Source organism: Ranitomeya variabilis, chromosome 4, assembly GCF_051348905.1.
Source record: "Ranitomeya variabilis isolate aRanVar5 chromosome 4, aRanVar5.hap1, whole genome shotgun sequence".
Classification (NCBI taxonomy): Eukaryota; Metazoa; Chordata; class Amphibia; order Anura; family Dendrobatidae; genus Ranitomeya; species Ranitomeya variabilis.
In genome coordinates, this window is record NC_135235.1 from 66,894,429 (window position 1) to 66,952,667 (window position 58,239).

At 45.9% G+C, this 58,239-nt stretch overlaps 2 protein-coding genes across 8 annotated transcripts; one reads left to right on the plus strand and one right to left on the minus strand.

Moving 5' to 3' along the window:
- The first annotated feature begins 1,092 nt into the window (after positions 1-1,092).
- Positions 1,093-36,782, plus strand: SLC68A1 (solute carrier family 68 member 1). 4 transcript variants are annotated; one of them, XM_077258638.1, is made up of 9 exons: positions 1,093-1,331; positions 8,822-9,060; positions 12,892-12,971; positions 14,230-14,679; positions 18,017-18,134; positions 22,926-23,022; positions 23,990-24,161; positions 25,538-25,731; positions 27,703-36,782. In XM_077258638.1, the coding sequence occupies exons 2-9, from the start codon at positions 8,896-8,898 to the stop codon at positions 27,954-27,956; spliced, it is 1,530 nt and encodes a 509-aa protein (XP_077114753.1). In that variant the 5' UTR covers positions 1,093-1,331; positions 8,822-8,895; the 3' UTR covers positions 27,957-36,782. The 4 variants fall into 4 exon arrangements, with proteins under 4 accessions (XP_077114753.1, XP_077114756.1, XP_077114754.1 ...); XM_077258639.1 differs by having other exon boundaries at positions 1,181-1,335; XM_077258640.1 differs by lacking the exon at positions 1,093-1,331 and adding an exon at positions 8,327-8,736.
- Positions 36,783-38,592: 1,810 nt separating this feature from the next.
- On the minus strand, positions 38,593-55,517 carry ACTR1A (actin related protein 1A). Of its 4 annotated transcripts, none has more exons than XM_077258650.1 (11): positions 55,297-55,517; positions 52,779-52,843; positions 52,619-52,694; positions 51,580-51,705; positions 49,417-49,541; positions 48,263-48,479; positions 47,943-48,035; positions 45,430-45,604; positions 41,578-41,639; positions 40,114-40,154; positions 38,593-39,203 (listed from the first exon to the last, which is right to left on the minus strand). In XM_077258650.1, exons 1-11 carry the CDS (start codon positions 55,342-55,344, stop codon positions 39,101-39,103), a joined length of 1,131 nt encoding a protein of 376 aa, XP_077114765.1. In that variant the 5' UTR covers positions 55,345-55,517; the 3' UTR covers positions 38,593-39,100. The 4 variants fall into 4 exon arrangements, with proteins under 4 accessions (XP_077114765.1, XP_077114764.1, XP_077114767.1 ...); XM_077258649.1 differs by lacking the exon at positions 55,297-55,517 and adding an exon at positions 54,918-55,061; XM_077258652.1 differs by lacking the exon at positions 55,297-55,517 and adding an exon at positions 54,479-54,796.
- Between the last annotated feature and the right edge of the window lie 2,722 nt (positions 55,518-58,239).

Genomic DNA, 58,239 nt, shown 5'->3' on the forward strand with positions numbered 1-58,239 from the left:
AAAAACTTTCTTAACCTTCTCCATTCTGTCAGTCTGTGAAAAACAGGCCATGTTCAGACGTTATCCAAGTGCGGTCTGATTTGTTTCATGGACCCATAGATGTGAATGGGTGAGGCCCATCCGACTCTCTGAGGGAAATCCGGCATGCTGCGATTCAGGTGTACGGCCGTATACGTGGAGGAGATGCGGCTGATCTCTCACTTCCTCTTGATGGTACATTTGTTCGTAGGTGGGGACCATGCCGCCAGCGCTGATAGGACCTGAGCCCCGGGAACGCGAGTGCTTACACTGCCGACACAGCGCCTTTATGAGAGGGGTTGAGAGTCCGAGTAGTGGTCACACCCCTGTTCATCAGCGATCCGGATGACGTAGATGCACAGTAGTGTGGTTACGGTCTGTGGTCCATAATGTCCACAGTCCTGAGCACGGACCCCCAGACTTACTCCATGCACTGGCCTTTCCGAGCTCAGCCTTCGGGACCTGGACGGATGTCCAACCACCTCTTTACAGGTACAGGTAAGAATGGGTACATCTATGGTGGGCTCTACTGGGGCCACATGTGCAGGGCAGTATTGGGCCGGGTGCACACGGTCAGTATCAGGCAGCACATGTCCGCTCCATCCAAAGTGCTGCCGGCTTCTGAACGCAGGTAATTCCGCATGTGTTCATTGAACCGTGCAGGATCACCGCACCCAATACATTGTATGACATTTCTCTTCCGGAGATTTGTGTCTCTGCAAGATAGACATGCTGCGGTCTGGAAAGACGCGCCGCATGTCCGTATACGTAGGGAAGCCGGAGGTGTCTGTGCACAAATAGTGGAGATGGGATTTCTTGAAATCCATCCACTATGCTGTAACATCAGGCTGCTGCGGGTTGGACGCTGAGGATGTACACAGAATCCAACCCGCAGCGTTTACTGACCGTGGGAACACAGCTTTACGCCATTGCATGATACAAGTACTGAAGCCCAAGCCACAAACTGAGCAGACTGCACTTCATATAAGCAATAACACTGAGCATCGGCCACATCAGTCTGCAGGAAGCCAAACCGGCCCCCAATAACCGCAGCATGTGAGCAGCACAGAGGAGGCGGCTACTGTCATGTCCGCAGCCTCACAGCGCAGCGCCCCCTGCCGCACGCTCCGGGCAGGAACAGCTCTGATCGATTCCATCGGGGCTCAGTTCTCTGCTGCACGAAGAAGGAAATGAGAAAACATCCGGCGGCCGGAGATGGAGCCGAGCGGGGGAGGTGAGAGCTGTCTGCGGAGCAGGAAGAGTGCTGCGGGGCTCAGCCTGCACCCGGAGCGCCCCTTCCTCCACACAGCCGGGTGGGTATGTCACTGTGTGTGTGTGTCAGTGTCTGTCACCTATAGTCACATATCGACCAGCTGGTGTATAGGGAGCTCATGGCACTGGGAGAAAAATGGCTGAAATAACACATTTACCAATATTCCTATTTCCAGGATCGATCCCCGTCTCCTCTGTGTGACGCTCTGGTATATGGTAAGATATGGGCCATATAGGAACGTCCCACGACCACTCTGTACGTGGCTTTTATCAGTCCGGTCACATCCCTATAGTGATGTCCCCGGGGGCCGCACGCTCTCTGGGGGTCACGATGTTCCCGGGGGCCGCACGCTCTCTGGGGGTCACGATGTTCCCGGGGTCCGCACGCTCTATGGGGTCACGATGTCCCCGGGGGCCGCACGCTCTATAGGGTCACGATGTCCCCGGGGGCCGCACGCTCTATGGGGTCACGATGTCCCCGGGGGCCGCACGCTCTATGGGGTCACGATGTCCCCGGGGGCCGCACGCTCTATGGGGTCACGATGTCCCCGGGGGCCGCACGCTCTATGGGGTCACGATGTCCCCGGGGGCCGCACGCTCTATGGGGTCACGATGTCCCCGGGGTCCGCACGCTCTATGGGGTCACGATGTCCCCGGGGTCCGCACGCTCTATGGGGTCACGATGTCCCCGGGGGCCGCACGCTCTATGGGGTCACGATGTCCCCGGGGGCCGCACGCTCTATAGGGTCACGATGTCCCCGGGGGCCGCACGCTCTATGGGGTCACGATGTCCCCGGGGGCCGCACGCTCTATGGGGTCACGATGTCCCCGGGGGCCGCACGCTCTATGGGGTCACGATGTCCCCGGGGGCCGCACGCTCTATGGGGTCACGATGTCCCCGGGGGCCGCACGCTCTATGGGGTCACGATGTCCCCGGGGGCCGCACGCTCTATGGGGTCACGATGTCCCCGGGGGCCGCACGCTCTATGGGGTCACGATGTCCCCGGGGGCCGCACGCTCTATGGGGTCACGATGTCCCCGGGGGCCGCACGCTCTATGGGGTCACGATGTCCCCGGGGGCCGCACGCTCTATGGGGTCACGATGTCCCCGGGGGCCGCACGCTCTATGGGGTCACGATGTCCCCGGGGGCCGCACGCTCTATGGGGTCACGATGTCCCCGGGGGCCGCACGCTCTATGGGGTCACGATGTCCCCGGGGGCCGCACGTTCTCTGGGGTCACGATGTCCCCGGGGTCCGCGCTCTCTGGGGTCACGATGTCCCCGGGGTCCGCGCTCTCTGGGGTCACGATGTCCCCGGGGGCAGCACGCTCTCTGGGGTCACGATGTCCCCGGGGGCCGCACGCTCTATGGGGTCACGATGTCTGATTATATAAGACACATTGTACATCAGGAAGCTTCGCCCTATTCCTGACTCTCGGATATTGTCACCTAGTCCCTGTTCATATCTGCCGTGTGGTTTTTATCATCAGTGGGATCCACTATGTGCCACCGGACCGGACCCACCACTAGTTCTCCCCCAGAGCCCCCCACTCACTGACTGATATTGGGGGCATCCATCGGGTACTACCCCCCATCGATAGTTTTTGAAGGGAGAAAAAGGGCGCTGGATGCACAGATGCCATTAGTCTTTACAGGAAGATTATCTGCACACAGACGTTCATAAACCACGAGTATTTCAGGTGGAAACTGCTTCAGGAAACATTTTCCAATGAGATTTTTTTCCTGAAGTCGTCCTTGTAGTGTTTACACTGGACAGCGGCTAGTTTGGAGAGTTTTCCTTCAGGATCCTCTTTAATGAAGCGACTTGCACTTTTGAAAAAATAATGCCCAGACAGATACACACTAAAAAACCCTCCGAATATGAACAGTAAAGTCGATTTTTCCATAGAAATTAATAAGAAGCATTTTCCATGAGTTTTTTTTCTTAAGAGTTAGGTATGTGCGCAGATCTTCCTCCTAAAAAAGTGCCCTAAAATCTCTGTAAGAAATGATCATGGTGCACAGCAATGTAAAAACGGCATTGCTCTGCACGTTTAGTCTTTTGTCACATTTTTTATTTAACCACTTCAGGGTTTGGAAACCGAGAAGCGGATAAAAGAAGTGACCTGTTTATTCTTCAGGTGGTTTCCGCTAGAAAGCTTCTCGGCACTACGGTAGAGCCACAAGTAAAAACAATGGTAAAGCCTCCGGTGAAGGTGTTCCAGGAAAAAGACCGCCTGTGTATTCCTGAAGTGTCATCACCTAGAAAAACTGGTGTCAGGAGGCTCCCCATCCCTGATTTAGGATGACGCAGGCCATTTCTCCTGACGCCCCCACCTTATAGACATGCACCCTTGGCTCGGTCAAGCAAGGTTGTGTTCTTCATAGGAAGGGGGAGTGCGCCCCTGTCAGACATTGCTGGCATCAGCTTGTGTGCTTTAGCAAAACATGGACCGTTCTCACATCAGAAGACGCCTCCTGACCCCGGCGCCTCCTGACCCCAGCGCCTCCTGACCACAGCGTCTCCTGTCCCGAGCTTACTGCTTAATGGCCAAATATAAATCAATTCACTCAGGTCTGCATACCCGGCGGTCAGGTCTTCCAGTGCGAGAACGGTCCATAGATGTGTGAAACCTGCCCAGCTTTGTGAACATGGCGGTCAGTGGTTGCCCAGAGGTTCTCATAACATTGCTTTTCAGTCAGGTTTGAAGCTGGTCTGCTCCAAAAACCACCCAACAAAGTGCCCAGACACCACCCCAAATAATCTTTGTATTAGTTTCTATGTAAAAACGACTTGCTGGTCACATGTTCAGGCCCTTTGATGATCTTTTAAGGCAAAAAAAACTATATAGAAGAACCTTGTGTTTTACTTCTTTCTTAAAGGGAATCTGTCACTCCCTTGGATGTATACAGGTCCTTCTCAAAAAATTAGCATATAGTGTTAAATTTCATTATTTACCATAATGTAATGATTACAATTAAACTTTCATATATTATAGATTCATTATCCACCAACTGAAATTTGTCAGGTCTTTTATTGTTTTAATACTGATGATTTTGGCATACAACTCCTGATAACCCCAAAAACCTGTCTCAATAAATTAGCATATCAAGAAAAGGTCCTCTAAACGACCTATTACCCTAATCTTCTGAATCAACTAATTAACTCTAAACACATGCAAAAGATACCTGAGGCTTTTAAAAACTCCCTGCCTGGTTCATTACTCAAAACCCCCATCATGGGTAAGACTAGCGACCTGACAGATGTCAAGAAGGCCATCATTGACACCCTCAAGCAAGAGGGTAAGACCCAGAAAGAAATTTCTCAACAAATAGGCTGTTCCCAGAGTGCTGTATCAAGGCACCTCAATGGTATGTCTGTTGGAAGGAAACAATGTGGCAGAAAACGCTGTACAACGAGAAGAGGTGACCGGACCCTGAGGAAGATTGTGGAGAAGGACCGATTCCAGACCTTGGGGAACCTGAGGAAGCAGTGGACTGAGTCTGGTGTGGAAACATCCAGAGCCACCGTGCACAGGCGTGTGCAGGAAATGGGCTACAGGTGCCGCATTCCCCAGGTAAAGCCACTTTTGAACCATAAACAGCGGCAGAAGCGCCTGACCTGGGCTACAGAGAAGCAGCACTGGACTGTTGCTAACTGGTCCCAAGTACTTTTTTCTGATGAAAGCAAATTTTGCATGTCATTCGGAAATCAAGGTGCCAGAGTCTGGAGGAAGACTGGGGAGAAGGAAATGCCAAAATGCCTGAAGTCCAGTGTCAAGTACCCACAGTCAGTGATGGTGTGGGGTGCCATGTCAGCTGCTGGTGTTGGTCCACTGTGTTTCATCAAGGGCAGGGTCAATGCAGCTAGCTATCAGGAGATTTTGGAGCACTTCATGCTTCCATCGGCTGAAATGCTTTATGGAGATGAAGATTTCATTTTTCAGCACGACCTGGCACCTGCTCACAGTGCCAAAACCACTGGTAAATGGTTTACTGACCATGGTATTACTGTGCTCAATTGGCCTGCCAACTCTCCTGACCTGAACCCCATAGAGAATCTGTGGGATATTGTGAAGAGAAAGTTGAGAGACGCAAGACCCAACACTCTGGATGAGCTTAAGGCCGCTATTGAAGCATCCTGGGCCTCCATAACATCTCAGCAGTGTCACAGGCTGATTGCCTCCATGCCACGCCGCATTGAAGCAGTCATTTCTGCCAAAGGATTCCCGACCAAGTATTGAGTGCATAACTGAACATTATTATTTGATGGTTTTTTTGTTTGTTATTAAAAAACACTTTTATTTGATTGGACGGGTGAAATATGCTAATTTATTGAGACAGGTTTTTTTGGGTTATCAGGAGTTGTAGGCCAAAATCATCAGTATTAAAACAATAAAAGACCTGACAAATTTCAGTTGGTGGATAATGAATCTATAATATATGAAAGTTTAATTGTAATCATTACATTATGGTAAATAATGAAATTTAACACTATATGCTAATTTTTTGAGAAGGACCTGTATAAGCTGCTGATCTGGGCATACAGGTTTTAGAATGGTTCCTACCTGTGTGCCTCATATCTGCGGTGTGATTGTGCAGAAATCATCTTTTATTCCTGTACGTAAATGCGTTCTTCCCGGCTCTGGGGCGTTCGGTACCTGGAAGAAGAAAACTCTGTGATGTGTAGTGGTTGTCCCGCGCCTGCAGGGTTGCGATATTTCACTTTACTTTTCTGCCCCTGGATGGAAATTGGCTTTGTGTGTCTTCCGTGCCTGCGCAGAAGAAACAAGAAGTCTATTCCCATAGAAGGGCAGAAAAGTAACAAAAACAAAGTAAAAAAATCCCCAAAATGTCTTAGAAAAGCTCAACAAAAAATTCTTACAAACTGTCAGAAAAAAAAAAAAAAAAATGACTGTGGGTTTCCTAACCTGAACTTACCCAACATGTAAGATTGGGTTGGGAGACCTTAGTCCTGGCTTTGCGGTCCGTATACGGACTATGAAATACTCCCACGTGAACCGTTTCATGTATGAAGCTATTTATGTGGCTTCTTTTTTGGCCTTATCACGTCTCTTCTTGATTTGGTTGCACCATATAAGTCGTCCCTTCTTCACAGCCGGTCGTGGATGTAATTTCTGTAAGGGGCGATGGGTAGCAGCTGTCGCCTCAAGCACCGATTATCTGCTGAGGACTAAAGTCCAACCTGTTTGACCATTATTTGCTTCACAGAGCCCTGTTTGTGGACTCCATGGTGGTTCCCATGTACTTGTCATTGTGGTAGTTGCTTTTTAACATATCACAAAAAAGAAAATCAGGCGCTCCAGGCGGTCGGTGGTGACAGCAGCTAGTCGTGGGGTATAGTTAGCCATCCTTTCATCAGTGTGTCTGGTCAGTCATCCGCTACATAAGCCGACCACGCGCCTCCACAAACGCCCTCATGTCTATTTTAGGTTCTTTGTCTCTCATTAATCATTTGTGACATGTTCTGTTTGGGACATGGTTGATGATCATTGCCAAGTGTCAACATGTCCAGCAGTAAAACGCCAGATCGTTGGTTTGTTATTGATCGCACCTCTTGTGCCGCCGGAAAAAGGATCATTGGTCGGTAGCACATTGTGTGCGCTGAGCGTGTGCTGCCGACCGCTATGAAAGTGAGGGGGAACAACCCACACAATCCCCTCCTGATCATTGCGTGGCGGAAATAAAAGCAAACAAGCACTGATTGACTTCCCATAGCTTCTTTGCCGGTAGTTCATCTGCCCTCAAACATGGCCGTACACCTTAGGTTACGTTCACTCCATGTATTTTACACGCCTAAGTAAAAGCTGAAAAAAAAGGAAAACAAAGCAGTGTTTTTCCTTTAATTTTTTTACATTTTATGTCTTTTGTGGCATCTTTGCGTTCAATTTATTAATAGTGAGGGGCTTCCAAGTGAAAAACTCCAGATGCACGGACCGGTCACTTCATTTAGTGACTTAATGGTTTGAAAGACAGTGAAAAAAGACTGAACATATGCACAGCAAATCATCTTGACGGTGCTGTGTAAATGTTCACTCTTTTTGTTTTGTTTGTTTTTTTTGCACGTTTTTAAGCCGTGTTCCAGGTGGAATCAGCCTGAAAAAACGTGTTAGGATTCATTCAGGCGTCAGGTTTTCACATACAAGTTATATTTGGGTTTCTCACTTATTATAGTCTATGGAGCTATTCGGGTTTCTATTTTTGGGGCTTTGTGTCCCACACCGAATTGTGCAGAAAAGTCCGGTTTTGATCAGTTACTGATGAACCTTGCCAATGCAATTGTATGGGTCCATGACTACGGCGACACATAGTGTATGTTTTTTTATTTTATTTATTCGTTTTTGTGATTTTTAAGTATAATATTTTTAATTATTCTCTTTATTTTATTTGTCCTTTTGGAGTAATTGAGCCTGCAACCATGTGATTCTTGCTCTCCATTACCAAAGTATTGTAGTATATTGTAAAACGAACTGCCTTGTACGAATGCCAGCCACAGTCTGGTTTTCACAAAGGCACCATCAGGGCAGGTACAGGGGTCTTCATCAGGCCTCCAGCTGCCATGAGAACTCAGTTGGCATGCTGTAATCCCATTGCGAGGTGGACCAATGGGCGCATGGAACATTACGCCCTCCCGTCATAAATGCTGTTCGCAGCGAACTGAGTTTAGCTCCTATCGCTGCTTTTAGACAGTTCCATTTAATCGACTGTAAAAATAGGGATCCCCTTAATATATAGACAATAATGGTGTTCGTCTGTGGTCCATTATATGCCCGTGTGTAGAACCGAAAAATAAAACGTCTGCGCTGTTTTATTTAGTCTTAAAAACTGACACTTAGTGGAATCCTGATGGACCCCATAATAATAAGTGGGGTCCCTCTTCTACCGTTTCCACCACTTATGTAACTGCAATAATTGCGTTTATCTGTTTTTCTTAGTGGAGCAGACAAATGGAGAATGTCCAAAGGCAAGTGTGAACGTAGCCTACAGGCTGACATTGTAATTACCCACTTGTCCCTGTTGTTTGCAGCTTCTCGATAGGAAGTACGGTAACATTTTAGTAGCAGCGACGAGAAAGAAGAATTGTCACAGAAACATAGATAATAAATATAATTGTAACCAGCAGCGAAATGAATTCCTAAGTCCTGATGTGTAAGTTCCTCTGATCTCAGCCTTCATAGACCAAGAAATGGTGATCCTTCCTTCAGGCCGTCATCGTCCTCCTCTCCGCTGCTCGCAGTTAGATTGGACACGTACACATTTTCCATAAGGCGGTGTTTTCTCTTTGAAAAAAAAAAAAAAAAAGGTTAATGTAAAAAAAAACCCAAACCACTCAGTCTTGTCCAACAGGTTTCAACGTGATAGTGTCTTTATTTTTGTAAGTTCTCACAGATGGCGTGAGCACCTGACATGGTCCTCATTCATGGAGTAAGTAGTGATACATGTATGAAGACCATATGTTTGTAGTAGATGTGATACAATTATTATGATACTCTTCCGTTCTGTTTTTCAGGACGACAGATGAGGTGGACTTGTAGTGTACGGTATGGATGACCCCACATAGTGCGCCATCCAGAGTAACCTAACATGGGCTGGAGAATCGCGGCAGGGGTCTTCCACCTTCCCACCGCCGTTCTCTATGGCTCGTTGTCCTTCTTCCTCTCCGTGCTGCACAACGTTTTCCTTCTCTACTACGTGGACACTTTCGTTTCAGTCTACAAGATCGACAAGCTGTCCTTCTGGATCGGAGAGGTGAGTCACACTGCTGATCCGTGTCCATGCTTGTGTGTATGTCGTTACTTACATAATGGCTCCTCGCAGATGTAAAGCCAAGCCAGATCCGGACTAGATACACAACGATCTGTACTTGTGCTGTGTTCCTGGGCATCGTAAAGTGAGAGAGCAGAAAAATTATCCAATAAAGGTCACCTTATACACAGTTCAGGAGGACAGTGAGGCGCTGGGGCTGACTTTTTTAGAGCTGTAGACTATAGATGGCATTTTTAGAGCAGTGCTTGGCACCATGGTGGCTGACATTGTTAGTAGGGTGTTTATGGCTGAATTTGATGGGAGGTGACGAGGGGTGGTAGGCGTTGTAAAGGGGGAGAAAGGGTAGTTTAGCCAGCATTGTGAAAGGGGCCACGTGGCCATCACTGTGGAGGTGGTCTTGTGTCCATCGCTTTGGAGAAGGGTTCTGCTGTCCATCGCTTTGGAGGAGGATTTTAGTGTCTGTCGCTGTGGAGGGGTGAGGGGTCTGATGTCCATCACTATGCAGTGAGGATCCATCACTCCTGAGGGGGTTCTGTTGTCTGTCGCTGTGGAGTGGGGGTTCTGTTGTCCATCACTCCTTAGGGGGTTCTGGTGCCCATCACTTTGGAGTAACATAGTAACATAGTAAGGCCGAAAAAAGACTTTTGTCCATCCAGTTCAGCCTATATTCCATCATAATAAATCCCCAGATCTACGTCCTTCTACAGAACCTAATAACTGTAAGATACAATATTGTTCTGCTCCAGGAAGACATCCAGGCCTCTCTTGAACCCTTCGACTGAGTTCGCCATCACCACCTCCTCAGGCAAGGAATTCCAGATTCTCACTGCCCTAACAGTAAAGAATCCTCTTCTATGTTGGTGGAAAAACCTTCTCTCCTCCAGACGCAAAGAATGCCCCCTTGTGCCCGTCACCTTCCTTGGTATAAACAGATCCTCAGCGAGATATTTGTATTGTCCCCTTATATACTTATACATGGTTATTAGATGTCGTCTTTTTTCTAGACTAAATAATCCTATTTAGGAGTGGGGTTCTGGTGCACTTTGCTGCAGAGAGGGGTTCTGGTGTCCGTCGCTGTGGAGTGGGGTTTCTGGTGTCTGTCGTTGTGCTGTGAGGTTTTGGTGTCCATCACTCCTGAGGGGGTTCTGGTGTCCTTCACTGTGGAGTGGGGGTTCTGGTGTCCGTCGCTGTGGAGTGGGGAGGGTCTGGTGTCATTGCTATGGAGGGGGAGGTGGTTTTCTGTCTGTCACTGCAGAGGATGAGTAGGTCTGCTGCCTGGCTCTGTAAGGGTTTTTTTTTGTTTCTGTTGCTGCGGTGGGGAAGGTGTGGTGGCAAACACTGCAGAGGGTCGGTGTCTGGTGGCCATCAGTGCAATGGAGGGTCTGGTGGCGTCCCGACGCTGCGGACGGGGTCTGGTGCCTGGCGCTGTACAACATAGTGGGTCTGTTTATAATCCCATTATATATTTGTGAACTCGGACATAATCTAAATCTATTTGTATTTAAACTTCAGACTTTCTGTGTTTCCTCTCACTGTTGTATTATTGCTCATGACTGCGGCTGCTCTTGTGGACCTGCAGAACAATGTGTCCTGTAACTAACACCATAAATCACCAGGTCGCGGTGTCCAGGCCATACGAACGCTGCGCTGTATACTTAGCACATGCCTTTCATGCCCAGATTGCAATACCATGTAATCCTGAGACTCTGAAAACATCAAAGTCCTTCAGTGTTTGCTGAATATATAGCGACCTTAGGTGGAGCTTCTCCTAATAACTACTTATTATTGTAACCTCTCCATTTTAAAAACCTATTATGCAAATAGTTCTCTTCTCACAATGGTGCTCGGCGTGACCTCGGATCACAGCCGCTGCTGTTACATTTGATTGAGAGGATTAAGGATGGAAGAGCCGACAGCCATTTACAATCATTAGTTACAGTAGTTTTAAGAAGCCTTTTCTACATGGTTCACAGCAAACTTTAAATCATGTCCTGCCGTGGCCAAGGAGATGGCTGTGATGGAATACTTGGGTGTCGGGTTTCTTTTAGGTTTGATATCTGATGTTTCCAGGCATGTGACAAAAACAGGAACTGAATTATTCACTTTATCATTTTGACTATCAAATTAGAAAGTCTTAAAACTTTACGATTAGTATTGTCTTCAAATATAGCAGCAAAGTACCGTAATACAAGGACAGTGCAGAATGAATCCTAGGCCTCCTGGGCACAGTAGTTCTTCCCTACCTGTACAGATAAGGCTTACTTCCAGGTACCACAAAAAAAATACACACCTTGTACCGATACTTCCAGATCCCCCTCTTATAGCTGGAGCTACCAGGAAAGTGCCATGAACAAGATCTCTTACCGCCACTGAGATTTTCTGCTCCATGTAATGCCGTGCGTAACGGCAGCTTAGGGACACATAGTTTTTACAACCTGAGCAAATCCTTTAAAAAGGATCCATCAGCTCTTCTCCTGTTTCTGATCCCAAAAATGCCTCCCTTTTTAAAAAAAAAAATAAATAAATCCCATAGCATATTTATTGTCATAGAACTTGGTGTTGTGCCATCCCTCTATTATTCCTCCTAGACATGTATGAATAATCTGAAATCTGGGTGTTACTATCCCCCTCGTGATGGGATCAGACCACAGTGCACGGACTGGCTGGCGGCTCTCCTGACCCAAGCGTGACAGCTGCATAGAATTACATGAGGCCGTCACGCTTGGGTCGGGAGAGCCGCCGGCCAGTCCTAGCACTGTGGTAAGATTTATACGGCTGTCTGATTGCGCCCCAATTTTGTCCAATTTGTCGCTGACAATGTAAAACTTTATGGGAACATAGGGCCGATTTCATCAAAGCTCTAACGCCAGAATTCTGGAATAAAAGGTTTGAAAAGTTGCAAAAATGTAGGCGCAACTCGGAGCTGTGCTTAAATTTTGTGACTTCTGGTGTCTTCACGATAGTTTCTCCCAGCGCTGCTGAAATGGGCAGAGCTGGGACATGGGCATGGTGACCTCCGCTCATAAAGTTCACGACAAGCGGCGGCATTCTCTACGCCACAAATCTTACTCTGTGCGCCACCACTAGAATCGAGGGAAATTGTCAGGCTTGCTGGGCAAAGCTACGTCCCGTCCCAAACAAGCCTCACCCACCTTTTAAAGAGTTGGCGTAGTTGGCCAGGACTGCCAAAAGTCGCAAAATGTTTGAGTTGCGTTTCAGGTGGTTTTATACCAGAATTCTGGCGAAACTTGTCCGATGAATTGGGGCAATAATCAAATATCTTGTCTCTGTGCCCAATAGAGGGATTTTTTTTTAACAATTTCTGCTGCCTTATGTATTGGGAATCTCGGCTGAATAGTAATTTGTGTATTATATATTCAGATTAGTCTGTAAATTCAGTAAAAAAGAATTTTCTTCAGTAAGTGAAAGTTAGAAATGTAGAAAACAGATGGACAAATAAAACTAAAGGTCACATTCATCTTCAAAATCAAACGGGAAATGGCCGATATTAGAAGCCGCTGACCAAATCCCAGCAGCAGAAATTGCTCAGATCTTCCGCTTCTGATCAGAGGCCTCTTGTTTATACACTGTTAATTATTAATATTAATCTTGTGCCGTCAGTATCCGTACAGCTCCACAGCTTAAAGGCGTAATGTACAATTTCTGTAATCAGGACTCAAAAGAAATCTTTGTATAAGACGGTGGAATATTATCTGTGCAGACATTTACCCAAATGAGATCTGTAACTAAAGGGAATAAGAAAGTCAAGAACATTTCTAAAAAATAAATAAAAAAATAATGTTTTTCTTATAGACTGTCTTCTTGATCTGGAACAGTCTGAACGACCCTTTATTTGGATGGCTCAGTGACCAGATCTTCCTGAACGCAAAACAGTGAGTCTGCGTGTAATTATTTTCTTGTATGCAAAAACTTTCATATTGGACCGTAATTCCATAAGCTAATTCTTTTTTTCTTGCAAGCAAATTAAAGGAGTTTTCCACTTTTCTATCCCCATATTCTTGCTCTAGTTAAAAGCAGCAGACTCTGCTGCAGTTCTTCCTCTCTGCTGCTGCTGTCCCCAGTCGTTTTTTTGACAGGCTGCAGCGGTGGCATCATGACTGCTGCTCACGTGACTACTCCAGCCAATCACTGGCCTCAGCGGTCTCATGACCACTACAATGGCATCACACCTGAGCCCAGTAATTGGCTGCAGCGGTCACTTACGCTAAAAGGGTGCCTGTGCAGACTGCAACAAAAAAGTGTACCAGCAGTGGGAGAGGCAGCACTGCACCTGGGAAGGGTGCGAAATGCTGATTTTATTATTATTTATTTATTTTTATTTTTTTAATTCACTTTAGAAACTTCTCCAGTGGTATGCCTGACACAGGGCGTTTTGTCAACGTTTTTTTTTTTTTCAGCTGCAGAAATGCTGCCTATAACACTACCAAAAACCTCATGCACATGTTTGTATTTTTTCCTTGCATTTTTTTTACCTTTTGGTGATTTTTATGAAATCTGCAGCGTGTCAGTTCTTTCAATGTTTTTACAGTGTTTTTCACCCATTCTAATGAATGGGGGAAAAAAACTTACTTATGAACTCACCAAAAATGCGCACTCTTCTTGCCAACACTTTGGTTCTTGTTACAGAAAAAAAAGCTGCAAAAACGCCACGTGTGAACATACCCTAAGGGTGTTTGTGCACACAGTGTCTTTATACAGGAGGATTCTGCCTGGAATTCACCTGGCGAAAAAAAAACTACTTGATGTGCAAATGTTAAGACTTTGTCTCTCTTGTGGTGGACTGTACACATGAGATTCCAGTTGGCTGAACCCAACAATTTTTAGTCTGGGTTTGTTGATCCGGTTAGTACGGTGGCAGCCGGACGTCCCCCAACCCGTCATCTGCTGGCAGTGAAGAACAGGACATGTTGGATTTCATCATGTCCATGGCTTAGTTTACCTGGGAGCTAGGCCAGCACTGCCTGGCAGCAACTCGTTCCCCGATCCCCGTTACAATCTGAGCTTGTTTGATTCTTGTCTTTTTTTTGTAAATCTGTTATGGAAGAGACCTGATCTGATTCGGGTCACTGATTCTTCACATTGTGTACCTGTCATCTCCTTTCCAGTGATGTGTCACTTCTTGTCCTGCAGGTCCAGCGTGGACATTTCCACTCCAGACGTGGTGCTGAAGCGGCTGAGTGCCCTGAGCAGGAATGGCCCACTGTTTGCACTTTCGTTCCTGGCGTTCTGGGTGTCGTGGGCTCATCCTGGCCTGCAGTTCCTCATCTGTCTCTGTGTGTATGACAGCTTCCTCACCATGGTAGACTTGAACCATAACGCCTTGCTGGCGGACCTGGCCGTCTCGGCTGCCGAGAGGACGAGATTGAACTTTCACTGCTCGCTGTTCAGTGCTCTCGGCTCCTTGTCGGTTTTTGCCTCCTACACAGTCTGGAATAAAGAAGACTTTTTCTCCTTTCGGATATTCTGTGTGATCCTGGCAGCAGTGTCTGCACTTGGGTTCACGGTTTCTACGTGGCTGCTCAGACAACGCTTTCAGACAGGAGGACAATCCGCTGATAGCCAGGATTGCCTATTAAAGGAGTAAGTGAAATGGCAAATTTTGGTTAAATTTTATTAATGCATTTCACGGGACCGACCACTTTGCCCCTGCCGATCTGGTGTTTCTGTGTAGTGCAGAAATGCAACAAAGCCACATTCAAGTTAATAGGGCTGTGCTGCAGATTCCTGCAGGGAGAGCGCCTGAAAGCATTGTGGTGCAAGGAAACGCTGCGAGCCTATCCTGCATTGTGGTCTCGTCATCCGGGATCTCCCCTGATCACTAATTAATAGCATAGCCTAGATAAGTGGCCACTTACTTACTATGGCATCAAAATGAAGCCTTTTAAAGAGTATTGATGGCGCGAGAGCAAAGTGTCCTAAATTGCAAAACTGTGTAGCGGTGATGCCTTTCCTGCTAACGTTCTGCCAAGACACAAGATTAAAGGTTTTTCCACCAGAAGAAGTGATAGCGCATTGCAAATCAGTGGGGGTTGTATTGTTGGGAACGTCACTCATCCTAAGGGCTCGCTCATATGAGCGAATAACACATTGCACGGGTGGGCGATGCTTGCGCAGACTGAGAGCATCACTTGCTGATAGATGCTACTGCGCATTCATTGCCGCCGGCTCCATTTTGTTGGATCAAAAAATAAATTGGCTTCAGCAATAAAAACCAAAATATTAACTGCTCAAGTGCAGTATTTAACATAGACGGCATGTCAGTGAAGGATCAGGGACCTGTCATTTAAGACCACAAGGATTAAGATGAGGCCAGATCACCGAATAAAGGCCCACCCACAGCCCGACCAAAAGATCGCCCAGGAGCACGGCAATCTCATTAACTAAAAAATGCAAGCACTGATTACACAAGAACCACAAGACAGATTTTTCACCCCAGGTATCATTGTAACAGTATAACAGCACTAACCTAACACTGTCTGTAGTTTACTTAGCAAAATCTTGCTGACAGGTTGGCTTTAAACAATAGATAGATTCCTTTTAAGAATCAAGGGCTGCACACAAAGATATTTAGGGAATGTAAGAAAGGTACAGTCCACACAAATCTCATACATCCATGCTGAGTTTAAAGAGAACCTGTTAGTTGATGCATGCTGCCCAAACCTCAGGCAGCCCGCATCAGAACCTGGCTGCATGATTGCAGCCAGGCATGTGTTAATTTGAAAAACTCCCCCGCATTTCAGAGATGCCCATAGTTTGAGCTCCTCCCTTCCACGTGATTGACAGGTCTCTCCCTATGTACACACACGTGAAAACCCTGTCAGTTAACTAGAGCAGTTTTGGGAGAAGCCGGCCGGGGGCATCTTTGGACTAGTCACATCTTATGCAGTGGTTTAACTAGAGTCTGATGGGCCCCTGATGCAAGATTTGGATTGTGGCCTCCTCCATACTGATATATATGTGCATCATGGTATATATGTCCCTCATCCTGTATAAATATATATATAGGCTGGCAGCTTGTATTGCCAATCATGGACCCGATGGGTCTCTGCGCCGCCATTGACTTCAACTGAATGTGTGTCCGAGCATTTACATCCAGTTGAAATTTTATGCTGGCTTTGGCAGGCCCCCAACCGCATGGGCCCGGTCACTCTTGCCATCATTACCCTCTTGCTAATAAATCTCTCCACTCCATATTGTCTCTGAAACACTGGACTGTCTCAGAATATCACATACCTGGGAGCAGCCGGGCTCTGGTTCATGCTGACTGTGGTTTGGACATCATTAGTCTGATGACATGACAGATTCCCTTTAAATCATAATTAACCCCCCACGACCCCCCCCCCAAAAAAAATCCACCATTGGGTTGATATATGAACCCTCTGTATTGTGGAGCTAAACGGACGTTTCTGTTTTGCTGTCCTCATAGTTGCATTTACCGTACGGAAGTTTGCACTTCTGTTTGCTACAGAAACGGTGATGGTTGAGTGGCCGCCCACAGACGCTCCTGATTGTGCCGCGCACAGACGCTCCTGATTGTGCCGCGCACAGACGCTCCTGATTGTGCCGCGCACAGACCTCTGCTGCCTTTGTGGGTTACCACTGTTTGCTATCAATTGTATGGGGAGCACGAGGCGGCGTCCAGCCGTGGTTAGGATTAGAGGTGCGTACGGTCACACCGGGCCGGGCCGTGTTTGCAGAGGAGGATAAGCTTTGGATTCCCGTAACAACATGTCCTACAAGTTACCTGTCCGTGTGTCCTGACGTCTGCCAAGTGACCTGTTAATCATCGCTATTGTCCATCGGTCCTTGTAAGGAGCCGCTGCTCCAGCAACCATTATCATTCTCACCCTGGGAAGTAGTAATAGCTGACGTGACATCTTGTACGACATCCAAGGAATTCCTACACCCGTCATAAGGTGTGTCTTTTACTATGGAGCCAAATATGTTATTACAAAAAAAAAAGCTACATGGAACCAGAATATATTGGAGAGCGTTTTCCCATTAAAATCTAAAATAAGTAATTTTTAATGGGGTTATCCAAGACTTAAGATATTGATGACATATTCTTAGTAGGTAATCAATATCTGATCTGTGGTGGTCCGGCCCCCTCGCTGGTGGCTACTGGAAGTACAGCGTACGGAGACAAAACAGCGCCGCTCCTTGTACTGTGGCCGTTGTCTGTTACCGCAGCTCAGTTCCCACTGAAATGAATGTGATCTGAGCTGCAATACCTGGCAGTGGCCACTACATAGTGTACGGCGCTGTTCTGTGCTGTCTCCATATATTTTACTTCCGGCAGCCACAGCACCAAGTATCGGCTGAGCTGTAGGGGTGCTGGGTGTAGGATCCCCATCAATCTGATATCGATCGCCTCTCTAAGCTATTTCTTAGTCCTGGTTAATTCCTTTTAGGTGCCTGTAAACAAGATGAATTTTCAGATTTTTTTTTTTTTGGTGGTAGAAGTATGAATGATGGATTGGGAAGGGTAAATTTCATCATACTTAATCTAAAAGTCTAAATGCACCCTTATCGGGAACAGGCGTTCCTTGGAGAGCTCAATTTCCGATTTTTCAGCCCATTTAAATAATTTACCTTTCACCCGAAGAACGTGCAAAACTCTTGTTTGTCAGGTGAAATTATAAACCTAATTTTCAGCAGCGTGCCGATGAAAACCTGATATTCTGTGCTCACAGCACAATCCTACAATTGTTCAGTGCACATGGAAGTGTTTGGCCTTTTCTAAACAGGATATTAAACCCCCATTGATTGGCTTGCATGTAGCTACGATTACAGTGAATTGTGAAGTTGTGCGTTACGATGGCAGTCTATAGGCTGGTGCTTGTCAGATGCCTTCTTCTAGACTTCTATAACTATTTCAGATGATTGCATTATCTAACATGGATTATGTTCCCCCCAGATTATATGTTGACGAGCCTTCGGATTCTCCGGAAAAAAAGATCACCCTTCTAGAATACCTCAGGCAGCTCTCCAGGCACCGAAACTTTCTGTGGTTTGTGTGCATGAACCTGGTGCAGGTAAGATCCTCGTCCATTGTCCGTACTGATCACAAGAGTAAATAGGACACACCTAGGCACATAGAGGCGCCACCATTGCTGACGGAGCGGCTGTCAGCCTCATAAATGGTGATCACATCATAATGGAACCACAGGCGGGGCAGCGGATTTCATCACCTCGCCGGTCGTGTACGGACTTATCTCCACCAGAGATGATGGCCATACACACCAGATGGAGAATGGCCAAGAGATGAGTCACCGGCGAGGATCATCCTCACGTTTCCGATAATATGCTTGGCTGAATGTACTTATCAATCCCTAAGGAGACACAAGCGTGATACAGACACTTCTAGCGCTGCGGTGGGTGAGATGGAAACCAATAGATTTGGGAACAACAGACGCTCATCATCTATCATTCCCTGAGAACAGACATTTAAAAGGATATTCCCATCTCCAAGATCCTATCCCAATATGTAGTAGGTGTACTAATAATAATATTAGAAAATACCTCCAATTAGAAATGTAGTATAGTTCTTCTGATTCACTGTCTCTTTTCTCGTGTAGGCATTGGAGGACCTTAGGTATCCATGGTTACTTCCACTGACATAGTGACAGCTAGTGGTTGTAACCATGGATACCTAAGGTCCTGCAGTGCCTGCACATAAGAAAAGGGACATGGCGAATCAGAAGAACTATACTTCATTTCTAATGGTAGGTATTTGCTAATATTATTATCATCACACCTACATATTGGGACAGGATCTTGGTGATGGGAATATCCCTTTACATTTGCCTTGAGTCCATGACCCTGTATCATACGGTACTAGAGAGGTCCAAACATGGTAATTTAGCACACATCACGTGCTGACAGTGCGTAATAGACTTTTACAGAAGCAAAGAAGATTATTTGATGCCAAATACATAACTTTCCAATGTCACAAGTAGAAGCAAGTAGCCAGGCAGATGTGTCCAGATGACTCTCTAGCTTTTTTGGAAAGTAATTTTCGACACATAAATCGTTTAAATTAGGCTTTTGTTTTACATGCATTTTAAAAAAAAAACATTTTTGGCAATATTATTTTGAACGTATCACAATTTGTAGTAAAAAGGGGGAAAAAAATGGTAATTTTGACATTTTCACAGTGGGGCCCCTAGGGCTATTTTAGACTCCCACTTCCTGTTCTTTCCAGAAGAGTTTTCATCAGGCTCATTATCAGCAGAGGCAGGATTACAATGACAGGTAACACCTCTAGATGTAGCTGATCACACAGAAAGGATGATGTTACATCTGACCCTGCTCCATCTCCCTTCACAGTGTCCATTTGCACGTGCTCATTAGATGCCTCAATGCAAAAAATGAAACGGGGGGGAAAAGCGCACTCAATAGGCTGACCCTATTTAAGGAGAAAAAATAGTAAAACATTGTTCCTCACCGTGGGGATGGTGTGGTGCCCCTGTCTAGAATGCAACATGGTGCTGCCTTGTGGCTGGGGGGGCGGGGTGGAGCCCCCGGGTAAAAAAAAACCTGTTAAAAGCACTCTGTGACCTGAATCTGGCGGGCTATGTAAAAGCCCTGTGTCCGGTCCGAAGGGCGGTGTTTCCTCTTCTTTCATTCACCCCTTCCTTTCCCGCTGGCTGCAATATTTTCTTGAATTTCAGTAGGTTTCCTCCGTAGTTCACGCGTGCGCATTGCAATCTTGCCTTGCCGAAAAGCATTACTGCGCATGCGCCGCCGCACTATGTCCCGGAACACAGCTAAATACTTCTGGGACATAGTGCGGCGGCGCATGCGCAGTAATGCTTTTCAGCTTTGCCCGCAGTTGGGCAAAGCATACTGCGCGTGCGCAAGGCAAGATTGCATTGTGCACCCGTGAACTACGGAGGAAACCTACTGAAATTCAAGAAAATATTGCGGCCAGCGGGAAAAGAAGGGTTGAATGAAAGAAGAGGAAACACCGCCCATCAGACCGGACACAGGGCATTTACATAGCCCGCCAAATTCAGGTGACCGAGTCCCTTTAAAAAGTGAAAAAGCATTTTAAAAGTTCAGCTGTGCAAATGGAATAGAGTTTCTTGCTGTAAGAGAGGATACAATGAGGGTTTTTTTTATTCAGTCAACGCATTTCAAGTCACAAAACGACAAGTCAGTACAAAAGTTGGGGTCTTGGTGTGTTCATTGCTGCTAATGTGCATGTGAATTTCCTGAAACATGAAGTGTTAGTCTAGAATGGTCCCAGTGGCCGGTGTGTAAAGTGCTGCGACATTTCTTATTTTTATTTTTAATGCAGATTGTGATATGAGGAGAAAAAAAAAAGCTATTGCCAAAAATTGAAAAGAAAATATATTTAACGCAAAAACCTGATTTAAACAAAAGGTCATATTGGAATTACACATTCCCTTTAAAGAGTAAGTAACGTTTTTACATTTTGTAAGCCTTTTAATTCCGTGCAGATCAATGATTATCCTGGTCCTGAGGCCTCCACCGATCACTTGAAAGCCCCCAAGAAGTGCACGACTCAGACAGCTTTCTATTGAGCCCACGCTCTGCGGGGTGGGCTCGCGCCTTTCTTTTCAGCAGCGCCCTTCGGAGAAACTTGCACAGAATTAAAGGGTCATAAAATGTAAAAACAATTGTCCAGAACTTCAGTTATTGTTTCATAAATGCATATCTGCTGGTTAATCTTGTAGATTTTTAGGCATTTTCACCCTTCTGGACATTGGGTGTGCCTCCGTAATACCATTAAGTATACCACAGCCCTTCTGCATTGTTTCTGTATATGGAACAAAGGTTTTTTGGCTTAGGGGCAGATTCGGGGGGGGGGGGGGGGGAAGCTAGGTGTTTACTGGCTGGGAGGGGAACTTTGTATTCTCAGTAAGCTGCTTCATTCTTGATGAAGAGAAAAACAAATGTTTTATATCTGATCATCGTAAACTGTTATTTCACTATTACACGTAGAGTCAATAAGTCACTGCCAAGGATCCCAGACCTCAGAGTACGATCTTTTAGATTAAAGTCAATGTTTTCCCAACCCAGAGATTTGGAGGAATCATTGGCCAGTCTGCACGGACATTAATGGGTTTCTCCTCCAAATGAACCTTGGTGATGAGTGAACGTTCTCGGACAAGGTGTTATCTGAGCATGCTCGGGTTCTAACCGAGTGTCTTTGGTGTGCTCGAAAAATATGTACAAGTCCCCGCGGTTGAATGTCTCAAGGCTGTTCGACAGGTGCAACACATGCAGGGATTGTCAGTTACAGTCGCAACACATGGATGGCCTGTCCGATAGACCATCCCTGCATGTGTTGAGGTTGTCGGACAGCCGCGGGGACTCGAACATGTTTTTCGATATGGCACTTGGTTAGCACTTGAACAAGCAGAGTTGTGCAAAAAGATTTGCAGGAAGGACCCTGAGCTCAAACCGGCTACAATAGGAGTATATCCCAGAATAAAGATATATAAGAAGTGCAATTGCCAGCGCTATCCAAGCTGACACAACTACATAGAGCCAAAGAGAAACTACTTAGGGTAATATAAGATAAAGAGATCAAGGTAGAATAATCCATCATTTTATTAGAGACACCACATGACAGGCAAGATAAAAAACATAAATGTAGAAGACAGGATTAAAAACAACAAAGTGCATAAAAAGAGGAGGCGGGGAGACATGAGCAGCATGGACAAGAGTATAGAGAGAAATGAATATGTAAAGTGCAAGTGCACAAAAAGTGAGTGTTGCAGTGATAGTAATTGGTAATGAAAATCCCACAGTAAGAAACCTAAATAGGTAGAATTAATACTATGACTTACTAGGCCAACATTGGCAAAGTCAGACGTATAATGCTTAAGTAGCCAACAGAAAGGTTACTGCCATAGGTTCATGCTGTGGAAGTGACTGCCGTCGCCCCTCCCTCCAACATGCGTTTCACACGAGCTTCCTCAGGGAGTGATAGAATGGGACGGTCAAATGAGATTGATATAGGCACTGAGATAATCTCCAAATCAATGAGCTGTAACTTGCTCCAGTGCTAATTAAAGGGCGCACGCAGTGGCTTGCTGGCATTACTCATCACTCAGATCGCGAGCCGATGTCACAAGCAGGCGAAGTGAACAAGAGACCGCACGTGCACGCCCCCAAAAAGGCATCATGCACACAACACATGGACAGAATGCAAAAACACAGCTGTCATATAAACACATAGGGAGGCCATAATAGATCTCCATCTGATGAAGCATTATACTTGAAAGATTGCGAAACGCGCGTTGTGGGCCTTTTTGAGGTGGATCTGACCACTGGCACCTATATTGACTACCACTGTGGGTATGAACCTATGAGATGGTGCATACTACTGTAGTCACTCTTGTAACTATATCTGTACATGATTTATAGCTATCCACCTTATTAGACTATATTTCCTCTATTTTTTAATAGTTTTCTATATTTTTTACATCGTCTATAGCATTGAATAACGTTTCCAATTTAAGCATGAACTCCTTGTGTCCTCCCTTTTTCTGATATGTCTCTGGAGTTGCTTTAAGCCGCTTACATGCAGTTAGATATTGCCTGATGGCTATTGTTTTGGATCATATATGTATATGATGTGTAGATTCCCTACGATTTTACCCGCTGGGGATGCAGTGATGGCCGGTGGGTCATTAGCGGAGTGTATCCATAGTGCTGTAATCTGGACCCGGCCATTTGTCTGTGTCGTCTCCTGTTCTTGGTGTCCTCTGCTCAGACGCGCACTGCGAGGGCAGGATACGCCCGCTGGCCACGTGAAGGATGGATTGCTATGTTTCTTTTTTGTTTTTCAGGTGTTTCATTGCCATTTTAACAGTAATTTCTTCCCCCTTTTCCTGGAACATTTGTTGTCTGACAGAATCTCTGTTTCTACTGGCTCTTTTTTACTCGGTAAGTTGTCAGCCGCCCAGTTCTCGGTTTTAACTCACTTGCAAGTATTGTCACCAGCTGTGCGGACGTCTATTGCGGGTGTCAGCAGAGTCTCAGGCTGCTGCTGAAAAGGAACGCATGTCTAAAGCCCACCCATATACATTAGATAGTGGTCTTCTCTCCCATCTCCCCTATACCTGGGAGTGTTCTCTGAGACAGCTGCAGCCAGATTACTCCGGCGGTAGCCGAGAACAAAAGGGTCGGCCATCTAACATCGGACATACAGGATCATTATCTTCTCCAAAACCACCTGTCTGGGAAGAGTTGGGGGCTGGCTGTTGTCCAAGTACGCAAATAACGGGGGGTTTGGCTGATGTCGGTCTAATGTGTATTGTATAGTAATATGTGATATGACTGCCAGTAGGTTCTCGCTCTCGTCACACAGCTGCTATGGCGATCCTACTGACATGATGTTATCATCCTATTACATATGTGAGGCGGCTGTCACACCAGTCACTGTTATCAGGCCATACACATTCAATATGGCAAATAATCCCCCAAAATTCTGGCCATTATACTTTCGTTTTTGATTGGCTGCAAAGCAGCCAATTAATCACCCATCAGACAGTAGAGAGGTCAGTTTTGGCACGTACGGGAGATCCTACAAAGGATCCAACATGGAATTACACACACATCTGGTCTCATCTGACTACAGACAAACATTGGTATTTTACAGATGGCTCTTAATACATTGTATTTCTATAGCGCCAACATATTCTGCAGCGCGTTACAGATCAGTCTGCCATCGTCCATCGTGAGTGATCAGTAGTGTAATTTTTTCTGACATTCATGTTTTTGGACATCGTCCTCTTTCTGGACCTCCACCCTGTACTGTACTGCACTGATATTCTTACTTCACACAAGAAAAGTGACGTTCTACTACATATTGTAAAGTAGCAATGGTTTTCTTTTCTTTCCTCTTTCCCAGGTATTTCTTACATCGCGCCACATTTAAACAACATGTATTTCCTCTCTCTGTGTCGGACGTACGGCGTTTACAGCGTTGTGCGCTGGCTGTTCATCCTGAAGCTGGCCCTCAGTGCACTCATGCTCCTAGCCGGCCCGGACCAAATATATCTACTGTGTATTTTTATAGCCAGGTTTGTGTCATACATTATTTAAAAACTATTTTCATTTCATCTGTCTGTCTCTATGTATGTCACTTTCTCTTTTGCCCTCGCCCCGTCTGTCTCTTTTGCCCTCGCCTTGTCTGTCTCTTTTGCCCTCGCCCCGTCTGTCTCTTTTGCCCTCGCCCCGTCTGTCTCTTTTGCCCTCGCCCCGTCTGTCTCTTTTGCCCTCGCCCCGTCTGTCTCTTTTGCCCTCGTCCCGTCTGTCTCTTTTGCCCTCGCCCCGTCTGTCTCTTTTGCCCTCGCCCCGTCTGTCTCTTTTGCCCTCGCCCCGTCTGTCTCTTTTGCCCTCACCCCGTCTGTCTCTTTTGCCCTCGCCCCGTCTGTCTCTTTTGCCCTCGCCCCGTCTGTCTCTTTTGCCCCCCCGTCTGTCGCTTTTGCCCTCGCCCCCCCGCCTGTCTCTTTTGCCCTTGCCCAACCCCCCCCCCCAGTCTGTCGCTTTTGCCCTCGCCCCCCCCCCCCCCCCCCGTCTGTCGCTTTCGCCCTTATTTCCATTTTGGGATCACAAAAATGGAAATAAAATCATCCAGTACCGGCCCCATTGATTTGAATGGGTACAGAGACTTCCTAAAATGTTTTTTGTTTGACTGTTTCCACTAAAAGTTGTTGTCTCGGGCACACCCTGTGAATATGACACAAATGTTCCAGAGATGGACCTGTGAGACATTTGTGGCATATCCCGTTTGTCGATGGACAAACCCCTTTACCATAATAGACCTAATCTGAGCCCAGATGTAATGTCTGTGGATGTAGTAATGTAGTATACCGTTATTATACAGGCGCAGTCAGAGGTCACCGATATGTGGGGCGATACTGCCCCCTAGGGAATGATCTTGACATTGGCACCTTTGGGACTAAAGAAACATGGCGATTACTGGGTCGTCATGTTTAGAGTATTGGCATGGTCAAAAATGAGGACTTTTTTTTATTAATCAACCCTATTAATAATTTTCATTAATGTTTGAGTAGGTAGTTGTCCCCATATTCAGGATCCTAAAATCAGTGTGTACAACAGCGTCGCAATCTCTGCAGCATCCCCGCATTACTTGGACTACTTGTTACTTCTCCTGTGGTGGAGAATTGGGGGCTGTAATCCCCCAGAGATTACAGCTGGTCGCTGAGGGCCTCCATAGTGGGACATCCATCTCGTGGTCCTATCGCTGTGGCCCCGTGTTTTCCGGGGTTCCTGGCAGCAGAGACCTTCACTCCATAGTTTCATGTCATATAATATGGTTGCTCTTCTGTCTTGCCGTGGGTTCCTCCATGACTGACTGGCAGCAGCGTTGTTTGTCCCCGACCATCGTGCCGTTACACACCAATAACCACCGTGTGTTATCCGCTCATTGCAGCAACCGTGTCTTCACTGAAGGGACTTGTAAACTGCTGAACCTGGTGGTCACCGACTTGGTGGATGAAGACTTTGTCCTCAATCGCAGAAAGCAGGCGGCCTCAGCGTTGATGTTTGGGATGGTTGCCTTGGTAACCAAACCTGGCCAGACCCTGGCTCCACTTATCGGTACATGGCTGCTGTGCGCCTACACAGGTAAGCTGAGACCACCACTGTTTCATCAGACGGACGTGACCTCATCTTTGGATATGTTTTACTGTACGACAGCATTTTATTATGTAGAACATGTTAAAGGGGTTGTCCATTTTTATTTTAATAGATGTTGGGAACGTGAGTGCAGGTTCTGCTCCTTCCTCCCAGAATCTACTGTTGTCAAAATGGCCGCTGGTGGATGATCATGTGACCAGGCCTGTCCGTCTGCCTCCTCCAATTGAAGACTTCTTTCACGAGTGAAGTGTTTTTCTATTGGAGGAGGCAGACGGACAAGCCTGGTCACATGATCCTCCACCAGCGGCTTTTTTGACAACCGGAGAGTCTGTGGGGGAGGAGGAGAACCTGTAATATTTATATACCGCAAAGTCACATCCCAACACTTATGTTAAAGTAATGATAAAGTGACCAGCACTTTAAAATGAAGCTTAAAGGGGTTGTCCAGGCTTGGGTGCGCTGTCCATATTCTCCAGCTCTGGAAGCAGGTAGTCATGTGACTGCAAGTATGCAATTTGCATATTTCTGGCCACATTCTGACTAGACGTGTCTGCCCTCGCTTGATTCACTTGTATTGAGTGAGATTATGTACGTCTAGTCTGCACGTGACCGCATATATGCAAATCACATACTTGCTGGCACTGGAGGATCCTGACAGCCTGCACTGTGAATATTCACACAGTGACTACAGACTTGAGTCCCCAGCCTGGAGAGCCCCTTTAACGAAATAGAGCTGGCTAATATTGCAAATTACTACTAATATACTGATGTCTTTCCATGTGTCCGACTTCTGCAGAGTCTCGGTAACAATTCTCAGGGATGTCTGTGGAGTGCGGGTGTGGCTGCCGGGGTGGTTGGTTTTTCAATACACCTTGTAAGCCTTAAAGGGATTTTCCAGAATTTTAGTATTGGTATCCCAGATACTTTGGAAAGATATTTGATGTCAGATTGGTGGAGGTTCAGCTCCTACTGCCTCCGCTGGTCGGGGGACAGTGGTGCATGGGAAGTGGCACAGCGCCTTACATTGTGTGGTGGCCGGGAGTGGTACTGCATGTTATCTCCTACATCGGTGAACAGGAAAGCGCTTGCCACTAGACAATGTATCGTGCTGTGCCACATACCAATGCACCGCATGCCCTTCAAGTAGCTGATCAGTGAAGGAGCTGTGGATTAGACCCCCGCCCATCTGATATTTATGACCATTTTATAAAGTCCCATAAAACGACTCTATATTGGATTTTGGGGCGGAGTATAATTTTTGACATTCTTTCCATGTGACTACAGATCTCCGAATCCTAACAGTTTACACAATCCATATTGTCAGGGTTTTTCTCCGCTGTCAGCTAGAGTATGTGATCTCAATAGTTGCCGTCATCTGTCGACTAGCTTCTCATCCGCCTATGTTAATAACACATTGAGAGAACCAGGAGTATTGCTGCTCATCACATGACCGCAAGTATGAAAATCACATATTTACAGTCAAGAGAGCGAAATCCGACAGTGTGGATGTTGCACACTGTCAGGAGTCGGCAATCTGGGTTGTCTCAAGTGCCTATCTTCAGGAACACATTGCTCCAGTGCTTCCCGGCTTCCTGGGGGATAGTGACGGTGCACTCCTGAAGATTGACCGCTCAGCCAGGCTGCCGTCCCGGACTGTGCGCTCTCCCATGCTGATGGCAGCCGAATCTTTGGCTCTGCAGCATCGGTAGAGCTCAGAAATCTGGCCAGCTTCAGAGCAGTTCTTGCAAGCACGCTCCCCCTAGACTAGGTAACCAGACAATTCTGAGGTGGTCGGTAACTTGGCAACGAGCTGTAAACTATATAGAATTAAACGTTCCTCCTTTCTTGAGAACAGAGTAAAATAATAATTTTTTAATTATTTTGCGATGTTACCTATTTAATAAGGTGAAACCGCCCCTTTAATGTATATAATGTTGACTTGTATGTATTTGGTTGCAGGCTATGACATCTTTCAGAGGGATGCGATGAATAATATCAACACGGAGCCGCAGATGGATCCGAGCCGCGTGCTCTCGGCCACCCTCCGGCAGGGATGCTTTTATCTCCTGGTATTCGTCCCCATCGCCTGTGCGCTCCTGCAGATTTTTACCTGGTCACATTTTTCTCTCCGTGGAAAGCGACTCACAGCGGTGAAATCGTATCGTCAGAATCAGACTCAGAATGTTCTTCCTCAGGATGTCAAAAACATATGACAGACAGTGTAGGACACAGTGACGATGACGGGCCGTCCCATGGCACAAGGTACGAGAACACGGCACACGGTGACCTGGTGATTGTACGGCCACTGCGCCAGCAAAGAGCTGACATTCGGATATGCTCATGAGGAACAATCCATTACTCTAATCCTTAATACATGGAGGGGGCCAAACTTTCCATTCCAGTATAGAGGAATCATTTAAAGGGACATTAAACCCTTGAATGCAGGAGGGATATGAAGAAAAAACCCAACCAAACTTACCTGTGTGCAAACACGCAACGTTCCATCTCCTGCGGTTCACTTCTCTCGTCCGGGGCCTATGGAGAGGATGGAGCTTACATTCTCTGATTTCCATTGCACACAGCATAGCCTACAGCCTATATGTATCAGGCGGACGGCTATCCCTCCCAGACACATACATGATCGATCTGGTGTGTTAGCGTTGGTGCAAATCGATCCGCAGGAGCCGGTCCATCAGCGGCGTCTGTGATCTGAGCGCTGAACGCAGCCTGATTGTATCTGCAGCTCTGCGTTTGATTAGCCGGCCTGGGCGTCATGCCGCAATCGTATCGCCGTGCCAGGCTGGCTAATCAAAAGTGGAGCTAGGGATGGATGCCGCAAGTAAGAGGTGGTTCCCAGTGCTACTGGCCAGCGACTGTCGTAGCCACTAAATTCCCACCAACTCTAGTGTATGTGTCTTATCAATGGGGAAAGGAAATTAGCCACTGCCAGACGAGAACGAAAGGATCACTAGTGATGAGTGAGCATGCTCGGATAAGGTGTTATCTCAGCATGCTCGGGTGTTATCCTAGTGTCTTGGGCGTGCTCGAATAATATGTTCGAATCCCCACGGCTGCATGTCTCACTGCTTTTAGACAGCCACTACACATACAGGGATGGCCTGTTTGTTAGGGAATCCCCGCATGTCAGACAGCCATGAGACATGCAGCAGCGGTGACTCGAACATATTATTCGGGGTCGCCCAAAACACTAGAACACCTGAGCATGCTCAGATAACACTATATCCGAGCACGCTCGCTCATCACTAGTAATTACCAATTCCATCTGCTCTCAGGGTAGAGGTCGGGAGTTGGGAAACCACCGCACATATTAAATGGTCATCTGGTCCCTCTCACATCAGAGGGCTCGGCTGACATCGATTGAAGATGTAAGACCACCTTAAGTTGCCTTTTCCTAAATCTCCCGTTTCACATAGACTAGACGGACAGAACATGAACAAGGCGGACACCATACTGTGTCTTCTAACTTTAGCGTCCCTGTAACAAGACTGACTGGTGGCAGCGGTGACGAGGAATAGCTGCCGTCCACTCTGGATGACGTACTGTGAACTTCTGAGCAATGACCGGCCGTCACATGTGTTACTTGCTGGCAAGTAATGATCCGGAAAGACCGCGTGGCCCGAATACCTGCAGATATTTATTGGTAATCCACAGAACGTGCACCAAAACCTCTGCAGTTGTCACATTGGCCTTCTTTTTTGCATCCTATAATAAGCCGGTGCTATCGCTGATTAATGTACATTTTTGGTACTTCTGAAAATGTACATTAGATGTAAAATGTGAGACTGGCCTTTTGTAATGTGATGAGCCCGTCCGTTTTTACAGGACGTTTGCACTTCTATAACTGAAGACGTAATTTATCCTCGCAGTGATTCACATGATCCAGGGTTATTTCCCTCTTCTGTTCTGCACCCTGAGCGATCCAAGGTTCCTTATCAAACACTGTCTTCCTGTTGGGTGACGACCATTTGCCTACATAGCACTGGGAAATTATTATGGGCCATGCCATTGGCTGTACAATACACTGCCTCTGCTTGGTTCACAGACTTGCCTCTGGCCATCCCATTGTGAAAACCTGAGAAGATAATTTTCTATATTTATATATTGCTATCGGGGGGAAAAATACATGATTTTTTTTTTTTTTAGAAGAAAGGGAATCTGGATGCAGAGAATGATGAACATGTAGGGCCCTGTTCACATCTATGTCCATTCTGTTGTCTAAATCTGCAAAGGGGGCTCCAAATGAGACCAAAGAGTTAATGAGACACAATGGAAAGTGGGGCATGTCAGTGACGCCCGCCGTCACTTTTCTGAAGGGTCTTCACCAGCGTCTCTTCAGGTGTTTCTGGGGGGTCTTTGCTTTCGAACAAAGACGCTCAAAGAATAAACGTTGCTTCTCTCATCCAGTTCAAGGTTTCCAAACCCTGAAGTGGTTAAAAAAAAAAAAAAGACATGAACACGTGCACAGCACTCACTTTACATTGCTGTGCATTATGTTCATTTTTGTTTTAATCTAATTCTGTAATTTTTTACACCCCTTCCAGTGGTCCCAGCTGTTTATTTTCTTAATATAGAGCCACAAATCTCCTAAAAGCACATACTGTATAGCCTTTTTCGTTATTGCATTTTAACCTTTTTTATTTTTGTCTACTTTCTGTTGCTTTTCGCCTGTTTTTTTTTATTTGCACCTTATTTTTATAATTTAGTCCATTTTATGTCTTTTTTTTTTTCTCCTGTTTGCCATTGTGGGCCATTTTTGGGGTTTTCAGTTGCTTTCTTAAGATTCATCAGTACACTTTTTTAAAAGATCCTTTTTTTTTTGCACAAAATATACTCCAGTCCCCCTGCAGATTAATTTCATAAATATCAGATTTTTTTTTATTTTATCCGACAAATTTTGCAACATTTTAATGGAAAATGCAAAAAAGTCACTTAAGAGCATAAAGTAAAAAATAAAGAGTTTTTTAAAGACACCGTTTTGAAGACTTTGGCACAAAAAACATCTACGAATACCTTTTATAGCAGCCTAAGGACACAGATCGAGTTGAAAGTTGTCTATGGGCTGGAATCTGCGGAGGCCATAAGTCATGGACCTTTCACTGACCCGGGGCTACATTACACTACTTGCAGTAAGCTCCCATTAGTGGTGGCTGCAGGGAGCAGACTGTGGTATAAATCTAATGTATCCATTTTTTTTTATTTTATAGATTATTAAATAGATCTTAGACCTGATGAAGCTGTTGCACTTATTTTTAAAATCCATGTCTTAACTGGCTAGATAATTATCAAATTAAAATGAGTTTATAACTTCACCTAGAACCGGACTCTTAAAATGCTAACTTTAAAACCTTGCTGACATATTGTGGGTGCGGGTATATGGAGCAGGAACAGGAGCTGAGCCCCCTCCATACAGGGTGGGTGATGGCCGTATTGTAGGCAACCAATACCAGCCTCTAACAGCAGCAACCAGAGCAAACTCAGATTGCTGCAATTCAACCCCAGAGCTGCTGCGAGTCTCTGACAGCAATATTTAAATGGGAGAACGTGGCAGAGACTGCACCTTGTGGACTAGTCAGCTTGTTCCCGGTCTCGCACTTTCCAATGTTTTATTTTTTCCCCCCAGATTATAGTGTACATATTAATCTAATCTGATTCATGCTGGCTGTGGGTCGGCAACAATCAGCTAACAGGTTGTAATCTTAAATTTTTTTACATATATATATATGTATATAACATCAGTATCTGGATCATTTACTGTAGTCCCTGGTGGTTAGGTAAGTAGAGGATTGCATTTAGGCGCATGTTCCCACCTGCTTGCTTTCCATCTATCTCCTCCCTTCTTTGGATTGATAAAGCTTGAGCTGTCAATCAGAGCAAGGGCGGTGGAGATATCGGGAAAACGAGCAGGGGGGAAGGCACCGTTACATGTTCAGCCCCGTCATGGAGCACTGGGTTAGACCTGTCATTCTGCGCGGACAGACGCCAATACCTATTAGACCAAGGGTGATGACAATGTCAGCCATTTAAGAAGATTTGGTGAAATGTAACAATGACCGCCATCTTATCCGATCGGTCATCTGGAAAAGAGTTGGCCGTGTTTGTCCTTTTCGGCCAATAGTCGGATATAAGATCCTTTGACCACAAGCCATCTGTATTTGAGAGAACGTTCTCAGAATTATCATTCGTTCTTTGCCCGGTGAATCATTGAATATGTCTTACCAATTGGACTGCAACGACCTCTACGGACTAACTTGTGTATGTATCGGCAAAATGATCGCTCGGTCAGTGGTCAACCTACTATCCAATAAACATGACTGATATAATTTCTCTACAGTAGCCCACCCATACACACATTATTCTTGGCAGATCCCACCATAAGATCTGGCCCAGCCATCTATTGAGATTTTTTGGGGTGTTATGGGACAATAATTTGTTTCATGAATGGGTGAGTTTATATGATGTGCCCTTTAGATGCCATATGCATTTCCCATCACTTAAAGGGATTGTCTAGTTCTGGAATACAGTGTTAGATGATGGGATGGTAATCCCTTGAGCTAAGCTGGAGCGGCCACAGCACTTTTGGACAAGCAGATCCATCTAAACATTACATGGGTAGCTCATTGATGTGGGTGCGGTGTAATACTACTTTTCTCCTGTGGTGGCGCTGCAGGGAAAATTCCCAGAGATTAAATCGTAAATTGCAGCTTTCTTATAGGGGCAAACTGGGAGTGCGAGAGTTCAGCTGCTAAACCTAACTGTGACCACTGCAAGTCCTGACCCAATACTTGGTAACTTTGCCTTTAGCGTCTGCAGCCCAGAGGTCTCTGATATTTGCAGAGCTTCCCGGCCGTGTATGAATGTATATTCCTCATATCATCTCAGGACTGGTACCGTTTGCTGGGGATCAGCTGTGTCACTGCCATGTTCACATGAATTATGATAATTTGCCATAAAATAAAGTATTTTCTCCAAAGTGACGTAGGTTGTTTTTTTTTCACTCATGCTATAACTCATCAACATGACACATTTTGAATAAGATTCTGTTTTATTTTAGGATTTTTATGTGTTTCGGGCATCGCCAGCTGACACCATTTTACTTGTGCACAGTACAGGATTGGGCAAATATTTTACAAAAGAAGGAAAAACAAAAAGTGAACGGAAACACTGTTGGCTGTCATATGATAGAAGCTACTGTAGCGGAGAACATGGCCGCAGTTTGGCAGGTGGACCTTTTATGGACTGATGTCCGAGCAGTTATCATACATCATCCCATACATCTACAAGACAGGACAGTTGTCGTTCCGTGTAGGGTTTGCAGATAGGGAACCCAAGATGCCCACAAACATCCCACCTTAGTCTTTTACCCCACTGAAGCAGATCAGAAACCCCCAACGACCGGATACTAAAAGGCGCGTATAGATATAAGAACGATGAACCTTAGTACAAGGACACTGTGAGACAACGTAGAAGACAGGACGGTGTAGATCAACTCTGGGTATTATACTATGAACAGAGTCCAAACTAACAACATCCAAACTTTCACCATATTTTAAAGTGTGATTTTTCACCAGAAAAGTACCCCTCTTCTCAATGGGTTGGGTCCCATTACAAATCAGCGTCCAAACATTAGCTACGATTTAGACCATTATAATCAACTGGTTTGGTGAATAATGTTTTTGTCCGTCCGCTCACCATTTGTAATCCTTTCAATATTGTCCAGTTTTGTGTGTAGGACTTTGTTCTCCTTAGTGGCAGATATAGTCTGTTCATCAATGTCTCCAGACACATGGTTCATCAGCCCATTTTCATCCAATATGTAACCCTTAACCCTTCTTGTCCAGCATCTTTAAGCTAAACAGAGGATATGCAATATGGGGGATTAATCCTTGCTTAGAGCTCATTTTTAGGTGGACCTCAATGTTTCCTTAAAATTCTTTGGGGATTAAATCACACAACAGGGAACTAGAAAAATCCTCGTCTTGGGACCATAAAGCTGAGATATTGTCCTGGGAACAAGCCCATATTTTTGTAGAGAAGATACATCTGAAACGACCAGGCCGACCACCGGTCTGACGCCCCAAACTACCACCGTCATAGGGATATATAATACTGTCAGCGCTAGCTACAAAATCTGATGTCTGGCCAATCAGCGGACATTTTACAGACGCGAGAGTCTGTCCTTAAGGGAAGGATCACACTGTCGTATAACGAGGAATGCAGTGCTCAGACTGGCCGTCGGCTCTCCAGATCCGAGAGGGACAGCTGCATAGAAATACAGGCTGTAACACGCGGATCAGATCTGCCGGCCAGTCCGAGCACTGCGTTACGATCCCCGTCTGAGTTATACGGTCGTGTGACCCTTCCCTAAAGTATAGTCACGTGCCATCGTACATGGGCAATATGTCCGCATTCCACACGCTATAGGGAAGTGTCCTCAAAATAAACTATGGGGTCAGCAATCCCATAAACCGCTCTGTCTGCATGTTATGGAATACTTAACTCCATCATTTCTAGATGATAATAGCTCTTCTGAACGCTGTCAACAGAGCGGGGCCACGAATTCAGACGTCAGTGAAACACGGTCCAAGTACAGATTGTGATATCTAGACTAACCACTGATAGATATATACACATATATATATACAGCTCTGGCAAAAAGTAAGAGACCACTGCAAAAATGTTCAGCTTGTCTGATTTTTCTCTTTATAGATATATTTTTGAGTAAAATGTAAATTGTTCATTTATTCTATAAACTTCTGACAACATGTCTCCGAATTTCCAAGCAATAAATTGTGGTTTTTTTCTGACAAAGAAAAATGGTCAAAATTTAAAACAAAACCCAGTGCTTTCAGACCTCAAATACTGCAAAGAAAACAAGCTCATAATCATTTAGAAACAACAATACTAATGTTTTAACTCAGGAAGAGCTTAGAAATCAATATTTTGTGTAATAACCATGATTGTTAATCCCAGCTTTCATGCGTCTTGGCATGCTTTCCACCAGTCTTTCACACTGCTCCTGGCGCAAAAATGTAAGCAGTTCTTCTTTGTTTGATGGCTTGTGACTATCCATCATCCTCTTGATTACATTCCAGAGGTTTTCAATGGGGTTCAGGTCTGGAGATTGGGCTGCCCATGACAGGGATGTGGTGGCCTCTTAAGTTTTGCCAGAGCTTTATATATATGGCTGAGTTTGGGCCAGATATCCCAGCCTGTACTGGCATGATGTTTCATGGCAGTCTGAATTGGGCCTGTGTTCCCTACACTCAGGTTATGCGAATATATATATATTTTTTTTAAACTTTTACTCAAGAATAACTGCCCATCCATTTTTTCCCCCCAAATTGTGGCATTTCTACAATTGCCAGCAGCAGCTCTAGTATGGTACCTGCTGCTGGCTAAATGCAGAGACTGGTCCCCGTTATGAAGCGTCCACATCTTCAGCCCCATATTGTAAAATCCGCTGTCCTGTAAGGAAACACAAAAGCAGCTTTCATGTTTCTTTACTTACATCACGGGGACATGTAAACCCTTATGATGTCTGTTCCTTTAGGTAAAGGTTGGAAGGAACTGTCCTGAAATGGTTCTTAAATAATCCTATACTGATGCGCAATAAAATGGCCACTTCCATACACAATCCATAGTCTGATCTGTTATTGGTTTCCACTGATGTCAGGATTTAGTGCTGGAAAATGAAAGCAGTAGCCAGGGTAATAAATATATAGGAAACCCATTAGGTTAGACATAGGGGACTTGCACTACTTAGTTATAAGACATGGCCAGTGACTTAGTGGTCACCAATGGTTCTTGTATCCGTGTCAGTCAGCACATTCAGCCATCACAGCAGTTAGGGTGCAGTCAGACGGCCGTGTTCCTCACGCGAGGATCACATTGCAATCCTCGGACTGGCGTCCCCTCTCCTGACCTGAGCAGGAGAGTAATACTGCAGCCTGTCTGCGCCCATGATCTCCGTCTCACCCCGTCATCCAGGCTGCTGTTTGGTGCATTCACACTGCAGCGTATGTCAGATACACGTCTGGAGGACTTCCCATGGGATAACACCAATGCTGCTATATAGACATACAATGACAGGTCACCCATAGGCTACAATGAAAAAATAATAATAATGCAACTTTGTTTTGATCCTGTTACCGTTGCCTAGAAAAGGTATCCCGGATACACACATGCTTTTTTCCTCCATGGATGCACTTAGGGTATTTGCACACGTTGCGGTTTTTACTGCGGATCCGCAGCAGTTTTCCATGCGGTGTACAGTACCATGTTAACCTATGGAAAATAAAAACTGCTGTGCACATGTTGCGGAAAAAAACGTGAGGAAACGCTGCGGTTTATTTTCCGCAGCATGTCAATTCTTTGTGCGGAATCCGCAGCGATTTTACACCTGCTCCATATTAAGAAACCGCACAAAAAAACGCAGAAAATCCACAGCAAAAACGCAGTGTTTTTGCCCTGCGGATTTATCAAAATCAGTGCGGAAAAATCCGCACACCAGTCCGCAGCATGTGCACATAGCCTTAATATACAGATCAGGAACTTTTCTGGTGCATACAGTGTTAATGCAGCCTTAGGATTCTGAAAGAGCCGCTGCCTATACCTACTGGTCACAAACATTCAGTTATAGGACTCGATCCCCCCCATACACACGTCATTAAAGGGTTAGTCCAAACATCAAAACTTATGTCCGATCCACGTTAGGTAAGTTTCTGATCATGTGTGGCTGTAAACCCACAGCTCCGGATCACTCAGCCCCGATTCCCAATCAGAAAGGAGAGTCGGCTGTAGACAGCAGTCCAATAAAAAAAAAAATGGAGAATTTTGGTGCCTCTTTGAGGTTCCCCACCGCTCATGACCTAGAATAGGTGATAACTTGCCATATTGAGAATAACCCTTTAGCAGGGGGATTCCAATCAAACAGCCCCCTGTATCTCAGCTTCCTTCACCCTAATTTTTGGGATATTAGGATTAACTGCAACTATCATTTTAAAGGGAAAAAAAAACAATCTCAAGATCTCTTAAAACTTAGTAATGCAAATATAAACACGTTTTATAACTACTATCCTCCTGAAGGGTAATGAAGCCAATAAATAATGGATCAGTGGCCAGTCCATATTGTTGAAGAGCACTTATATAAGAAAGCGTTAGGTTTCACGTAAAATACAGCAGATATGATACATGCAGAGAGGAAGGGCCCCGAGCAACCGTGGGGGAATAATGCGATAACTAGATCTGGACCTACACTGGGGGATCCAATGGTGGGGGACACAGCAGGCTGGATAGGCTTGTCATGCAGATCTGTGCTTTTCAATACCGCTCCATCGTTCCAACTTAGTTTATAAAGACAAAAATAAGTTTGGTTTTTTTTAAAGGCAAATGTGGTATGAACGATAATAAAACAAAGGCAAACATAAGCCCTAACGGACAGGTGTAACACAGCTGATGGTAGCGGACAGACTGCATGACACAATAGTGGGATTACTTACTATGTGCTTCATAGGACAGAAAAAAATAAAATAAATATGAGCAACTAAGACCAGGACAGGGACTGCGGGAGCTGTGACATTAGTAGTTTCACAACCACCTGAGAACCCAGTGTAGCTTGAAAAAGGTTTTAAGACTAAAATAAAACAGCACCCCTTTTGTCAATAGGTTGTCATTGGTATTGCATTCCTTTGGATCGGGTTGAGCTGCACTACAGCATAAAGACCAGGAGTGGCGCTGTTTCTGAAATAATTCAATCCCGCTTTCCTCTTGTTAAAGGGAACCTGTGACATTAACCATGCCTCCTACCTGTGGGCTGTCTATCAGTCACATAAATCAATGGGAAAAGATTTTAAACTGTTCCTTTAAATCACTGCTCATTTTAGTCTTGAGTCCAGTGGACGGGTAACACGTAGTGATTGACAGCTATATCAGCGCACAGCTATTGCCGGAATGCTGTCAATCACTGAACAGATCCGCCCACCGGACTCGCAAGCCTGGAAAGAACAGAGATCTAAATGTAAAAAATAATTCATACGGAATTTTTCCAACACAAAATATATATTAATCTGCTCAGCTCCTCCTGCTCTATAACATGCGGCCAGAGACAGGACTGTAGGTACAATGTGGTGGGTTCCCTTTAAAGGGAACCAGTCACCCCAAAATCGAAGATGAGCTAAGCCCACCATCATCAGGGGTTTATCTACGGCATTCTGGAACGATGGATCCTGAAAGATGAGAAAATGCGGTTAGATTATACTCATCCAGGGGCGTTCCCGCTACTCGTCCGGTCCAGGGCCTCCCATCTTCTTACGATGACGTCCTCTTCTTGTATTCACGCTGCGGCTCCGGTGCTGGCGTTCTTATCTGCCGTGTTGAGGGCAGAGCAAAGTACTGCAGTGCGCAGGCGCCGGGAAAGGTCAGAGAGGCCCGGCACCTGCGCACTGCAGTACTTTGCTCTGCCCTCAATAGGGCAAACAAAGTACGCCTGCGCCGGAGCCGCAGCGCTAAGACCAGAAGAGGACGTCATCGTAAGAAGATGGGAGGCCCCAGACCGGATAATCTAACCGCTTTTTCTCATCTTTTAGGATACATCGGGGGCTTATCTACAGCATTACAGAATGCTGTAGATAAGCCCCTGATGCCGGTGGGCTTACCTCACCCTTGGTTTTGGGGGTGACAGGTTCCCTTTAAGTGTGTCGAATACCCGAAATAAAGAGGGAACAGAAGCTGCACTTTCCTGAATCTCCTGCGACGTAACCTACACTGACCTGCAGACAGGCGTAGTGACGAGGATACTCTACAAAGACAAAATCCAGATGGCTAACTATATAACTATACTGTTCTTTTATTACATGCAATAGAAACATTTTCCAAAATCCATGGCGTTTTCAGGTGTCGCATGTTACAGCTTTTCTTTGTGGAGGCCTGTGCGGCAGTATAAGTGCTGGGGACACACGACTCAACAGATACTGACCCACGGCAGCATGGATCCTTCACTTATTTTTTTAAGGTCTTCCGTCTGGTTATCTGTCACGGTAGAATTGGCTATAACGCGATAAGAGAAGTTTTCGCAACAGACCTGTGTACGAACCGCGGCGCAACGTGATACACATAAATAGGAATGGGACAAAGGCTTTCCTCTCCTAGGAGCTCTCTGCTGGTCTGCACAATGTCAGATCTTTTCCCTTGGGATGACCACCTCTTGGCATGCTGGAGAGCGCATACAGACACATACATACACACCCACCCACCAGTCACCTCCCGACCACACTCTCATACTCAAAAAGCGAGTTTTAAACTGAAGAGGACAGATATCACGATTTGGTCTTCCTGGATGTTAGAAGGTTTTTCTGTGGATAGCTCTGGGTCCGTCTTCTTCGTATTCCTTCTTTGAGACCCACATTTTCTTGAAGGTGTCCAAAGAGGCCAAAATAGATCCACTGGAAAAGGAAAAAAAGAAAATATTCTGCTATAATTGAAAGATGTCTGTTCTCAAGTATTAAGCCATCATTTGCCAAAAAATCTGATTATACTTTTCATTACAATGACTCCCTCTTTGTGGGGTGACTAGGGACAAAAGACAATAAGTGCGTCACATACGTGTCTGCTCCTTACAATGGGCTTTAATTTTGATCATTAGATCTTAGAATCATAATTTCCACAATTGGAAGTGTTTACATAAAATGTTCCTGTGCTGAAATAATCTTATAATTGTGCCCCTGCTGTGTACTGTGTAATGGCTGTGTCTGACCGTACAGGAACATGGTCTGATCATACCACAGCTCCTGGGCAGAGGGAAGGGAAGGAAAATAATATACAGACATTACAGCACGGGATCACAGGTGATTCTTTCTTTCTTTGAGGCAAGACATTGCTTAAAAACAGGCAGTGAAATACTGTATTTTGCCTCACTAAAAATCATTTGTGATCCCGTGCTGTAATGTCTGTATACGTTCTTTTACCGGCTCTCCAGCGCCGCTCCAAACTGTTTTCTGCGACGATGTCACAAGTACAGCGCACATCACCCATGTAGAAAGCACGAATTGCTGAACCCAATGATTGGCTGCAGGGGTCACGTGCACTGCGGTCATGACATCACTGCTGCAGTCAGTAGCACAGAGATGCAGCACTGGACCAGAGTAGGGTGTGCATCAGCTATATTTGCCATTTTAGATATTTAAGCCTTTGCCGAGATAAAAATGTATCCAAGAAAACCCCCCTTTAATCTGCACTTCACAAAGATTATGGGTGAAGTTGTGATCATTTTTTGCATGTGGCCCCCAGGATGCATCTGGTGCCCCCTGCTCTATAACATCCTATCTTGTGTATAGATGAACAGGTTGCTCTTACCCAATCCATGTAGAGTATAATCGTTCTTGAGGAGCAGATATCTAAAATAAACAACAAAATGTTACAAAAGGTCATAGAATAACATTCAAGAAACAAAGACCTGGTCATACAAAACGTGAACATCCCAAGAAAATGTTGAATGGGTTCTCATGAAGACCACATGTTTCTAGCTGGAAGGTGATCATCCTGCCCCCCCCACTATGAAGTCCATAGACCCCCAATAGATCATAATGACAGGGGGTCACCTTCATAAAACAGCCCCTTTTTGATCAGAGAGCCAATACACTTGAACACTGGAGAAGGTAAACAGCAGATCTCAGTAACAGGAGATTTCTTCTCCTGATCCCAGGAGGACATGTATGGATGAGGCGAAACGTGTTGGTGTGAACAGATCTGCTATATGGAAGCTCTACAGAGGCATCACATTAATACAGGCGGCCGCGTGGATGAGTGGCTGTAAGAAGAATATGAACCGTGTAAGTATCGTATATACTGGTGTATAAGCAGAGTTTTCCAGCACATTTTTTTGTGTGCTGAAAACGCCCCCCCTCAGCTTATACACGAGTCATGGTACAGAAAGCCGACAGGGAAGGGGGGGGGGAAGGTGGCGGAGCAGTGGGTGCCAGCAGTCAGCGCACACATCACACCCACCTACCTGCACGCCCTCGGTCCTGGCACTGCATCTTGTTCCAGCCGCCGGCACCTACCTGCAGCTCTTCCTGTGCTCAGCGGTCACGTGGTAACGCTCATTAAGGTGATGCATATGGATGTGTCTCCACTCCCATAGGAGTGGAGCGCATATTCATCACCTTAATGAGTGGTTCCACATTACTGCTGAGCACAGGAAGAGCTGCAGGTAGGCGCCGGCGGCTGGAACAAGATGCAGTGCCAGCACCGAGGGCGCGCAGGTAGGCGAATATGATGTTTTGTTTTTTTCATTAGGTAACATGCACACAGAGATAGGGGATAAGGAGGCATGCATACAGGGACGGAACGGGGGAGGCATGCATACAGGGATGGAACGGGGGAGGCGTATATACGGGGATGAAACGGGGAGGCGTATATACTGGGACGGAATGGGGAGGCGTATATACAGGGACGGAACGGTGGAGGTGTATATACAGGGATGGAACGGGGGAAGCATGCAGACAGGAGCAGGGACGGAACGGGGGAGGCATGCAGACAGGAGCAGGGACGGAACGGGGGAGGCATTCATACCAGGTCAGGAAGGAGAAGCATGCATACAATGACAGGGAGGTAGGCAGACATGGGCAGGGAGGGGGAGGCATTCATACCGGGGAAGGGGGAGCCATGCATAGCAGGACAGGGATGAGGGGACAATGCATACTCGGCTTAGACTCGATTCAATAAGCCTACTCAGTTTTCCATGGCAAAAGTAGGTGCCTCGGCTTATACTCGAGTCGGTAGATTATGTAAATAAAAAAAGATAAACCCACAACCTACCCTTATTTTTACATCTTTCGGTGCTAATTTTTTCACTTCACTTAGAAGCCGGTCCCCGAAACCTGAGAAATAAAATGTATGACTCCAGTTAATATAAACATGTTTGGTTTAACCCCTTAACCACTGAGCCAATTTTCACCATTCTGACCAAGCCAAATTTTTGATATCTGACCAGCGTCACTTCATGCGGTAATAACGCTGCAACGCTTTCATGGATCCCAGTGATTCTCAGTATTTTACATCAGTATTTGTAAGCCAAAACCAGGAGTAGGTGATAAATGCAGAAGTGGTGCATATGTTTCTATTATACTTTTCCTCTAATTGTTCCACTCCTGGTTTTGGCTTACAAATACTGATGTAAAATACTGACCAAATACTGCTAGTGTGACGGCAGCCTTAGTGGTAAATTTAGGTCAATGTGTTTTGCGTTTATTTGTAAAAATGTCGGAATTTTGGAGGAAATTATGAAAAATTCACCGTTTTCAAACTAGCAATCTTTATATCCTTAAAACCAGTTAGTTATGCTGTACAAGAAAATAAATAACTTCCCATATGTCTAGTTTACATCTGCGTCATTTTTCAAACATCATTTTATTTTGTTAGGATGCTAGAAAGGTTAAAAGTTTAGTAGAAATTTCTCATTTTTTCTACAAATTTAACTGTTACTTTAGGGACCTATTCAGATTTGATTGGAGCTTGTGGGGCCTTTATTTTAGAAACTCCTCAAAAGTGATCCCATATTAAAGGGAACCCGTCACCTGAATTTGGCGGGACCAGTTTGGGGTCATATGGGTGGGGTTTTCGGGTGTTTGATTCACCCTTTCCTTAACCGCTGGCTGCATGCTGGCTGCAATATTGGATTGAAGTTCATTCTGTCCTCCGGAGTACACGCCTGCGCAAGGCAAGATTGCCTTGCGCAGGCGTGTACTCCGGAGGACAGAGAATGAACTTCAAATGATAAATCAACGTGTGCACAACCTAAAGTGGTGCAAGGGTAGGTTCCCAAACCTTCAGACTAAACAATAACAAAACCCAGCACTCAACTTTGTTGTGAGAGGAAAAACGGATAATTTATTGTATCCCAATGCAACAAAACGTTTCGGTCACACATAAGACCTTCGTCAGTAACAAGAACTGGGATGAAGATAAATGCTAGTGGCTATATGTGCTGCCAATGATTTCCTGAGTACAGCGTGAATGAGAGTCTATTGATGCAGCCTTATAGCTGGCTGAGTCCGCGGTGTCCACCGCTGTATAAGCGGTGGACACCGCGGACTCAGCCAGCTATAAGGCTGCATCAATAGACTCTCATTCACGCTGTACTCAGGAAATCATTGGCAGCACATATAGCCACTAGCATTTATCTTCATCCCAGAGAATGAACTTCAATCCAGTATTCGGCCAGCATGCAGCCAGCGGGTAAGGAAAGGGTGAATCAAACACCCGAAAACCCCACCCATATGACCCATAACTGGTCCCGCCAAATTCAGGTGACGGGTTCCCTTTAAATACGGCACAACTCAAATACTTCAAAATAGCTGTCAGGAAATGTTATAACCTTTCAGGTGCTACACAGGAATTAATGTAAAGTCGAAAAAAAAAAATAATTGTAATTTTTACCCTATAATGTTGCTTTAGCGCCATTTTTTTTTTCACTTTTACAAGGGATGGCAGAAGAAAATGGACCCCACGATTTGTTACCCAGTTTCTTCTGAGTGCGCCGATACCCACATGTGGTCAGAAACTGTTTGGAAAAATGGCAGGACTCGGAAGGGACGGAGCTCCGTTTGAGTTTTATAAGTTTGGCGGAAATAGATTGTGGGCACCATGTCACATTTGCAGGGTCCCTAAGCTGCTTAGGTAGCAGTAACCCCCCACAAATGACCACATTTTGGAAACTACACCCCTTAACGATGTTTTCCTGGGGTATAGTGAGGATTGTGAACCCACAGGTACGACACAGAATTTCATAACATTAGGTCGTCATGTTTTTTTACGAAAATGTTGCTTTAGCCGCTAATTTTTCAGTTTTCAAGAGGAAACACAAACTGAACCTCACAGTTTATTACCCACTTTCTTCTGAGCATGGCAATGCCCATCATGTAGTCAAAAAGTTCTGTCTGGACACACAGCAGGGCGCGGAAGGGAAGAAGCGACATTTGGGGTGTAGAATGCAAATTTGGCTGGAATAGATTGCAAACCACATTTCTCATTAACAAAGCACTTGAGGTGTCAAAACAGCAGAACCCCCTTAAGTGACCGCCATATTGGAAAATGCACCGCTTAAGGAAATCATCTAGGGGTGTAGTTTTTGAACCCATAGCTGCATCCCAGAATTTTATAATATTCGGATGTGGAAATACAAAATTTTAGCGGTAAAAGTTTAATATGTGTATTTGCTGCATATTTTTCAGGTACACAAGGGTTAATAGATGAAATTAGACCCCACAATTTGGAGTAGTTCTGTCTGAATCGCAGTTTTGGGAGTTTACACAGAAACCCTGATATAAGTGCTCAGCAGAGAGCGCAGGATAAATGTCAGCCGAGCCTTATTCCGATTCTTGGGACGTAGAATGAACAAATAGACAGCAGTACAAGAATAGTTCTTACTATGCGGTATAAGCGATAAGGCGGATTTATTCTTCGGGTCGATGCGATTACAGCGATACCAGAGTTATATAGTTTTGCTGCTATAACACAGTAAAAATAATTTTTTTAATAAGAAAATAGTTATTTTGTGGTTTGTGAGAGCTGTAACTTTTTAATTGTTTGGTGAACAAAGCTGTATGAGGGCTTATGTTTTGCCCAACGATTTGGGAGATTTTTTTTGGTACCATTTCGGAGCACATAACGTTTTTCTGATCGCTTTTTATTCAGTTTTCAGACACAGAACAAAAAAACATTATATATAATATAATTGTTTTTATATTTCATTTGCGCGGGTCATTTGCTAAAAGTGATCAGACCGATTTGTTCATCTGGTCAGTAGGATTACTGCGATACCAGATTTATATCTGTTTTTTCTGCTTTAAAAACACTAAACAATATTTTATAAAACAATTTGTTTTTGCATCATCATATTCTGAGAGCTGTAACTTTTTTTTCTTTAATTGGGGACAATTTGCCATTTTTATTTATACAGTTGTTTTACATTGACTTTCATAGTTTTTTATTCAACTTTTTGTGTGTCAGTATGATGAAAAGGCGTCAATTTTGGTGTGTTTTTTTTTTTTTTTTTTTTTTTTTTTTTTTTTTTTTATAACATGCCAGTTATATAGATCAGGTTTTTTTGGACAATACCATTTATGTATACTTTTTGTATGAACTTTTTTTTGTTTATCTTTGTTTTATCACAAATGCAGTGCTTTTAGTGGCAAAACAAAACATTTTTAGACATTTTATTTTACTTTTTCAATAAGTCCCATTGTGATACATGTACAGTATATATTATTATTATTATTTTACTATAATCACTGGTCTCATGCATTGCACTACTTGTGTACTATAGTGCCTGAAACCTGTCCGTGACTCACTGACTGTGCCTGCAAGACCCTCCTTATAGTTGGATTGCACAGGCCACCACACCTTGGGGTCATCAGATGTCGAGATAATATGGCAACAATCGACACCCGAGATTAAAATCGCATGGGGGGGGGGGACATAGGTGCTCTTTTAACTACCACTGTCATGATTGACTTCGGTTTTTAATGGGTTAATTGGCCCCAATCTGCTCCAATGCTGGCTGGGGCTGATACCGCGGTCGTTAAGAAGTTATCTGTAGATTGCGCAGGAGAGACGCCATTTTTATCACAGATTACGCGTGTTGGACTGACTGCATTTTATTTTGCAAACCTTTAAATAAAGTGGATCCGCCAGATAACACGATGTTGGAGAATAAAGTTCGTCTCAGGTCCATGTCTGACTTCTGGATGGCGAACACTAAGACCTCGTGGATTCCCTCGGATTCTTCCCCTATTAGATCTGGTCGGAACAGCAGCTCCGGGGCTCGGAACCGGGCTGGGCCGATCTACAGACAGAAAAATGAATATGGCATCAACAATACAGGGATCAGCAGCATCCAGACCTCACAATGCACCCACTCATCACACAGCCGGAGTCACGCACACTGAACTCGCAGGCTGTCATGTCTGCAGGAAAAACAAGTCACTTCTACCAGGGTTCTAAGGAAGACGACGCGGCTGCCAGCTATTGTCCTGGCTGCACCAGAAATTATCACATTATGTATTGTGCTACGATTCCAGCAATTCTGACTTTTAACTAGTTCAAGACCAGCTTCTTCCCCCTCGTTCATGACCAGACACATTTTGTTTTTTTCTGTGTTTTTTTTTTTTTTTTTTAACATGGTTTTAAAAGAGTTCTTAACATTTTTCTGATTTGGTTATTCGAGTAAATTTTCACTTTAATTGTTCTACTCTTTGTGGGTTTTTTTTTTTTTTATAGATATTGAGGGAAAATGTAATGAAAAAAAATATGTCTGTTTTTCACGTTGTTTTAACAGCCACAAGACATAAAATACACTTTAAATTGTTGCTATAGAAAGGGGAAAACGTGTGTGTCTGTATATATTACTTCCGTCTTTCTGTCTTGTCTTTCTTTCTGTCACGGATATTCATTGGTCGCAGCCTCCGTCTGTCATGGAATCCAAGTTGCTGATTGGTCGCGGCAGCCATGACAGGCAGCTGGCGAGACCAATCAGCGACGGGCACAGTCCGATTAGTCCCTCCCTACTCCCCTGCAGTCAGTGCCCGGTGCCCGCTCCATACTCCCCGCAGTCAGCGCTCACACAGGGTTAATGCCAGCGGTAACGGACCGCGTTATGCCGTGGGTAACTCACTCCGTTACTGCTGCTATTAACCCTGTGTGACCAAGTTTTTACTATTGATGCTGCCTATGCAGCGTCAATAGTAAAAAGATCTAATGTTAAAAAAAATAAAAAAATCATTATATACTCACCTTCCGCCGCCTTTCCTGCTCCTCGCGACGCTCCGGTGACCGCTCCATGCAAGCGGCAGGTTCCGGTGGCAAGGATGGTATGCGAGAATGACCTGCCATGACGTCACGGTCACGTGACCGCGACGTCATCACACCCTGGGACCGGAAGCTGCTGCCTGCACTGCACACAGGTGACAGAACTACAAGTGGCCCCTCGGAAGGTGAGTATATGTTTATTTTTTAACCTGTGACATACGTGGCTGGGCAATATACTATGTGGCTGGGCAATATACTACGTGGACATGCATATTCTAGAATACCCGATACGTTAGAATCGGGCCACCATCTAATTATGTGATAGATATATATATATATATATATATATATATATATAATCTATCTATATCACATTTTCTACATGTTAGGTTTTTTTTTTTCCGATGGGCCAGGATTGTAAACTGCTATTCTTTCATGTGGCTTTTTAAATTCCTTCTTCATTATTAATTTCATGCATTGTGCCCCCTATAAGGCCATGAAGGAATTTGGGGGGGGGGGGGGGGGGCAAATTCAACATTTAGATACATTTATATTTAGCCAATTTTTCTCTGTAACTTGGGCTGCCATATTGGCTCCAGTTACAGGGTAAACTCAGCCTCCTACCTGCAGTGCAGAGCTGATCTGGGTCTTTTAGGACCAACAAGCAGACGACTGCTGGCAACAGATGGAAGTGCTGTTAAGAACTTCCTATATACACATTGCTTGTTCACAGCTGGGTGCGCAGAGATCAGAAAGGCAGAGATGGTGATAAACCACCTCTGCCTGAAGTCCAGTCACCTCTCTGGTCCTGAAGCTGCAAGATCGATCTGTAGCTGCTGACTTTGCAGTGATGTTGTGTAACGTCACTGCACAGTAATATGTGGAGCAGTGCGATGTGTTAAGTTGCCGGACGGTCCGCAAGGAAGGTAAGAATGGCTGAAGCCTGCAGTACTAGAAGCTCCTCATCTCAATCTCCTGGCAGAAGCAGCGTTTCACAAAAATACACGTAATGTAAAATGCTTTTGTTTTTACGGTACGTATGGAGCAACACTGGCCCCTATGTAGTGACCGGGGGGGGGAAATCATTGGAGAAGGAAATTCTTATTTCACATAATTCCTGAACAAAACTGCTGCAGTCTGATAAGTCATCTAAGAAAATGCTGCATTAAAACACTAATGTAGATCTTTAAAAAAAATCCTATGCACAGCGCCCCAGTTACACCCTTGCTTGCAGCTAGCTGTCACATCATCGCTCAGACATGGCAGCAGTTTCACAGCTTCTGCAGACATCGCTTCCGTTCACACCCGACCCTATGTGAATGAGTAAGATTCACTGCAGCATTAGTGACTCGTACTGCGGGTGGAGTGGGAAATACCTCAATAGTGCTTCCGTCAGGCAGGTAATACTGAGCCTTCTCCGTCTCCAGGGTCTCATCCTTTTGGGGATTTATGGACAAGTAACAAGCTCTCTGCATGTTCAGTGGAGAAAAAAAAAAAAAAGAAAATTTAAAATGATAGAATTAAAGAATAAAAATGTCACCAATAATGCTTGTCTGTATACTAATATCTGTGCATGCATGTATAGACTTTTTGCAAAGTTGCCCCTTGATGCATTCCCTACCTTAGGGCAAAGTTTGGTTGTTGATGTAATACACATTAATGGGAAATGTCAGAACATACAGAATGCGGTACAAACCTCTTTGATAGTTTTGACAATTTCAAACTCGGCTGAAGTGTGAAAGTCGTAGCCCTCCTTCCGGAGATAAAGGCGGAGGAAGCGGGAGACATCTCGACCGGCAATGTCAATCCTCATGATTGAGTGTGGCATAGCAAAGCCTTCATAGATGGGGACAGCGTGCGTCACTCCATCCCCAGAGTCCAGCACGACTCCCGTTGTCCTTCCCGTTGCGTACCTAAAAATTAATGTCGGTGTATATAATAAACTGCATCAGTCTGAACTTCAGGGTAATAGGGCGTGAAATATGGAGGGCATGTGTGTCTATGGCTTTGATACAATTCTCTGGGACAAACATCTGTTGATAAGGAGCAGATTTAGTGTAGAAGTGTCCAGGTTTCCATGAAGCCATTCATCTGCATCTACTAAGCCGTCAACTAATTAGCTCTATATAGTGCTGCATACAGGCAGCATGGACACAATTTTAGGACTGTCACAACTATAACTGTCTAGCTAAATCAGGAAATGGGGGTTGAAACACACACACACACACACACACACACACTCTCTGACAGACACACACAGACACACACACACACACACACAGACAGACACACACACACAGACACACACACACACACAGACACACACACACACACACAGACAGACAGACACACACTGAACTTAACAGAATCAGGAAAGTGAATGAGACTTCTGAAATCTCATGCACATTTTTTCAGCGCCTTCACCCAAATAAATAGGGGAGAAAAAAATTGTTAAAGAAAAAAATAAAAGTACCTATTTTACATAAAATTTTTCCTGCCGGTACTCTTGCTTTTAGAGTAGGAAAATCTGCAGCAAATACTCCAAATGTGCACACAGCCTAAGCCCCCGCTCAGGTTATTACAATGATTGTCTGACCCCTGAGAAATTGACAGCAGGGATCGGCCATCAAGTTCTGCTTTAGTGTTAATACCAGGCAAATACTGTCTGTGCCAGCGGGTATAGTGTGCCGCAATCACACCAGCAGTGCCAATAATGGAATATTAATACCGCCCAATATCACAGTCAGTCTGTTTACTCCGGAATTATTATTCTCACGCTGCTGTGTAACCTCCTGTAATGCGCGCTGTCATTTTCTTATTTATCTACATGGGTGTATGGACGTCACTTACAGGCTGAGGACGGCTTGCATGGAGATGAACAGAGCTGGAACATTAAACGTCTCAAAGAAAACTTCGGCTGCGCGTTCACGGTTTTTCCGTGGGTTCAAGGGAGCTTCTGTGAGCAGAACTGGATGCTGTGGAACAAGAAACAGAAGAATACGGCAAAGTATAAGTGGACGGGACTCGGGAAATAGGGTTTATATTTCACGGATTGTAATACGTTTTTTAGTAATTCGCCTTCTTATAACTTCCCAATAGTCAGGGGTTCAACTGCCGGGATTCCCATCTGACTGGAGCAGAGGTTGCGCACGCGCGCCGCTCATTCTCTATGTGATTGCTGTTTTTATTCATACGACAACAGAGCCTTTTTTTTTTTTTTAATCACAGACAACACATTAAAGGGGTTTCCTATTTTTGTTAAATAGCTAAGATTGCAAAGTGCTCTGAAACACAAGCAACTTTGCAATTTACGGTACTTCTTATTAAAAATCCTGTTCTCAAGATCAGAGGCATCTACATTTTATGATTTACTGATGTTGCACAAGTTACCAGACACTTTTGCAGTCGATCAGCAGTGGCCGGTTTCCTAGGCAAGTAGCACAGTGAGTGTAAGCTCTCTGCTATAAGGCCACATGCACACGTTGCGGAAAGTCTTGCGGATTTTTCCAGACCGATTTTGGTAAATCCGCACTGCGGATTACCTGCGGAGTTACCGTGGATTCCACCTGCAGTTTTACACCTGCGGATTCCTATTATGGAGCAGATGTAAACCGCTGCGGAACCCGCACAAAGAATTGACATGCTGCGGAATAAACAACGCTACGTTTCCGCGCGTTTTTTTTTGCAGCATGTGCACTGCGGATTTTGGTTTCCATAGGTTTACATGGTACTGTAAACGCATGGAAAACGGCTGCGAATCTGCAGCGGCCAATCCATAGCAAAATCCGCAGCGTGTGCACATACCCTAAAAGTTTGCAAGCACTGATTCATAACTGGCCGGATCACTAGATCCAGACAGCTTCTGTGGCCCTGCGCTCCTCCTCCGATGCTGCAGATGTAAAGCTGCCTCTGCCCGCAGCATCGGAAGGTGCACAGTTTGGAGCAGTGATTCAGCCCTGCCACTGCTCCAAACACGAGGAGCACACTTCCCAAGCAGAAAGCTGGTTGGTAGGATAGTGGATGTGTTTCTGAAGAACAATGATGTGACAACCCCTTTAAAAACGGTTATTCCCAACATAAATTATCCCCTATATATCCACTGGAACCCCCAATAAACCCAGACAAAGGGTCTGTATATCCGAGCCCTGTTAAGTCGTCTTGAGTCACGTCTGCGGTATTCAAGTCAGTGCCCTGCAGAGCCGATTTCTAAAGCCCTGCTTTTGGGATCGCTGGGGGTCCCAGTGGTCGGACTTCCCACGATCAGTAAGTTACTATTCTGGAAATAACCATTTAACATATCAAGAACAAGAAAAATGTTGGTGTACTGACATTCAGCATTCACTCTCAAAATGTCTGAATTTTTAGGATATAGGCTGTATCACAAGTCGCACTGTAAACTTTGTTACAATGTTGTTGTCTATCTTTTTTATTTTATCCTATTGGGAACTTAACAAAAATATATTCTTGTTATCATAGGATTTCTTTTTATTTTGTACTATACCCAAGCTTAGCCCTAACGGGCACCAAGAAGGGGGTCTTTAGAGCTTCTGCATTATCCTTGGTTACTATGTTGGTTGGGTGTCACTAAGAACAATCAGCCCCTTAATTTCTAGCAGAGTCTACAGAATCAGAGGTGACCGGCAATCTGAGGGTGTACATGGGAGACCATTTAGTCCTACTTCCATCTTTTCGAAGGCGTTATCGAGAGAAAATAAAGTGACATTTTTTATTGAGCGCCTAAATACGGTCACTATTTCTAGCATATATAAAGATATAAATCTGCATAAAGGCCTCAGAGTCTAGAGATCATTTGTGGCCACTGACTCAAGACCAGAGCTTACAGATTTCCACCATTTTTATCTGGGTGTTCCAAGTAAGCGGAGCAGTGACATAGTTTACTGGGGAGGACCGCCGCTAATAACATTATATGAGGGGGCTACCACTTCTAGATATTATATCATGATAACAATCGAGGAGGAACCACAGTCATCTCGTAGAGTTGTGCTCATTTACCTCTTCAGAAAAGGTCTGCAGCTGGTCCTTGGAGTAGACATACTGCCAGATACGCTCCATGTCATTCCAGTCCTTCACAATCCCATGCTCCATAGGATATCGAATAGACAGGAGGCCTCTGTGTTCCTGGACGGGCAAAGGATCAAATAGTTACATTCAATATAATCTCATCATAAAATACATTTTGTCATATCAGTCACCTAAATAACCCATCTCAGGGTCAGACACTTGTCTTGTATTTGACTACTTTCCAATCCAGCCCTTTGCGCAATATAGCTTTAATAAGATCCCTCAGAGGAGACTCAGCAAAGACCCAAGTCCTCCTCGAAGGTCAAGTATTTCTCTACATGGAAACTGGAGGCTAATGAAATCCTGACCTGAGAAATGTCAATTATGTTGGGCACCAGCTCCATGAAGCCGAATTTCTAAGCTGGTGCCCAGTCTGTGTAATGGAATATTACTAGGAAGGGTCATAAATGAATGATCTCCGTGGGGTATGATCTGTAGTACCACCACTGATCCTGGATACTTATGGGCTGTTACGCCTTCAGTTTTTCCCAGCACGCTGGTGATCCCAGCGTCAGCCAACCCTATTGCCTTGAATTGACCCTGGCTGCACCAGTTGGCCAGGAACGGCAGGTGGGTGCAAAGGGAAACCTGTGAATGGCGGTCCAGAGATGCACGTGGGAATCAGGGGACGTGGCATCCGACCAACGCTCAGCTCAAAAAGGTTGTTCCCTATTGGACAATCACCGGGCAATCTAAAATAAAGACTTCACATTTGCCTCCAGGACTGGTGCCGCTCCTCCGATGTCGGCTCTGTGCCCCTTGGCAGTCATTTCACATTGCTATACGACGTGACCACTGCAGCCAATCAGAGGCCGATGATTAGCTGCAGCCTTTAGCGGTCCATCACAGAAGTCCACGTGGAGCAATGGCTCCTGGTCCGGGAAGGAGGCTGCACTGTCGAGCTATACATAAAGGGCTGTGCGGTAGAGGACTACGGCCGGAGGCCGCCCATCGTGTCTGCGCGTCTCACCTCTGCCTTTGGTCCAATAAACAAGTCTCCTTCCAGGGCTCCGGCCATGACTCGAATATGCTTAGGTCGGCCCACACTAGAGGAAAATACAACATTGTGTTACACGTGTACAGAAGACCCTGAGACACACTGACAGCTGTTACATGAATGCTTCACTTACTAGTTTGGAAAACAATATTTCGGGATCTGATCACCTGCAAACCCAGCTTTTATCACTCCAGAGCCCTAAAAGAAAAGAAAACCCAGTGAGACTATGTCAGGCGGCCTCATTTATACTATATATTGGGTGAATGGCGCACAGAATACAGAAAGTGACTTTACAGCAATCAGTCTCCAGAGAGCAGACTGGGATCAGGCGGATCCATTGCAGATTTTGTGAAAATTTACAGGGAAAAAAAAAAATAGCGCAGCAATTGACAGACACCATGACCCAACATAGCCCAGAAAACACGAACAGGGGCCATAGAATGCAATTACTATCAACCCTTCAATTCTGTGGTTCTAAACCTGTGACAAACCAGGTCTTAAAGGGGTTGTCTTCAATCAAAACTGGGATATGAGCAGATAATGCCAACGTACCCGCTGGTCCTGGCATCTTATCTACCACAGGTGACCACTGCTGCCATGTGAAGAGGGGGCACTGGAATAGCAGGGGCTTCACAAATACTGGTCATTTTACAGCTTCACCTGCTGTCCCCTTTTTTAAATCATCTCATATGCCATAAAAAAAAACAAAAACCTTCATCAGCTGACATCCATGACGTGTGTCCCAGGCCCATGTCAAGAGTGAAGTGGCAGCGATCCTTAAAGGGGCAGTCCACTACTTCGATACTGATTCTTAGGATAGTTCATTAATAACATTCTAGGGGTTAATCAGCGGCAACACGACAATCGGCTGCTTTCATCTGACAGCACAGCATAGTGGCCGCTGTCAGGTACTGCATCTCAGCTCCTACTGTGGTGAATGTGATCTGAGTTGCAGTACCTGAGAATGGCCACTATGCAGTATACGGCGCTGTGCTATTTGGGGTCCATTCATGGGTCACATCTGTCTGCTGCCCGATTATGGGGTGTCAGACGCTCACCAATCTGGATACTGATGACCTATGTCATCAATATTAAGTAGCGGACAACCCCTTTAATAACGTTTGCTGGAAGCTTTTTGCGTCTTCAGAACTGGTAATTACTAGTGACCCGGCACTCCTCCGTCCCTGACAACACGTTCTTGTTCCAGCTGCATAGATCAGTAAGGGGCCAAGGGGTTAATCCTATCTGTATTTTCTCGGAGATTATGAGATTTTAAAGTTTTCATGCAAATTTCCCCTTCAATTACGGAGGCTTTAAAAGAGACTCCTCTCTTGGGGGTGTTAACTTTACCCCTTGTATGACGCCGACCAATCATAAGAAGCCAGAATCATGCAAGGAAAAAAAAAAAGTAAACGCCCAGAGAAGAGATTGTTACCGGCTACTTGGCTGAAGTAGAAATCATATAAGCTTCAAAAGCCCTTAAGTCCGCAATGCTGTGGGGAGAAGAAAATGGAGTATGGTTCTTCTGATTAGCTATGTTGCTTACCCCATGTGCAGGGCATTAAGTAGTTTAGGTATCCATGGTTATGACCACTAGCAACTAGCTGTCACTACAAGTCGTCGTAACCATGGATACAGAAGCTACTGCAACGCCCTACATGAGATAAGTGACATAGCTAATCAGAAGAACTATCCTCCATTTCTAATGGGAGGGATTCGTTAATGTTATTATTACTACACCTACTACATATTGGGAGAGGATCTTGGGGATGGGAATATCCCTATAAATTAAAAAAATATTGTGAAAGGTCCTGTGTGAAGCCGCGTCCTCACCGGAGAAAGGCAGAGAAGGGGGGAAAAAGGCCGAAGTTACATTGTACAGCTGTCGCCACAAATAAACAAGATCCCGTGCAGACGGAGAAATAAAACGTTACGGATCTTGGAAGAAAGGGGGGGGGGGGGGGGGTGAACGCGTAAAAGTTTATGGCCATGTGGTCATGAAGGGGTCCACCAAGATAGCAGCCGGGCGACCACACTGTGGGGACTTGTGGCCTCACCCACTGCAATGAATGACTTCATCCAGACCTGCGGCCACATAACGGGCCCGGCCTAGTATTTACACCAGTCACTGCCAGCCCTCCACACCCTAACACAACTCCTCCCAGCCCCTGACACTGACCAATCACAGCTGGCGTTACTGCGGTCACACAGATCCCTGACCAATAAAAACCGAAAACCCCGCCAGCTGGGCTCATCAAATCCCGCCCCTTACCCGCGCAGTAACTGACAGTAGTATTGTCCAATCGGAAGGCACGAAGCTCCCGTCTGCCACGCCTCTGTGTCCTTTAGGTTTACTCTGTCGCGGCAGCAGGTTAGGTTGCGCCTGCACAGCCCTAAACATCGGTCAGAAATAAGAATACAAATGTGTGGTGACTGCGGGACACGGCGCCCGGTACCGCCTGCTCCCGGACTCCCCTCCTGGCCATTCAGATGTACTACATCCTTGTCATTGTGACCGACAGGAGGGGCGCGGTTGTAATGACAAAGGGAAAATCATATTGCCCGCACAGCCGATCCTAATCGCTAGCACGGAAACGTGACACAACGGTGTACAAAGCAATCTGTGCCGGCCGTACTGCCACACTACTCACGTTATCAATCACCACGGGCTGGTTAGCGATCACATCGTATGACTCCATGGCGGCTTCCTCCTGCTCAGGAGCTGACGGGCCGGCTGCAGCAGCTTCTGCGCATGTGCGGCAAACCAATGGACGGCCGGCGCTCAGGACAGAGTACGCATGCGCCTTTGTGCTCGCCTCAGCCTGCTGTAGCAGGGATTTCGCGCTGTATAGTCCCACCTACCCGGCGTCACGGGACGTGTGGTGAGTGACACCTGTGTACAAGAAGGCAGGAGGCTGGGTGTGTGACATGGATGCGGGGAGCGGAAAGTGCAGAAATACCAGCCTCTATAGATGTGCCTTTATGATCCCCTTAGCTCCCTACATTAGGCTGGAATCACACATGACGGCTTTGGGGCAGTATTTGATGCGGCTTTTGAGTGAACGATATGAATGTAGTCAAACTGGATAAGGCTGTGTTCCCACGGTCAGTAAACGCTGCGGGTTGGATTTTGTGTACAGCGTCAGCATCAGCATCAAACCCACAGTGTCCAGATGTTACAGCATAGTGGATGGATTTCATGAAATCTCATCTCCACTATGTGTGTGCGGAGACATGGCTACATATGGAGCCAGGATGGAGATATGGGGGGCAGGACAAGGGACCAGGATGGATATATGGGGGACAGGATGGAGATATGGGGGGCAGGACAAGGGACCAGGATGGAGATATGGGGGACAGGATGGAGATATGGGGGGCAGGACAAGGGGCCAGGATGGAGATATGGGGGGCAGGACAAGGGACCAGGATGGAGATATGGGGGGCAGGACAAGGGACCAGGATGGAGATATGGGGGGCAGGACAAGGGGCCAGGATGGAGATATGGGGGGCAGGACAAGGGACCAGGATGGATATATGGGGGACAGGATGGAGATATGGGGGGCAGGACAAGGGACCAGGATGGAGATATGGGGGACAGGATGGAGATATGGGGGGCAGGACAAGGGGCCAGGATGGAGATATGGGGGGCAGGACAAGGGACCAGGATGGAGATATGGGGGGCAGGACAAGGGACCAGGATGGAGATATGGGGGGCAGGACAAGGGGCCAGGATGGAGATATGGGGGAGCCAGGATGGATATATGTGGGGGGCAGGACAAGGGACCAGGATGGATATATGAGGGGGCAGGTCAAGGGACCAAGATGGAGATATGGGGGGCAGGACAAGGGACCAGGATGGAGATATGGGGGAGCCAGGATGGAGATATGGGGGGCAGGACAAGGGACCAGGATGGAGATATGGGGGGCAGGACAAGGGGCCAGGATGGAGATATGGGGGGCAGGACAAGGGACCAGGATGGAGATATGGGGGAGCCAGGATGGATATATATGGGGGGCAGGACAAGGGACCAGGATGGATATATGAGGGGGCAGGTCAAGGGACCAAGATGGAGATATGGGGGGCAGGACAAGGGACCAGGATGGAGATATGGGGGGCAGGACAAGGGGCCAGGATGGAGATATGGGGGGCAGGACAAGGGACCAGGATGGAGATATGGGGGAGCCAGGATGGATATATGTGGGGGGCAGGACAAGGGACCAGGATGGATATATGAGGGGGCAGGTCAAGGGACCAAGATGGAGATATGGGGGGCAGGTCAAGGGACCAGGATGGAGATATGGGGGAGCCAGGATGGAGATATGGGGGGCAGGACAAGGGACCAGGATGGAGATATGGGGGGCAGGACAAGGGGCCAGGATGGAGATATGGGGGGCAGGACAAGGGACCAGGATGGAGATATGGGGGAGCCAGGATGGATATATATGGGGGGCAGGACAAGGGACCAGGATGGATATATGAGGGGGCAGGATGGAGATATGGGGGGGCATGACAAGGGACAAGGATGGAGATATGGGGGGCAGGACAAGGGACCAGGATGGAGATATGGGGGAGCCAGGATGGATATATGTGGGGGGCAGGACAAGGGACCAGGATGGATATATGTGGGGGGCAGGACAAGGGACCAGGATGGATATATGAGGGGGCAGCATGGAGATATGGGGGGCAGGACAAGGGACCAGGATGGAGATATTGGGGGGGCAGGACAAGGGACCAGGATGGAGATATGGGGGAGCCAGGATGGAGATATGGGGGGCAGGACAAGGGACCAGGATGGATATATGGGGGGGGCAGGATGGAGATATGGGGGCAGTACAAGGGGCCTGGATGGATACTTATGTGGGGCCAGGATGGAGATATGGGGGGCAGGACAAGGGACCAGGATGGAGATATGGGGGAGCCAGGATGGATATATGTGGGGGACAGGACAAGGGACCAGGATGGAGATATGGGGGGGCAGGACAAGGGGCCAGGATGGATACATATGTGGGGGGCAGGGCAAGGGACCAGACTGGATATATGGGGAGCCAGGATGGATATATGAGGGAACAGGACAAGGGACCAGGAAGGATATATGGGGGAGCCAGGATGGACATATTGGGGGGGGGAGGACAAGGGACCAGGATGGATACATATGTGGGGCCAGGATGGAGACATGGGGTGCCAGGATGGATATATGGGGGAGCCAGAATGGATTTATGGGAGGGGCAGGACAAGGGACCAGGATGGATATATATGGGGCGGCAAGGATGGATATATGTGGGGGGCCAGGATGGATATATGGAGAGCGCAGGACAAGGGACCAGACTGGATATATTGGGAGCCAGGATGCATATAAATGGGGGCCCAAGATGAATTTATGTGGGGGGCAGGACAAGGGAGCAGGATGCATATATATGGGGGGGCAGGATGGATATATATGGGGGGGGCAGGTTGCATATATGTGGAGCCAGGATGGATATATGGTGGGGAGCAGTACAAGAGACCAGGAAGCATATATATGGGGGGGGGGGGGGGGGGCAGAACAACGGACCAGGAAGGATATATGGGGGTCCAGGAGAGTTATATGGTGGAG

Coding starts and splice junctions, on each gene's coding strand:
- SLC68A1 (XM_077258638.1), top strand. CDS start 8,896: ATGGGCTGGAGAATCGCGGCAGGGGTCTTCCACCTTCCCACCGCCGTT. Junction 9,061..12,891: donor TGTCCTTCTGGATCGGAGAG/GTGAGTCACACT, acceptor TTTTTCTTATAG/ACTGTCTTCTTGATCTGGAA. Junction 14,680..18,016: donor CAGGATTGCCTATTAAAGGA/GTAAGTGAAATG, acceptor TGTTCCCCCCAG/ATTATATGTTGACGAGCCTT.
- ACTR1A (XM_077258649.1), bottom strand. CDS start 55,046: ATGTTTAGGGCTGTGCAGGCGCAACCTAACCTGCTGCCGCGACAGAGT. Junction 52,695..52,778: donor AAATATTGTTTTCCAAACTA/GTAAGTGAAGCA, acceptor ATTTTCCTCTAG/TGTGGGCCGACCTAAGCATA. Junction 51,706..52,618: donor TTATTGGACCAAAGGCAGAG/GTGAGACGCGCA, acceptor TTGCCCGTCCAG/GAACACAGAGGCCTCCTGTC.